Source organism: Heterocephalus glaber, unplaced genomic scaffold (assembly GCF_053883595.1).
Source record: "Heterocephalus glaber isolate CG9 unplaced genomic scaffold, H.glaber_assembly_v1.0 deba00000546, whole genome shotgun sequence".
Classification (NCBI taxonomy): domain Eukaryota; kingdom Metazoa; phylum Chordata; class Mammalia; order Rodentia; family Bathyergidae; genus Heterocephalus; species Heterocephalus glaber.
Genome location: NW_028258147.1, coordinates 19,424,624 through 19,485,571, shown reverse-complemented (window position 1 = coordinate 19,485,571; position 60,948 = coordinate 19,424,624). Strand labels below are relative to the sequence as shown.

The 60,948-nt window shown below is 36.7% G+C and overlaps 1 long non-coding RNA gene across 2 annotated transcripts; it reads right to left on the bottom strand.

The window, feature by feature from the left end:
- Positions 1–563: 563 nt before the first annotated feature.
- LOC147829637 (uncharacterized) lies at positions 564–34,436 on the bottom strand. Of its 2 annotated transcripts, XR_015448732.1 has the most exons (4): positions 34,235–34,436; positions 33,424–33,539; positions 29,019–29,160; positions 564–15,079 (listed from the first exon to the last, which is right to left on the bottom strand). It is a non-coding gene; the product is annotated as an uncharacterized LOC147829637 (long non-coding RNA). The 2 variants fall into 2 exon arrangements; XR_015448733.1 differs by lacking the exon at positions 29,019–29,160.
- Between the last annotated feature and the right edge of the window lie 26,512 nt (positions 34,437–60,948).

Sequence of the window (60,948 nt, the reverse complement as noted above, 5' to 3'; positions counted from 1 at the left end):
CAGCATTCCGGTGCATAGAGATCAGAAAGGTAAGACAGAGTGGTAGGCAGGGGCCAAACAATAAACTGAGTCAAAGATGAGCGATAAAGAGTGACACTGGATTTGGCAATGTAGGAGATATTCCAGACAGAGCTTTCAGTGGAATTGTTAGGACAAGATAGTCCTAGGCAGGAGACTAGACAGAAAAGAAAACAGTAATGAGGTGGTAGTTGTCAGATAGGTTTTTTATTGGTTTGTGTGTTTAAGATTGAAGATAACACTGCGCATTGTACGATGATGCAAATGGCCCAGCAGAGACTGAAAAACCGATGATTCCTGCTTTTTCCATTTTCTTTGGTTTGGACTTTCAGGATTTGATGCATAATGAGTGATATGTTTGAAATGATTTGAGTTTTTAAAATATCAAGCAATTTCCTACAAGGTTCATTTTATTTTTATTTATTTACCTCAATAAAGTATAAACATACCAAAGTGAGGGCTTATGTTTAAAATAACCTATAATTATATATTTACTAAAACTTTTAGGAGTCAAATTTATCATTTGCTAACAAGAAGTTCTATTTTTGGAATTTTAAAAATCAATCTCAATAACTGTTTTGGATTCTAAGTGTTTAGATTGGCAATCTACACAAACTGCATTCACCAGACAGCAGCCTAATATATCTGTACTTGATTATAAATTGATGCTTTGACTCTAAATATTACTTACACAAGATTTATGTCATATTAAGTAAAAACTGAGTTTCATTTTAGGAAAACATTTGATTAACAAAATCCAGAAAAAAATTAATGAATAAGAGGAAAATATCACTGACAACTATTGGGTGCATCCCACATGCTGTGTGCTACGCTATACATTTTACATTCACTCTCTAATTTACTCCCCACAGCAATTCTGTCTGGTGGTTGCCACAGTGATTCTGTTTTACCAACCAGGAAATTTAATTATTACAGATGGCAAGTGACTAGCTGAAGGATATACAGCTGGTAAATGTATCACTGGAATTTGTGGTTGCTCAATAGTTGTAGCACACAACCTCTCAGACAAGCATATGAATGGTAGTAAGAGGGGAATTTACACTGATTGCATTAGGAATCACAGAGCGAGTAATTAATCTGTAATTTACTGCTAAAAATTATGGTTTTATAAATTGAGTTTTTCAATATATCAAAATGCCCTTTATTGAAAGAATTAGGTAAAAGTTTACTGTTTAGGAAGATACATTATCACTTCTATTTTAAATTTGGAGATAGACTCTCCATCCACTGTGCAGTTGGAAGGAAAAAGCCAAAAACTGAAAACTCTAAAAGAACTTTATGAGGCAGACAGGATTCCTTTGGGACTTCATATCAAGCTATTTTCAGTAGGTAGTACAAATATTTTTTTCAAAATGCTAAGAAACGTCTTTAAAACATCTCCTAATAGGGTCACACATGGTCTGTTGAAAAGAACAGAAACAAATTTGTCCCTATGTTTCTGATATTGTTACGGTAGAGATGAGAAATCAGCATTTACTACTATTCCTTTTGTTCTAATTAAACACTAGTCTACCTTGCATCAGTAAATACAAATATTATAAAAATAAATTTGTTAGGAATTACATTTTTACCTTAATCAGGTTGGCAATTTATTTCTAAGATTAACTCTTCCTTTCCTTCAATGTTATTTAAAATTATCTATTACCTTTTATACTTTTTTACATTTCATCAAGCATGTAATTACTAAACTTAAATATCTGTTGCCATGTTTAAAATAATGAAATAGAGAGAGGAATAAGGTAGCCTCCAAATTGCTTATGGGTACTACACTGCATTTTGGGGTAATTCACTATCAAATCTGAAGCCGCAGGGTGAATGTGATAGCTTTCCACTTGTAGGCAGTATAACACTATGCAAGCTAACTCTTAAACAAAAGGTAAATGTCTCTACCTTCTATTTTTATGGCTGCTTTTCCTTTCTCTTCAAGGTAATGCTCCTCATATCTTTAGCGATGTCCAGTACCTGTTATCACAGTTTGCTCACTACATAACCTCTGATGTCACATTAGTAAAAATTAAAACTACTGTGTATTCTCTCTCTCCCTAAAGGTTTTTAATTTTAATCCTTGTTTAAACATCACATGAGAAACACTGTCTTCTCACATATGTCCTTTAAGTGTGCTTGCTTCGGCAGCACATATACATATATGTCCTTTGAGTATATTTTCAACATCAGGGATCAAGTAGAAAAGATATTAATGAAGTTAGAAGAGTATCCATGAGAAGATAGTCATGCAGTTCAAATAACATAAATCTATGTATACTATGTTCAAGTAGTCCCAAAGTACATTAAATTGCACTAATTAGTAAATGAATCTAATGATTCTAACAGAATCTTAGAACTGGATGGTGCCTGAGAATTCATTATATTCTTTACTTTTACCATAGGCAATAATGTTCTCTATAAAAGTACTAACAGATGGTCAAGAACTTATACCACTACTTTGGATTTTCTTATTAAAATGGCTAGATTTCAGAATCCAGCTTATTGGCAAGCTGCTTTTCAATTGCAGAAATGCATCTGCTCAGAAACCCAAAAATAAACATGCTTCCCAAAGGAATCAAGTATGTTTTGTAAAATCCTGGCACAGCCTATGCTATGCTGAGCATGAATTTCATTATGAATTGATTCTGCTATGATGGTGGTGAGATCCATTGTTCCTAATTAGGAGGTGCTCAATCCAGGTGGTCAAACGAAGGGTAGAGGGCTGTGAACTGAGATGTGGATGCTCAAATTCTAGATGTACTCAAATTTCAGAAAATTTAGAAATAATGTTTCATAAGACAGTTTCATTTCATAATTTTAAGCCATTGTACTCAACACATATATGAAATTTGTCATGCTCAGACACAATGTGCAATGGAGTAGCTCTGTAACAGCCAGAACTACTGGGATGGGGAGACTGCTCACTGATTCTAGCCACACTGGCATTCTCACCAAGGATCCGAAAGGCTGAAACTTAAAGTTGGAGAAAAAGGAACTTGTGAGTATTAATCTGTAAGTATTTCTATAGAGTAATCCAGTAACAGTGCTTCTTAAAATGCAACAATGTTACAAAGTTTTGTTTTATTTTTATACCCTCATCAGTTTTCAGATTTACTCAACCAATAATATTACTGCACACATATTAGAATTCAGCATATAACCAATCACTGAGTCCTTTGGATAGAGAGTGATCACACTGATAATCTCTTGCCTCCTGCTCCCTTGATATTTCTGTGTTTGGAAGTTCTCAGTGACTCATTTAATGGAGAAAAGTTCTACTAATATTTAATGATATTTGACCAAGCATTTAGAAATAATCTCTACCCTAATCTGGAACTAAAACAGGAGATTTTAAATCAATCTAGTGTTATGCAAATGCTATACTTATGGAACATGTGAATATCTATTATAGGCAAAGATTAGTTTCAAAATGAAGCAATTATACTGTGCTATACTCAAAATCCATTTGAACAAAGTAGATTTTGTTTTAAAATTTGATTATTTTGTGAATTCTATCAGTTTGGGGAAGTTTCATTATGATCCTGATTGTAGCTCAAAATTCTCCCTTCTCAATCTTCCTTACCTATCCTACCAACTCCCTTTTCTAACACACTACCAAGAAAAAAAGAGCTTCTCAAAGATTTTTGGATTTCAAAACTTTTGGATGATTCAAGTACAAATTCACTAGAAACATGTTAGATTCCCTTTGAGATTTACAGGGTTAAAGGATATGGAAACCACAATGGTTTAACAATTTTTTAAAAATCAAGGATATTCAGCTTTACTATCCCTAAATTTCTCCCCAATTCAATTATTTTAAAGAGGGAAGCATACGCCAAGGGTCTTGAGTGAGAAAACCTGCCTAGTATTCTGATCTAGTACTCTTACTCTTCTGCCTATACTGGCACCTCATCCACAACTCAGCACCTGCATTTGCATTCTCAGCTAGGATGATTTTGAGTTTAAGGGGAAGGAACAAGTGAGAAGTATGGTCATTCTACTTACATCCAAATCTGTTTTATAACAGTCTCTGAAAAACCTTGTAAGGACAAAAGTATTAAACTGTACTTTTATAATCAGAAGCAAAAATGATCAAAACTTTAATACTCTCAATTTCAATATTCTGATCTGTTTGCTCATTATTTTCCAAGCTGCATAATACTACATATCAGGCACATGAGTGTGAACTAGAAGGTCACACGTCTTCCCCCTGTAAAACTTGTACTGTAAGGTATGCTCCACAGGACTGGTATCTGTTGAAGAAGATTTGGGCAGCACAGCCTTAGATAAAGAAATGTGTCAGTATTGCACAAGACAGAGACCCAGTAAGGATCCAAGGAAGGAAAAGATATGCAGTAGCCTAGGTAGAAAGTAATAAGAGAATAACTCAGAAAAATGAGTGCTGACATGGAAAAATTGATTCATAAAAGGTATGGTTTAGATATAAAATTGACAGGATTCAGTAACTGCTTGTCTTCTAGAATTAACAATAAATTTCACTGGAAAAATATTTGTGCTGATAAAGAGAAAATATGAGAGGCTCAAGAAAGATGGTAATGAGTTTAGATTTATGTGTTAGGCTTTTTTGTTGATGTTGTTTTTGTTTTGTACTGGGGATTGAACTTGCACTTGCAAGGCAGGCAGTGGAACCACTGAGCTAAATCCCCCACCCTTAAGTGTTAGTTTTATATGCTATGCCACAAAGTACCACAAATGCAGAGGTTTAAAGCAATATATTTTTCTTACCTCACAGTTGCTGTGAGTTAGCCATCAGGGGATGATTTAGCTGGGCTTTCTGCTCAGGATCCCACAATACCCTTAAACAAGGGTATAAGCACAGTTTCAGCTGAGCTGCATTTTTTCCTCTGGAGACTTGGCTGGGAAAAATTGGCTTTTCCAAGCATTTTCAGGTTCTTGGAAGAATTAGTTTCTTCATAGCTACATGACTAAAGATCTGATTTTTACTGGTTGTAGGCTAGAAGTCACTGACAGGTCTTAGACACCTGACACCTAACCCCCTGTATAAGCAGTTCACATATAGCGTGGTTGTTGGCTCCTTCAAAGTCATTAAAAGAATCTCTAGCTCGGTGTGCTAAGACAGTACACTCAAGTCAGTGACCTTCTACCCCATTTCCATACAATATAATGTAATCAAAGAATTGCAATTCCATTTGCCATATTTTGCTGGTTAGAGGCAAGTCACGAACTTTGCCAACATTCAAGAAGAAAGGCTAAACAAATTAGATACTCATTGGGAATTAGCTCATGGGTGTTTGCCACAGTTTGGATCTGTTATGTTTGAGTGTAGAGGAGGTATCTTGTAAACAAGAAACCTGAGATGATAAATTGGATAGTGTACATCCAGAATGTATTCTTCTTAGTGAGTTTCTGTTAGCAATTTGACTTTTCTAATCCTTATAATATTTCTTTATTCAGTTTGTGCTGGATAAGTCTATAAAATCAAGAGATGTAAACCTTTATTATGATGTATTAATCAACTTTCTCATTGTTGGGACATAATACCCATCACAATTTAAAGGAGGAGAACTTTACTTTGGCTCACAGTTCAGGGGATTCATTCTATGATCAGCTAGCTCCAAGGCAGAAATATCATGGCAGAAGTATGTAGCAGAGCAACTCCACTCAGTTCACAGCAGGTGGAAAGCAGAGCATGGGAACAGTGCAAGACAGGAATGCGTAAAGGATCATATATATTACTAAAGGTCATGCCTCCACGACTTACCTAGACATACCCTGAAGCACACTTTACTAATGTTCTAGGCATTTCATAATCCAATAAAGTTGACTTTTCAGAAGTAATAGTCCAAATCCATCTCTTGTCAAGTTCACACTCAAACATGTCTCCTTAAACCATACCTAATCTATAGATGAAGAAAATAGTAAGTTCATACTTCCCTCTAACATATCAACTGTCCTACTTGCAACCAGAAAAGCAATAATTTCTTCCCAACTCTCAAGATTTTCAGCATTTTTCAAAATTCTTAGTCTAAGTCTCTTGTGAAATCCAGGGCACATTGTAGTAAAATGTGAATTACAAAGGGCATTGGTGGCCCCACCCCTATGGCCTTGCCGGTTGCAGCCCACAGTGCCTCTCCCTTGGGCTGGCTCCACTCGTGGCTGGCAGCTTTCCTCAGCTGATGTTCCACATTCCTGTCATCTCCAACTTCCTAGGGTCTCCACCGCACCTTTGGCCTTATTCATACAGCTTCACGCATTGCCCACTCAGGCGTTTCTTGCCCCTATAAAATCTGGGAGGGAGCTTCCTTGACTCCACATCTCTTGAATTCATGTCATTAAAACAAGCATCATATGGAAACACCAAGATCTGCTGTCAGCACAAGCAGCTGCTCGGCCCCCTCGGACCATAGCTGCAGCAGTTTCAGAGTTTCTGGATGACTGAGCACTATGAAATGAATCCTGGGGAACCAATTCCCTAGGAGGCCTTTCTTGAGAAAGGGTCCCAGAGAGTATATTCTCATATGAAAGGTTGACAAAATTGCATCTTGAGGCTTCCATGGGTGAAGTGTTCCTGATTCCTGAGATCCCCTCAAGATATCTTTCTTCTTTTCCCTGTAAAAAATAATTCTTATTCTTGTAAAAATACTGGTTTCTTTTTAATGGTGCTAATCTCTTCAGAAGTTACACTTGAATTCCCCCTCACCCTTTATACATTACTACTTCTGGGCAAAAATTTAAGTCTTTCAACTTTTTCTGCTCTGCTTTTTGCCCCTGAGTCACACTATAAATCCAGCTAAAGCAGCCAGCAGTACCCACGCCATGGCCTGAATATTGAGCTGTCTTGAAATTTCCTCTGCCAGATTAATTATCCACTGCCCTTAATCTCAGCATTCTGCAAAGTCTCAGGACATGGGCAAAATGTAGACAAATTTTCTCCCAGAGTGTAATGCACATGGTCTCTAGCCCAAAAGCCAATGGAATTCTTGTTCCCTACTGAAACCCTCTGAGCCTGGTTTACTGTCCACATTCCTATCAGCATTCTGGTCTTCAGAATCTCCCATCAGCATTATAGGGCTTCGCTAACCTGTATCTCTAAAGCTTTCCAAACTCTTCCTTTAAACTGACTCCAAAGGCTTCTACACCATGTGATTACATTTAGTCACAGAAATGACCCTACTTCTCCAGTACTAGTTTTCTGCATTAGTCAGCTTTCACATAATTAGGGCACAACACTCAAAACCCAGAAATTAAAGGATGAGAGTTTTACTTTGGCTCACTGCTTAGTGGGCCATGATCAGCTGGCTCCAAGGTAGAAATATCACAGCAGAAGCACATAGTGTAGCAAAGATGCTCAGTTCATGGCAGCTGGCATGCAAAGCAGGGTAACAGTGCCAGAGAAGAATGTGTGAAGGACCATATATAGTACCCAAGGCCACACCTCCATGACACACCCACACACATTCATAAGCATGCTATATTAATTTTCTAGGGAACTCTTAATCCAAAAAAGTTGACATATTAGGATTAAATTCACAGAAATACAAAAAATGAAATAATATTGATCAGGTGGTGATGAAAATAAAGAAAAGTACAACAGCATCCCTGCGATAAGGCTAGAAAGCTTGGAGATAAATGTTTATCTCATAGAAGGAAAGATAAAATAGTTTAATTTGCTTTTCTGAAAAGTTTCATAGAATATGAATTGGCAGACTTTCAGCCACCGCTCTCTTGGAAAAAGAAGTAATACCTCCCACTACACATTAACTTCTGAGACAATTTCCATCTAACAAGGAGAAGTTAATTCTGGTCACCTCTCAACAAAACTGTGACCTTTGCATATCATTTGGAAAACTGAAGGAAGGTTTAGAGGCAGAGGCCCACAGAAAATATGCTATCAATTGATGTGGCATTACTAGCTCGTTTCATTCTCATTTTACCCCTGATTGGCAAAATAAAATGACCATAGGCCAGCTATACCTAGGGTTTATGTGACCAAATCTTCTGATAAATTAATAACATTGGTGCATAAAGTTATAGCTTTGCTCTGCCTCTATTTTACTTCTGATGACTTTGGACAGCAGCCACTTCATTTCTTTAAGGGGGAAGGCAGAGAACAATGATTCACCATAAACCACACAGAAAAAATAAACCTGAAATTTATAAAGAAGGATGCCCGCTTGGCCACATAGTTACATTATATAATCATGGGTCTTTTTTTTTTTTTTGCTTAAATTCTTTTATTGGTACATTTAAGGTATACATTATGTTTACATTTATCATTGGGTGTTGTTCCTGTACATGATGTATTTTGGTTCTTATTTTTTTCCCCATTACCTGTGCGCCCTTTACCCCCTCCACCCTTCCCTATTCACATAGACTTTGTTTCAATTTTTTCATTTCTCATAATTTTTCCTTACCATTCTTTCCTTTCCCCTTCCCCTTCCACTTCCCTTACCACTTTGGATCTTTTCTTCCTATTTCAAATTATCGATTATTCATTTTAAACATTTTAATCCTTATTTACACTTTCAGTTTCCCACACTACAGAAACTATTTGGTATTTACACATGTGTGTCCTATTTATTTCACTAAAGAGTATATGGTCTCAATGTGCACATTCAGCTATAAATGTCTCTAGTTTCTTATACTTTGTGGCTGAGTAGTACTCCATTTTATAAAACAACCACATCTTCTTTATCCAGTTTCCAGTTGATGGGCACTTGGGGAATTTCCAAGCTTTAGCAAATTACAAACTGTGCCACTATAAACATGGGGACACATATATTGCTGTGGTATGATTCTCTTAATTCTTCTGGGAAGATACCCAGCAGGGGAATAGCCGAGTCAAATGAGAACACTAGTTCTAGTTCTTTGAGGTATCTCCATACTGATTTCCACAGTGGTGCACCAGTCTGCATTCCCAACAACAGTAGAGAAGGGTTCCTTTCTCCCCACACCCACATCAGCATTTGTTATTGGTTGATTTCTTGATAGCAGACATTCTTTCTGGGGTGAGGTGGAATCTCAGCATTGTTTTCATCTTCATCTCTCGAATGACCAGTGATGTTGAACATTTTTTCATATGCTTATTTGCTGTTTTACTTCTTTGTCTGAGAAATGTCTGTTCATTTCAGATGCCCATTTTTGAATTGGGTCTTTAAATTTGGAGGGTCTGATTTTTTTCAGATCCTTGTATATTCTGGATAGTAGTCCTTTGTCTGAGGTACAGCTGCTACAATTTTTTTCCCACATTGTGGGTTGTCTGTTAGCTCTGTTGGTGGTTTCTCTTGCAGTGCAGAAGCTTTTTAATAAGATGAGATCCCAGTTGTTGATTCTTTGTGCTAGTTCCTGTGCTACTGAGGTTTTCTTCATAAAGTCTTTTCCTATGCCAATGTCTTCCAGAGTTCTACCTAACTTATCTTCCAGCAAGTTTAGTGTTTCTGTTTTAATATTTAGATGTTTAAATTGGGGGGGGTCTGATTTTTTTTCAACTCTTCATATATTCTAGATAGCAGACCTTTGTCTGAGGTATAGCTGCTAAACATTTATTTCCCACATTGTAGGTTGTCTCTTAGCTCTGTTGGTGGTTTCTTTTGCAGTGCAGAAGCTTTTTAATAAGATGAGATCCCAGTTGTTGATTCTTTGTGCTAGTTCCCCTGCTACTGAGGTTTTGTTCATAAAGCCTTTTCCTATCCCAATGTCTTCAAGAGTTCTACCTAAGTTATCTTCCAGCAAGTTTCATGTTTCTGTCTTAATATTAAGATGTTTAATCCACTTCAATCTTAGTTTAGTGCGCAGTAATAGATACGGGTCTAGTTTTTATCTTTGGCAGGTTGAAATCCAGTTTTTCCAACACCATTTGTTAAATAGGGTATCTTTCCTCCAATGAGAGTGGTTGGCTACTTTTTCAAAGATGAGGTGGCTTAGTTTGTCTGGAGTTGTTTCTGCATCTTCTAATCTATTCCACTGATCCTCGGGTCTGGTTCTTTGCCAGTACCATGCTGGTTTTTATCAGAGTAGCTCTGTAGTATAGTTTCAAGTTGGGGATTGTGATACCCCCAGCCATGTCTCTGTTGCCTAGAATTGCTTTTGCTATTCTAGGTCTCTTCTGGTTCCAAATGAATTTTTGGATTGTTTTCTCTAGTTCTGTGGAGTATATTGTTGGAATTTCAATTGGCATTGCATTAAATCTATATAGCAGTTTTGGAAGAATGGCCATTTTCACTATATTCATTCTTCCTACCCAGGAACAAGGGACATGTTTCCATTTTCTTATATCCTCTTCGATCTCTTTTTTTGGAGTGCTGTTGTGTAGAGAGGTCTTTTGTTTCCTTTGTTAGATTGATTCCTAGATATTTCATTTTTTGGATGCTATTGTAAAAGAAATTGTTTCCCTAATTTCTCTCTCAGTGAGTCTGTTATTTGTGTACAAGAAGGCTATTGTTTTTTGAGTGTTGACCTTGTATCCAACTACTCTACTGAATCTGTCGATTAAGTCTAGAAGTCTGGCGGAGTTCTTTGGCTCTTCCAGGTAAAGTATCATATGGTCAGCAAATAATGAGAGTTTAACTTCTTCCTTTCCTATCTGTATTCCTTTTGTTTCTTTCTCTTTTCTAATTGCTGTGGCTAATGTTTCCAGAACTATATTGAACAGGAGTGGTGATAGTAGGCATCCTTGTCTTATTTCTGATTTTAACATGAAAGATTTCAGTTTTTGACCATTTAGTTTGATGTTGGCTGTTGGATTTTCATAGATAGCCTTAATCAGGTTGAGATAAAGACCTTGTATCTCAATTTTCTATGGGGCTTTTATCATGAATGGGTGTTGGATTTTGTCGAATGCTTCTTTTGCATCTCTTGAGATGATCATATGGTTTTTGTCCTTGGCTCTGTTAATATAGTGTATTACATCTACTGATTTACATATGTTGAACCATCCTTGCATCCCTGGGATAAATCTGACTTGGTCAGGGTGTATGATCTTCTTGATGACACTCTGTATTCTTTTTGCCAAGATCTTCTTGAGGATTTTTGCATTTATGTTCATTAGGGAGATTGGCCTGTAGTTCTCTTTTTGGGTTGGGTCTTTCTCTGGTTTTGGAATCAAAGTAACACTTGCTTCCAGGAATGAATTTGGAAGTCTTGCTTCCCTTCCAATTTCCTTGATGAGTTTAAAGAATAATGGTGTTAGTTCTTCTTTAAATGTCTTATAGAGTTCAGCAGTGAAGCCATCAGGACCTGGGCTTTTCTTTGTTGGTAAATTTTTTATTACATTTTCAATTTCACTCATTGTAATTGGGGTGTTTATAATTTCTATATCTTCTTCATTTAAATTTGGCAATTCATATGTATCTAGGAATCTGTCCATTTCTTCTGTGTTTTCCATTTTATTAGAGTGCAGGTTCTCAAAGTAGGTTTTGATGATCCACTGGATTTCTGCTGGATCTGTTGTGACTTAATCTTTTTCATTCTTAATCGCATGGATTTGAGCATTTTCTTTCCTTTTTTTGATAAGGTTCACTAAAGGTTTATCAATTTTATTTATTCTTTTGACAAACCAACTCTTTGATTCATTGATTTTTTTTGTATCATTGTCTTAGTCTCCATTGCATTGATTCCTGCTCTGATCTTTATAATTTCCTCTCTTGTATGAGCTTTGGGTTTGTTATGCTCTTCTTTTTCTAGGAGCTTGAGGTTCTACATTAGGTTATTCATTTGAGTTCTCTCTGTTTTCCTAACATGGGCACTCACTGCTATGAATTTCCCACATAGAACTGCTTTCAATGTGTCCCATGGATTCCTGCATGTTGTACTGGCATCATCATTTACTTGTAGAAACTGTCTAATTTTTTCTTTGATTTCCTCTGTGACCATTGGTTGTTCAGGAGGGTGCTATTCAATTTCCATGTGCTTGTGTGGGTTTTGTGGTTTCTTATGTTAATGATCTCCAATTTTATTGCACTGTGGTCTGATAATATACAGGGAGTAACTTAAATTCTTTCACATTTACCTAGACATGTCCTGTGAGCTAGCATGTGGTCTATTTTTGAGAATGACCTGTGTGCAGCCAAAACAAATGTGTATTCTGATTTTGTGAGGTGGAACACTCTGTAAACATCTAGGTCCATTTGTTCAATACCTTGGTTCAGTTCTAAAATTTTTTTATTAATTGTTTGCCTACGTGATCTATTTGTGATAGTGGGGTATTGAGGCCCCTCCATTACAATTGTAGTAGTGCTTATTTGGTTTTCCATGCCATTATTTGTTTTGCATAGATGGGGGCATTTGTATTTGGTGCATATATATTTATGATTGTCATCTCTTCCTCTTGGATTGTTCCCTTCACAAGGATGTAGTGGCCATCTTTATCTCTCTTAATTAGATTTGGTTTGAAATCTACTTTGTCTACACATAAGATTGCTACCCCTGCTTTTTCTGGGTTCCTGTCATGTGGAGAACTGTTTTCCATCCTTTTACTTTCAGTCTATGAATTTCTTGTTGAGTTAGGTGTGTTTCTTGTATACAGCATATTGTTGGATTTTGCTTCTTGATCCATTCTGCAGGTCTATTTCTTTTGTGATTTGTTTGTTTGTTTGTTTTTTGGTACCGGGGATTGAACTCGGGTCCTTGCACTTGTGCAGCAGGCGTCAAAACCACTGAGCTAAATACCTGGCCTGAGTCTATTTCTTTTCATTGGTGAATTGAGGCCATTAACATTGATGGTTTAATTGACTCATTCTTGTCATGATGTTTTACTGTTGTTGTCTCTTTTATTTCTTATTTTTCCCCCTTTCCCTTTAGTTTCTTACCTTGCCTGGTGACTTCCCTCTGTTGTGCCTTACGGAATTGTGACCTTCATTTTCTTTTTCTAGGACATTGTTTAGAATATTTGGAGTGCTGGTTTGGTGTTCATGAAATTTCTCAAGTGTTCTTTGTCATGGAAGTATCTAATTTCCCCATTGATTCTGAAAGATAATGTTGCAGGATACAACAGTCTAGTTTGGAAGTTATTTTCTTTTAGGGCTTGAAATACTTCACTGGAGGCTCCCTTTGACTTGAGGGTTTGTGTTGAGAAGTCTGCTGTGATTCTGATGGGCTTTCCTTTATAGGTGATTTGTTTCTTTTCTCTAACTGCTTGTAGGATTTTGGTCTTCTGTTGGGTTTCTGGGATCTTGACAGTTATATGTCTAGGTGTAGATTTTTTTAATCGTGGCTAGTTGGAGTTCTATATGCCTCACTTATCTGTATGTCCAATTCTCTACCCTTTTCTGGGACGTTTTCTACTATTACTTCTGTGAACAGTTGTTTTTATGTCAGTTGTACTTTCTCTTGTTTTTTCGTGGACTCCTATCAGTCTTATGTTATTCTTCTTTGCATCATCTAGCAGCTGCTGGATTGATTTCTTGTGGTCCCTTACTATTTTTAAGAAATCTCTGTTTTCATGGTCCTTAACCACAATCCTGTCTTCTATATCTGATAGTCTATCTTCACATTCCGTTAATCTGCTGTGCATACTTTCAATGAAGTTTTTAATCTCCTGAATATCTGTTTGAACCTGTTTCATGGATTCTATTTCTTTCTTATGCTGGATGATCATGGTTTCCATTTCTTTCTTATGCTGGGCATTCGTGGCTTCCAGCATGTTTCTGCGCTCATCTGTTTTTTTAATCTGTTTCTGTTCCAGAGCCTCTAATCATGTCTTTCACTCTGCTCACCATCTCTGTAGTTATCTGGGAGATTATTTCTGCTGTGAATTTGTCTAGAGCCTCTTTCATCTGTTTTGTTAATTCCTGTGCTATCAGTTCAGGGTGTCCAGGTGGTTGATTATCAGACTTTTCCACCTCATTTCCCCCAGAATTTGTCTTTTGTGGGGTGGAAGTCTGAGTCTCTGCCTTCCTTAAATGTCTTCTCATTTTTGTTTTTGGGAGTGTCCTTGGTTTAATTCCTGGGTTAGTACTTTGAAGTTGCTTATTGTATGAATCTTTGTTGCTTACAGTTAGAACCCTTATGGAATGATGGCTTCTCAGAGGCGCCTTCCAGATATAGCTGGTCTTTAGGTTTTGAGTCTCTAATGGCTTTGAGGCTATCTCATTTTCATTATACCAGGAAGTACATCTGATTAGATCAATCACAACACCTTAGCCCAAGTGATACAATCAGCAGCACAATAGCATCAAGTACATCTTAGAAAATGACAATTTGTGGTAGTTATTAATCTATCCCCTTTAACTGTGTGAATTAAATCAAAATCGAGGACCAACCCAACATATGTTTATAGTGAATAAACTCTTCAATATAGAAAATTTACCCTTCAGGATGGGGAATTAGAAAGAGCTGGGGAGGGAGGGAATAAGTAGGTTTGAAGGACAGGGGAAGGTTAGCAGTGAGGCCAGAGGACACAGGCAAGAGAAGGGAAAAGACAAGAAAAGAAATACAAATTAGGGCCAGAACAGGAACACAAAGGTAGATGAAGAACAATGTGGGACAGCAAGGGGGGGAGAGAGAGAGAGAGAGAGAGAGAGAGAGAGAGAGAGAGAGAGAGAGAGAGAGAGAGAGAGAAGAGAAAGATAAAACTGAAGAGTAGAAAAAGAAAAAAATTTAAAATAAGAGCAAAAACATCATAATAATTTTGAAAATAACATAGGAAAGATAAAAATGAAGGGCCTCCTTCAGGGTATGTCTCTGCTGTCTCAATAGACAACATGGGTAGCAATTTGCAGATATAAGTCAATGAGTCTCAGCAAGCCAGTCACAGACCCATGAAATTCAGGTAGATCTCTGGCTGCAAGTCCCAAGTTGAGCTCCCTGTCCTTCTGAAGGGTTGAACTCTGCAAGGCTCTACTGCAGGTTCCAGCTTCCCTTCCCCTGAAGATAGTCCAGGTTCCGATGGGAGGTGATGATCCCTCCAACTTACCAAGTATGGTGGTCTGTTGTGCCTTTACTGCCAAGATTCTCTTCACTTTTCCAGTGGGCTTCAGTTTTCCTCAAGGAGTCCGAGAGAGGCCTTCTTTCTGTTGTTCACTTCAGCTCTATCTTCTGCAGCTCAGGACAATGGCCTTTATGTCACCCTGTGCCTCTGTAGTGTGGAAACAGGTAGTGGCACACTCAGAATACCAGAGGAGGGAGGGGGTATTGGGGAGATGTTTGCAGGTTAAACTGGTATCTGGGGGGCGTGTCGAGGAGGTCCTCACCATCTCACTGGTTGCAAGTGGGTATAATAAGCCAGTCAGAGCAGAGCCCCAGACGGTCAGGGACCTCTTGGCCTGCACTGCCAGACTGGTGGCTGGTGGGCCTAATCACAGGTTTTTAAAACTACTTCATATCTATGTTTTAAAAAATACAGTTATGAAACCTTGAAAGATGAACCATAACCTGAAGAAATATTTATCACATATACAATAAAGCATTGTATAGTTTATAACTGAAATGTCTAAAATCAGGGACAAAAATGAATGCAATAAGATCAGAAGAATATGGAAGACATAATGAAAAAATACAATGGTTAATATGTTGTTGACAATGGCTCAAACTTACTTGGAATTAAGGACATGTAAATTGAAGAAATAAACTATTTTAATATACCTAAGTAATAGACTCCAGTGACAATGCAAGGAAATCAGTGTTCTCATGTGGCTAGAAATGGCATAAATCTGCAGAATTTTTCTGGAAGACAATTTTAATATACATCAAAAGTTCTGCAATGTAATAATTCTTTTGCACCAGGAATTCTGCTTCTAGTAATTAATCTTAAGGTGGAAAATGTGATTTCATTTCAAGAATTTTTAAAATCACAATTTACTTATAATAGGGGAAAATGAAGAGAAAAGAATATTGAACATTAGAGGATTAGTAAAACAAGTTATGGTACAATCATAGCCTGGCACAGATACTTTTAGTCTGTTTCCCCATTCTGTGCCCCATTCACTACTCTGAGAACTAAGCCCAGCCTCATACAACCCATAGGGATATTGGTGTCACATAACCCTTTGCATCCTCCCACTACTGGTACAGAAGAAGATGAAAATGAAATGGGTTGAGTCAAATTTTAAAGAAAAAGTAAAAGAAATATGAGTGCTAATGTGCCTCATGTCCTCAACTATCTCAAACCATATGCTCAGACAAAGGAAAAGTATCAAAATGTTTTTAAAGCTCATTGTCCAGTATATTCTGGAGCATGAAAAAAATTGAAAATAGAAAAGGGCAAGAATAAAAATTTGTAGTGGGCAAAGTCACTGCAGTTGCTGAGGTCAGTCTCTTGGAGGATACTGGTATTATATTCAACTCTGAGTAATTTGTTGGAGAAAGAGTGTGCCAAGGAAAATGTGGAGTACATGAAAAATTACCTTGTAAAAGACTGATGTTAAGATGAATAGCTGATACATCAGCCAGTAACCTGAAATCAGACCACATTGGTGGCTATCGTAATAGGAGACAGTTTTCCATGGCTTTTAAAATTCTCTGTATATAGAGCAGAGGCACTGGATGGCTTTATCTTTTCCAGGATGTTTGAATAGTTAACAACCTTGAAAGATAAAGACAGGCCTCCCTCTAGGTCAGAGAGAATCTTTGCTTATTGTCTGTTACAATAAACATAATGGCTCCCTCCAAAGCGAACATCAGGCAGGTTTGCTTATTTCCCATTAAAAAATTCATATTTATCAGGCTCAGGGTTTCTCAGCTGTGAGAGAAAAGCACTGAATGTGCATTATCCACTGGGGCCTCTCCATAAGTTCTCTGGGAATTTCATGCATATAAGAATCAATGTAAACATGAAGCCTATTTTACTTTGCCACAATACTGACCTTGGTCTCTGAACTAGAAGCCTTATGTCTTATGCTAGCCTCTGCCAAACTGTGCTAGACTAACTTAATTTGCAGTTACAGTAAATTCATCATTCTTAAAAATCAACTCTTTCCAGATGAAAGACACATGTATCTTATGTGAAAGGTCATGGTCCACAGTGCTCAAGGTCCTACTCATGGAAAGGGTCCAATATCAAATAAGTACTATTTATCACTGAGAAATACTAAGAGAAGAATATTAATAACTATTTTATTAACTCCTTAAAATTTAAAAATGAATGAAAATATCTATTTTATTGAATGTTAAAAATTAGGAATCTATCATTAACCTACAAACTTTATTGCCTCAAGTATCAGCCATAGTTTTAGCTATACTAATTAAAGTATCTGAGAAGAGAAGATTCATGTAGGTCTCAGCATAGTCCTTTTTCAAGGATAAGTTTCATGAATTCTATTAATAAGTAAACATTCAAATTACCTCAACAAGATTTCAATGCAAGTTTATGTGCTTATTCTCTTGAATCAGATGTGAATAATATAAACCTACAGGACTTTTGATCATAGTGAGATATGCTATTTAATTAACACTCACGATTTTAAGGGTTGGTAAGAGGATTCAATGCTTGTGTGTAACAAAGATAAAACAATAATTTAATTAGGGCTACAAGAGCAGAGCACTAAATTCTTGACAACTTGACATTTTTTCATAGAGTTTAAAAATAAGTATATTAAAACTTTAATTTCCTTTTCAAATATCTGTTGTCACAGTACCAATTTTATTCATCTGAACTATAATATATACTACAAATATGCTAGTGTACTAGTATACATATACTAGGAGAACATGTCAAGTTTTTCTGTGATTAACTTAACAGGCAACATTGAGATCAACAAGATTTAATAAATTGTTAAAACACTACAAGAAAAAATGACAATATATGAAGGATAGCTCTCTTAGATTAGCTATTTGAACAACAACAATTTCAACATTTCTGTGGCTTAATGCAATAGATTTTTGTGTTTTGCTCATGTACAGTGCAATATGATGTTCACAGTCTGTTGATGGAATTAGTAGGTATCTGTTTTACACAGTCATATAGGGATCTAGGTCAATGACAATGCTGTCTCCATTGCACATGGTTTTCAGGTTGCTACGGAGATCAAAATTCAACTGAAAGAAAAGGCAAGAGAGAAGATACAAACCCATATGAACTATTTAATTTCTTGGCCCAGAAGTGACAAATGTTACTTCTCATTCTTTTGGTAAAATGTAGTGACATGCCCTGTTCTAGCTGCCAGCAGGTATGAAAAAGTTGGTTTGGGTTACCACCAAGGCTTCAATATGTTTTTCCCTCATCAACAGTCATACTGAGATTTGATTATCTATGTGGTGGTGCTGGGCAGCAGATAGGTCATGGAGGAACCACACTCATGAATGGATTAGGCTTTCTGAAGTGACAAGGCTAGTTCTTTGAAGACTACATTATGTCTCCCAGGAATGACTGAGATCTTTGAGGACCACATTAATACTGCACAAGTGAATTGTCATAAAGTGAGCCTGGCACTGACCCCCGGTATCCCTCAAGCACATGTTTCTGCGTGTGCCCACTTCCTCTCTCCACTTCTCTGCTATGATGTGGCATGAGGCTGTCACTGGAAGAACATCAGATGTGGCTGCCTAATCCTAGAGATGTGAGCCAAAATAAAACTCTTATTTATAAATTACCTAACCTCAGATATTTTGTTATAGCAACGCAAACTACACCAAGACAACTGGGTAGCTACAAGGAAAAACTACTATTTTATATGTAGTGTTAACTTTGTGTTGTGAGATATCTTAGTTGTAAGCATATATCAATGGAATTTTTATCTTATACAAAAAAGTCCTTGGGGAAGTACATGGGAATGGAAATTGACTGGAACAATATGAGTTAGATATGAAATTGACTGATTCAAATACATATTTCAAATTTGCCAAAATATCATAATTCAGAGACAAATGATATGAAACTGTTACATTCTTATTTTTTCCTTAAATTTATACTCTTCTAAACTTTGATAAAGTCACATTCAGAAATTTTAAAATAATATTATTAATCCCATAAGAAGTTTTGAAAATAATAGAATCTTGCTACGTCTATTATAGCAGTTACTGATTGGCTACTTTTTCAAAGGCAGTGTGCTCAATAATTTCATTTGTATTTTAAAAATACAGATGCAATTAAAGGTATATAATTTTTTTTTCCTTTTTTTTTTTTTTGGTACCGGGGATCGGACTCGGGTCATTTGCGCTTGCGCAGCAGGCAGCGAAACCACTGAGCTAAATCCCTGGCCCCTAAAGTTATATAATTTTTATTATATATGTTTTATCATGCCAACTAAATGCCAGTGACATAAACTGACTCCCAATCTTTCTTTTATGTCCTTGAGATTAAAGCAATCCCTGAAAGCTTTAAGTTAAATTATATCTGAATTACCTATGGCTAGATACCCATGAAAGAAACATTTCTACATTGTTTGCAATGGTAATTGTCAAGAAAAAAAAGTCAATAACAATTTGACTAAGCATCCTTCATCTCAAGTAATTCCAAGATTACGAAAATTAAAATTTTTGTAGACTGTTTCTCTTGGGTGAAGGTTTTATAATTTGGGGAGGGAGGGTGGGGAAGGAAGGAAGGAAGAGGGACTGCCTCAGCACAAACTGATAACAGAGTTGCTAGAATCACTCTTATCAATGGTCTTTGCACTTAACTTGTTTAGAAATAATTGAAAAACAAATTCTGTGAGTCACCACTTCTTGTCTATTCCAGCTTGGCAGGTCACCTTGTTCTAGTGGACAGAAACTGAGTTCATGTGGAAAGAGCTAGAATTTGGAAAAGTTTCATTTAGTATTCAAACTGATATCAGGTAAACAATAAAAAGGGAACATGTTGCAACTAGAATTGCTAAAATTATGTTCAATTAAACGAGTTCTGTTTTTGGAGGGTAGAGGTTCACAAAAATATTCTTTGAAATACCTTCTTAGATTTGTGATCCTTTAATAAAATTTTAATTTTGGGGTGAAATTTATATTTCATTTTGAATTAAAGAGGTGAGTTGCTCCCAGCACACAAGAGGAGGCTTCTGGACCACTGTACCACCCCCACCAGCACACAGGAGGTGAGCCGATGGGTGCCAGCAGCAACCCTGCCCCCCAGTCAAAATGAGAAGGTACATAAACAATGCTCAAAACCAGACTTCCAGATCACCTAAAGCAACCCCAAAGGGAAACGAGATGGAACACTCTGATATTGAACCACCTGGACTCCCTGAACAGGCAACAAAAGAGGATCTGGAAAAAATTAAATCAGAAATAATTTCTCACATAACAGCAGAGATTGTGCCCACGGTGCAAGACATGATTAATAAATCTAGAGAGGAGCTCAGGAACATGATGGAATCCCAACATAGGAAACAAATGGAATTCATAAAACAGATGCAAATAGATTTCCAGGAGATTAAAAGCTCAATTGAAAGTTTACACAGCAGAATGAATCAATGTGAGGACAGAATTTCAGATATAGAAGATAAGATTGCAATTAGTGACCAGGAAAATAAAAATTGCTTTAAAGTTGTAAGGGACCATGAGAAATCAGTCCAGCAGCTCCTAGATGATGCAAAGAAGAATTATATAAGACTGGTCGGAATCAATGAAGAAACAGGAGAGAGAGCAGATGACATTAAAAAACTGCTCACAGAAGTGATGGGATAAAATTTCCCAAGCAGGGGAAAAGAACTTGACATACAGATAAGTGAGGCATATAGGACTCCAACTAGCCTTGATCAAAAAAAATCTACACATAGGCATATAATTGTTAAGATCTCAGAAATCTAACAGAAGAACAAAGTTCTACAAGCAGTTAGAGAAAAGAAACAAATCACATACAAAGGAAAGCGCATCAGAATCACAGCAGACTTCTCAGTGCAAACCCTCAAGGCAAGAAGAGCTTGGAGTGACATATTCCAAGCCCTAAAGGAAAACATCCTCCAACCTGATTCTTGTACCCTGCAAAATTATCTTTCAAAATTGATGGAAAAATAAGATACTTTCATCACAAAGAGCACCTTAGGAAGGTCATGAATACCAAACCAGCACTCCAAAAACTTTTAGACAATATTCTAGGAACAGGCAATGAGGATCACAACCCCAGGAATCACATCAGAATGAATCTGTCAGGCATGGCAAGAAATTACACACAAAGGGGGAGAATCCAACAAAAAGAAAAAGTCAAGACAATGATGTTAATATGTATGAGTTATGCCTATCAATGTTAATGGTCTAAATTCATCAATCAAAAGAAATAGACTGGCAGACTGGGTCAAAAAGCAAGATCCAACAATATGCTGCATACAAGAAACACATTTAATTCAAAAAGAAACTCATAGTCTGAAAGTTAAAGGGTGGAAAACAATACTCCATGTGACAGGAACCTGAAAACAAAAGCAGGAGTAGATCAAGTGGATTTCAACCCAAAATCTGAAACACTCTGGTCCCAAGAATTTCAGATAAGGGATACTCAACTTGTATGTACAAAGCTATTGTGAACATGTGTTTTCATTCCTCTCAAGTAAAAACTTAAGAACAGCACTGTTGGTTCTTAACAGTTATACAAGAAATTTCTATATTGTTTTCCAAAATGGTTTTATCATTTTACATTCACATTAGCAGTATTAGAAAGTTCTAACTGATTCACCCCTAAGGAGACATTTGTTCTTTTAAAACTTTTAACGTCATCTCCCTAATGAGTGTATAATTCAATCTTGTTATTGTACTGATTAGTACTTTTCTGAGTCTAGTGTTGTACACCTTTCCTTGGGTTGTACTGGCTATTTATCATCTTCTTGTGTCTACTTTTTAATTGGGCTGTCTATTAATGAGCTATAAGTGTTCTTTATATATTCTGGTCATAGGTTATATGCATTATAAATATGGTCTGTTTAAGGACTACTTTTCATTTTCTTAAGGATGTCATATAAAGTTCTAAAATTTAATGCAGTCTCACTTATCAATTTTTTTTATTTTATACATCATGTTTTTGTTTTTGTTTTTGTTTTTTTTGGTACCAGGGATTGAACTCGGGACCTTGCACTTGCAAGGCAGGCACTGGAACCACTGAGCTAAATCCCCAGCCCACATCATGTATTTTATAGCCTAGGAAATTCTTGCCTACCCTAAATTCATGAACATTTTCCCATAGAATTTCTTCTTAAAGTTTTATAGTTTTAGTCTTTCATATTTAGGTTCATAGATCCTTTCAAGTTATTTTTATGTATGGAAATAAAGAGTTTAGGTTAATTTTTTCCACACGGATAACAAGTGTTCTAGTAACATTTGCTGAAAACACTATCTTTTCTTCTGCTCTTGAGTTGAGTTTATGTTCTATAAAATGTTAATGTTAAATAATATTTCAAAACTCAGTGGACCATATATGTGTGGTTCTATTTCTAGATTCTCTGTTTTATTCCAATGATATATATGTCTTTTCTTATGCCAAAACTGCCTTGATTACTGTAGCTTTAGAGGAAGTCTTAAAATTAGGTAATAAATGTCTCCCAAAACTGTTATTTTTTTTTCTTTTTACTTTTCTATGTCCTTTGTACTCCTACATAACTTTCAAATTTCAATATCCAATTCTTCATTTATAGCAAGTATACATAGACCTGAATTTTTATATATACCTTGTATTTTCTAATCCTGCTAAATTCAGGTACATGTTCTAGGGGCTCCTAGAGATTTCTTAGTATTTTCTCTGTGGATGATCATTTCATCAGCATATAAAGATTTTACTTCTACCTTGCCAATGCTGTGCTAATTGCTTCTTTTTAATTGCCATACTATTTTGGTTTGGGGCTATGTTTCAGAATTTAATGGACAGATGAAGAGGATGCACATATCTGTCCTTGTTCCTCACCTTAGGGAGAAAGCATTGTATCTTCTCCATTCATATAAGGCATTCTCACTGGAAATATGGAGTACATGTCTTTAATCTGTTGAGAAGGTTCTGTTCTACTTCTAGTCTCCTGATAGCTTTTACCATGAACAGCTATAGAATTTAGTCCAATACTTTTTCTCCCACTAGTGACAGGATCATATGGCTTTTTCCTTTCCTCTGTTAAAATGATGACTTTTGGGGGTAGATCTTCCAATGCTGAACCAACACTCCCATCCCTATAATAAAACCACTTTCTACATACTGCCAGATCTGACTTCTAATAGTTTGTTTTATTAAACAAATTTCTATCTATGTTCATACTTTTTTCTTCTATTATCTTTATCCAGTTTTAGGATTTGCACAAAGTTGATTTCCTAAAATGAGGGGAGAAGTGTTCCTTCTTTTTTCTGCTTTAAATGTTTGATATAATTTATCAGTTAAAATGTATACAAGCCTGTTGTTGTCATATAGGTAGGTTTTCAAGCTAGGAATATACTTTCTTTAATAGGTGCTATTCAAATTTTATATTTCCTCCAGAGTTAGTTTCATTAATTTGTCTTCCAAGGTACTTCTTAGAACTTATCAAATTTATTTCAAAAAATATTTTTGTAATATGCTTTCTATATCCTTTTAAATTTTGTAAAATCTGTGGTAATGTCTCCTAGATTTTGATATTGTAATTTTAAAAATGTGTAATTGATATTGTGTAATAGGAAGAAAAGGTCTACAGGGGCAGGGGAATTAGGAGGGGTAGGGGAAAGGAAAGAAGGGAAAAGAAAAAATATGAGAAGATGAAAAACACAGAAACAAGGTCTTTACAAATAGGGAAGGGTGGAGGGGGTGAAGGAAGGGCAGGGGAAGGGGAAAAAAATAAGAACCAAGATACTCATGTAATGGTACAAGATCCCAAAGATGAATGTAACTGTATTTTATACCTAAAATGTACCAATAAACTTAATGGGAAAAAAACAAAATTTTAATTTTGAAGAAATCAGACAATATTATGAAAAAGGAACCATTGGACAGAGATTTCCCACCTACCAATTAATCAATCCCCTCATTTATACATATAATAAACAAATTCAAATGGTATTAAAAGAAATGTTATAGTTCCTATTCTACTCTCTCCCATTCATTCCCACCCATACTGAGCATAGGAAGAAAAGTTAATAAATGTCAGGGTAGAGTAGGTAGATTAATCATACACTGAAAAAAATCTCCATTACAAACCATTATTTAAAATTTAAAGTCAGCAGATACAGGACATAAGTAAGCACTCAAAATACAGGACTTGGTATATAATATGCTTCAAGCAAGAGCAATTAAATATTATCTTATGTTTTTAAGGAACACTTTGTGCTTTTCTTAAACTTTTGTTTTACTTTTGCAGTGCCTTTCAATAGCATTTTCTATGCTACATGTTCTTTGCGACTATATTGTTCAATTCTAGCAAGAGTTCAGGGTGAGGAAGGTTATAGCTGAGGCATTCACAAGGATTTCCTGTTTGTGGTGGCTCCTTTTTCTTTCTTGGTAATGTGTTTTTAACATTTTTAAAAGGCTGCCTGTGTGTTTTAATATTATTCAATTCTCCCACACCTTAAAAAAACCATGTGGGGTAGGAGAAGGAAGGGTAGGACTGACTCTTACTGTTTCTCAGTGACCCAAGATAAATTAACCTTGTTTAAATTTATACAATAGAGTAATTCTTGCCTGAATTGTCACCAAATTCCTGTAAGGCTCAAATAAAATGACATGTTTTATACTTAAGGAATCAAAATGGGATAAAGAGTTTGATGTTGATATTAATTCTAAGATAAATAACTTCACCAATATACAAAGGGAAAAAAGAGAGCGCCATATGTAAGTGGAAGTACAAAATAAACTGGTCATTCTCCTGCCTAAGCCCTTCAGAGGGCTGGGATTACTGGCATGTGCCACCATGCCTGGCTCTTTGTCTAATTTCTTAAAATAGAAATTTAGGTTGTCATTTTGACATCTTTCTTGTTTAAGTGTAAGCATATATGATTATAATTTTTTCCAGCACTACCTTTTTCTGTATCCCATCAATTTTATTGTTATATTTTTATTTATAATCATCTCTAAGCATGTTTTTAAATTTTTTTGTGGTTTCTTCTTTGATCCATTGGCTTTTATAAGTGTTTGCTACTTAATTTCCACAATTTTGTATATTCTCTAGTTTTATTTCTGTTGTTGATTTTTAACTTCACCTTTAGTGATTAGAGAAGACATATATATGTGGAAACATGTAGTTATATACATAAATTCTTTTGAATTTCTCAGTCTTTAATGGCTTGCTCTCAGAGGGGAAAAAGAAAAATGATGGCAGGGGGAGAAAAAAGAACTTTATACCATTAAATCCCCTTGAAGTGGTCCAGACTAGATGCTCCTAGGGCAAAGAAGGTGAGCCAGTCCCAGCACCTGAAAGGGGGCTCACCCACCACCATTCCACACTCCTAGAGGAGAGAAGCTGAGCCAGTCCCAGCATCCAGAAGGGGGCTCCCCCACCTCCATTCCATGCTCCTAGGGCAGAGAAGCTGAGCCAGTCCCAGCACCCAGAGGGAGGCTTCACTGCCACCATTCCACATTCCTAGGGCAGAGAAGGTGAGCCAGTCCTAGCACTCGGAAGGAGCCCCCCCCCCACATTCCATGCTGCTAGGGCAGAGAAGGTGAGCCAGTCCCAGCACCCAGAAGGAGGCTCCCCCACCACTATTCCATTCCATGCTCCTAGAGCAGAGAAAGTGAGCCACGCTGGCACCAGCAGCACCCCCCCCCCAGTGGAAAAGAGAAGACACATAAACAAGCCTCAAAAACAGACCTCCAGATTACCTAAAGCAACCCCAAAGGGAAAAGAGATGGAACAATCTGATACTCAAATACCTGGACTCTCTGAACTGGGAACAAAACAGGATCTGGGCAAAATGAAATCAGAAATAATTACTCAGATAACAGCAAAGATTGTGCTCATAGTGCAAGACATGATTAATAAATCTAGAGAGGACACAGATAAAAAAATAGAGGATCTGAGGAACATGGTGGAATGCCAACATAGGAAACAAAGGGAATCCATAAAGAAGATGCAAACAGATTTCCAAGAGATTAAAAACTCCACTGAAAGTCTACGCACCAGAATGAACAACCATGAGGATAGAATTAAGGATTTTTGCATCTATGTTCATTAGTGAGACTGGCCTATATTTCTCCTTTTCAGTTGGGTCTTTCTCTGCTTTGGGGGTCAAGGTGATGCTTGCTTCCAGGAATGAATTTGGGAGTATTACTTCCCTTTCAATTTCATTGAAGAGTTTAAATAGTAGTGGCAGTAGTTCTTCTCTAAATGTGTTCTAGAATTCAGCAGTGAAGCCATCAGGGCCTGCACTTTTCTTAGTTGATAAGTTTTTTATTACATTTGCAATTTCATTGGTTGATATTGGGTTGTTTAGAATTTTTAGGTCTTCTTTGTTCAGCTTTGGTAATTCATATGTATCTAGGAATCTGTCCATTTCTTCTGTGTTTTCGATCTTATTGACATATAGGTTCTGGAAGTAGGTATTGATGATCCTCTGGATTTCTGCTGGGTCTGTTGTCATTTCACCCTTTTCATTCCTAATTGCATGGATTTGGGCCTTTTCTTTCCTTTTCCTGATAAGGTTGGCTAAGAGTTTGTCAATTTTGTTGATTCTTTCAAAGAACCAACTCCTGGCTTCATTGATTTTTTGCATCATTCTCTTAGTCTCCATTGCATTGATTTCTCCTCTGATCTTCATAATTTCCTCCCTTGTATGAGCTTTGGGGTTGTCCCGCTCTTCTTTTTCTAGAAGCTTGAGGTTTAGCATCAGGTTGTTTAATTGGGTCATTCTGTTTTCCTAATATGCTTATTCACTGCTATGAATTTCCCTCTTAAGACTGCTTTCATTGTGTCCCATATATTCCAATATGTTATATTGTCATTGTCATTTAATTGAGGGAACTCTCTGATTTCTTCTTTAATTTCCTCTGTGACCCATTGGTTATTCAGAAGTGTGTTTTTCAATTTCCACATGTTTTTGAAATTTGTTGAGTTTCTTTTGCTATGGATCTCCAATTTCATCACACTATGGTATGATAATATACAGGGGATAACTTCAATTCCTTTGCACTTACTTAAACATGTTCTATGTGTGAGTATGTGGTCTATTTTGGAGAATGACCCATGTGCAGCTGAGAAGAATGTGTATTCTGATTTTGCATGTTGGAACACTCTGTAAACATCTGTTAAGTTCATTTGTTCAAGAGTTCAATTGAGTTCTAGTATTTCATTACTTATTTTTTGTCAAGTTGATCTATTTGTGACAGTGGGGTGTTGAGGTCCCCCAGTACAATTGTATTAGTGCATATATGACTTTTCATGTCTGTTAGTATTTGTTTTATATAGTTGGGTGCACTAGTGTTTGGTGGATAGATATTTATGATTGTCATCTCTTCCTGTTGGATTTTTCCCTTTACAAGGATGTAGTGTCCTTCTTTGTCTCTCTTAATCAGTGATGGTTTGAAATCTACTTGATCTGCCAAGAGGATAGCTACTCCTGCTTTTTTTCGGGTTCCTGTCACATGGAGTATTGTTTTCCACCCTTTTAATTTCAGTCTTTGAGTTTCCCTTTGAATTAAGTGTGTCTCTTGTATGCAGCATATTGTTGGATTTTGCTTCTTGACCTGTTCTGCCAGTCTGTTTCTTTTTATTGGTGAATTGAGACCATTAACATTGATGGCTATAACTGAAATGTATTGACTTATCATTGCCATGACTTTTTCTTTTTGTTGGGTTCTCCCCCTTTACATTTAATTTCTTGTCATGCCAGATGGGTTCATTCTGCTTTGCTTCCTGGGGTTGTGATCCTCAATATCTGTTCCTAGGATATTGTGTAAAATTCTTTGGAGTGCTGGGTTGGTATTCACGAAGTTCCTAAGGTGATCTTTGTCATGAAAGTATCTTATTTCTCCATCCATTTTGAAAGATAGTTTTGCAGGGTACATCAATCTGGGTTGGAGGCTGCCTTGATGGTTTGTGTTGAGAAGCCTGCTGTGATTCTGGTGGGCTTTCCTTTGTATGTGATTTGTTTCTTTTCTCTAACTGCTTGTAGAACTTTTTTCTTCTGTTGTGTTTCTGGAATCTTAACAACTATATGCCTATATGTAGATTTTTTTTGATCAAGCCTATTTGAAGTCCTATATCCCTCACTTATCTGTATGTCTTTTCCCCTGCTTGGGAAGTTTTCTGCCATTACTTCTGTGAAGAGATTTTTATGTCATCTGCACTCTCTCCTGTTTCTTCTTTGACTCCAATCAGTCTTATGTTATTCTTCTTTGCATCATCTAGCAGCTGCTGGATTGATTTCCCATGTTCCCTTATAATTTTTGAAGCAATTTTTCCTTTCCTGGTCATCAATTGCAATCTTATGTTCTATATCTGAAATTCTGTCCTCACATTGGCTCTTTCTGCTGTGTAGACTTTCAGTGGAGTTTTTCATGTCCTGGAAATCTATTTGCATCTGTTTTATGGATTCCATTTGTTTCCTATGTTGTGATTCCATCATGTTCCTCAGCTTGTCTCTAGATTTATTAATCCTGTCTTGCACTAGGAGCACGATCTCTGCTGTTATCTGAGAAATTATTTCTGATTTCATTTTTTCCAGATCCCCTTTTTTTTTGCCAGTTCAGTGGGTCCAGGTGGTTGAGTATCAGAGTGTTCTATCTCATTTCCCTTTGGGGTTGCTGTAGGTGATTTGGAAGTCTGGTTTTGAGACTTATTTACTTGTCTTCTCATTTCAACCGGGGGTGGGGGCACAGTGCTGTTGGTGCCTGAGTGGCTTACCTCCTCTGAACTGGGAGAGGTTGGACAGGGGCCAGGAGTGGCAGGATGGATGGTGGCCTGGAAGCCTCTTCCTCTGGGCTGGAAGCAGTGGGACAGTAGCTCAGAAGCCCCTTCCTCTTGGCTGGGAGTGGCTGGACAGATGGTGGCCCAAGAGCCCCTTCTTCTGGGCCAGGAGTGGCAGGCTCGATGGTGGCCCAGAAGCCCCTTCCTCTGGGCTGGGAGTAATGGGATGGTGGCTCAGAAGCCCCTGCCTCTGGGCTGGGAGTGGCAGGATGGATGGCACCCCCTTCCTCTGGCTCAGGAGAGGTGGGACAGAGGCTCAGAAGCCCCTTCCTCTGGGCTGGGAGCAATGGGACGGTGGCTCAGAAGCCCTACCTCTGGGCCAGGAGAGGCAGGATGGATGGTGTCCCCTTCCTCTGGGCCAGGAGCAGTGGGACAGTGGCTCAGAAACTCCTTCCTCTCCACTGGGAATGGCAGGACCCACAATTCACAGTTTGACTCAGGTGTTGATTGGACACTGGTGAAAAATCCAAAAAGAGATCCTCATATCTAGAGTCTAGCATAAGATACAAAGTGTTAGTACTGAAATGTCAGTGCTTTAGAGAAAGGAAATTGAGTCTAATTATTCTGTATCAAAAATTGGTAAAAATATCCTTCATTCTGTTCTTTCTTAAGATCCTTTGCCAAAAAGGTCAGTGCTACTAGGCCTTCTGTTACTGCAGGTGACTTGGTAAAATAGCTCCTTCTCAGAGAAGGAAATTGGCATAGTACCACAGATATAAAAGCCCACGATTCATGGTCTACACAAAAATTGAGTAGTGTCCAGTATGTTCACAAGATTAGGATGGCTTGATATGCAGAGATTGTTAAGAGACATTTCTTGAAAGCTTGAAATATCCACTTGGATTCACTGACCATACTGAAGAACTCCACAAACTACTCCACCAAGGACTTCTCCAACCAACAAGTGGTATCTCCTAGTTCTAACACCTAACACAAACTTTGGTGATAACAAAGATAGTTTAAAAAATACATGGAATGAGCAGCTCTGTTTAACACTGCAATGCGTCAGCTCCCTGCTATTCTGGAGACAAACTTGACACAGTTGATATACATCAAATGCTGAAAATAAAATAGTTGTCATCCAAGTGGCCCTCTGATCATCTTCAGTTCAGAATTTACTATTAATTCTTAAATGTCCCTAGTCTGACAAGTTCCTGGTTTTAAAGAATCCAGGTACAGGACAATATTTTGAAAATGTATTGATTGACTGATAAAAGAAAATCTTTGCATAAATAACTACCACAAAAGCCCAGCAAACATTTAAAGCTATTTCACAGCTCTTCCGTATCCATCCTGTTTTCAATTACAAGTTCACTTCTTCAACCGCAGCACTCATGCTCTCAGTTACCCTGACCTCAGTATAATGAGTCTGTGGCCTGGAAAGCCCAGCATCTTTTTCTGCCTGGTGTCTGGGCCATACACCCATCAATGAAATCAGAATCACTGGTGGTGGTGACGAGGTGGAGAACTAGATACTGAAGTGCTGTTGAAATTTTCAGGTGATTCCAATGTGGGTCTGGGGTTAGGAATCACCATGATAGTTGAACAGCAGGATCTTAAACATAGTGATGGAAGTAGGTAAAATAAAGTCTATTCCATGCCCTCAGGAACTTTCTTTGAGTGAATAACATAACTGCAGGTGGTGGCTTTTCTGCTGCCTGCTCACTCCCATTGCCCAACTCTGTACTGTCTCCACCCAAATGCTGCAATGTGAATGAGCTTGGGCAGCTGTTTGTACCACACCACCTCCACCCTGCGGACCACACTACAATGAAGAGAGAGCTGGTTATCCAACACAAGAGGGATGGCTAATGCTCTCAAAATCCGGAAACAATACCTTAAGTCTAATTTAGTAGTTGGGAATAGTTACTGAAATGATAAAGCAGAAAAAATTGTCAGGGAGAAAAGGGAGGCATGAAAGTAGATATTCCTGGGAAAGAGCCAGAGGGGCTGTATGTGATACTAAGAGTCAGAAAAAGCTGCCTAGATACCCATAGGTTTGTAGTTCATATCAAGGCTCTTTTCTTGGTCCCCAGGTTTATAATAACATTCTCCATATTTTGAGCTCGCTGAGTGGGTCTCTGCTCCCTGCAATTTAAAGAAAAAGAGCTCCTCCCATTCTGGGTCCCAGTTCAGTCCTCACCTGACTTCTGAACCCTCCAAATCCTTATTTTTTTCATGAAAATGATAAAAGCAGTGCAAATGACAGCTAGTAAATAAAAGGGCTCTGGAGTGATCTGAGAGCCTTCACAAATGAAACAGAAGTGGTTGTTTTGAGAAAATGTTTTATATCAAAGTAGTTCTGTTTAAAAAAACTTTTTAACTTTGGTTACATACATGACTAGGATAATATAGCTTTAGCCTATGACTATTATTGCTGTCAGGAGAGTTAATGTATTGTAATATTGCCCACAATTCAAAAAGCATTGTGAGTAATATTATTTCAATACTGTGAATTCTGCAGTAGAATTAACCATAAAAAACAAGAACAGAGTTGTAACTATTATGAAATCCTTTCACTTCAGGCACATTCCCAAGAGCATAGTGATCCATAGTCACAGAAAGAAGCACAGGAAAGGCTGCCACTGAGCAAATATGCATCAATGCACCAGCCCTGGGCCCTCACTGCACTAATGGATCCACATCTGACTGTCACCTCAGCTAACTCTTGGGGCCCTACATACTGTGAGTCAGTAGCTCTCCAGTATCCTCCACAAATGCCAAACCCAGCCTGAAGTTAGAGATGGCCTAAACTGACCTCTTCCAATTTCCTCACCTGATTTGTATCTTGAAGTTTAGTTGACATTTTACTAATGAGAAAACTAAGGTGGGTAATCGTTAAAATTAAGGAGAATGCTGAATTTGCTTGTTCAAAAATTTGCATGTTTTTTTTCTTCCGGCTAATATCTCAATCTCTTAACCAAAGTGTCTTTTAAAAGTATCATATTCTATTTCCTCAGGATGCCAGCAGCTGCAGCAGCCAGTGCAGAACTAGCCCTCTCCATACGTCAAGCAGTGTTTGTATATATTTCAGTGTATCCAAGCAAGGCCTTTTTAACTTTCCATGCTATGGACGGAGTTGTACTTTCCTGAATGGAAGCCAGGAAAAAACTTGGAGATTTGGCAGGAAGACTGTGGGAAGCCTGGTGCAACACCAGGCTGAGATCTGGCGCAGGACCGTTCTACAAAGGCAGAAGAGCAAAACGCCTTCCTTTGTTTAGCTCTACTTGGAGCACAAATGGAGCCCCCAGATTGCAATCAGGCCCCATTGTATAAACTTGGGGTTTCCACAGCATACAACATTTCTGGCACCACCTTCCTTATTATTTTTCAACTGGAAAACCAATTAGCATTCTTTTTATATCTGGGTGTTAATACTTGGGCCTTAGAGCAGTTTTTTGGCCACCAGCCCACATGGCTGTAGTCTCTTGGGCAATGCCTGACAAATTAAGATAAAACCATTACTTCATGTTTTCCTCCAAAGAGAAAACAAAAACTGTTTCCTGTGCTTATTAATTGAATGAAGTCAATTTCCACATTTAACAAATAAAAAGGTGGGCATAATCAGGGTGTCTACCCTGGGCTCTTATCTCTCCCCAGGCTGGTTCCTCTGCAGAAATGTGAGGGAGGAAGACCTGTCAGGTTCTGACTAAGCTTTTCTTCTCTTGGAAAAAAAATCCTTATGGTCAACAGAGGCCTCTGTCAAGTGGATGACCTTTGAGTACCACGAGGTCATGCTTTGTCCTCTGTGGCATTTTTATTTTGCAAGTTTGAGCGATGTGATTTACCTGGAGGAAAACTGTTAGGAGATTCCAGTCCTGACAAATAGATTAGTCATAAGAGTCAAGAGGGCACTGCCCAGTTTGAAAGAAATAAACAGAGCCAAATATTTCCCTATCTTGAAAGCAGTGCAAAGTAAAGTTCACACTTCAGGAATGTTGTGTATGAGTAAAGAAAGCCATATGTAGGCTGCTGTCTCAGAATATCTGAAAGTATGGAGGAGAGAAGGAAAAGAGGTTGGAATTGCCCATCCTGTAGAGTGTTCCCCATGGTAAACATCCCCCGCCATGGCAACAATTTAAAGCCACAAATCAGAGGAATGCAGCCCTCTAGCAAGAGGACCACAACCTGGGAAAATCTCCAGGATGATGCAAAATATTTAGAAGGGAAGTGGTAAAACAAACAGAAAGGAAACATGGCAATACAACTACAGTTTAAAGTCAAAAATATGTTAGGTGCAAAAAATAATTGAGTGTAATTACAACAGTGCTTTTGTGTTGTGGGTACTGAATGTACATCTCTTTGATAGTAATGGCTTGAGGGGTTGCTGCTCCCCCTTCAAGGCTTTCTTTGTAAATAATGGGTGGTGGCATCCTTAAAAAAAGTCCATTTGAAAGACTTCTTTAAAGAATTTGTACAGAACATTTTCTTTGCAACAAAATCTTTTCTGGAGTTATATTATTTAAGAAAGGATCTGTGTTCTAAGTTATAAAGAAATGTTTTGCCCATTTTTTCTTATTGCTAGGTTTCCTTTCTGGAGCAGAAAATGATTATCTGTAATAATCTAAGGAAATGATTAGAAAATACTTTGTTATATGCAGGAAAAATGTAATAGATTTCAGTGCCAGAAATCATCCAAGACTTTATGCATAGAATAGCCATAAATTCCAATTTGCCAGTTGTGTGGGTTAGTTACTAAATGTGCACTTTCACTCACCTGGATCATGAATAATTTGATGACCCTATTCATGCCCAGAGCCCAAAAGTCTTCTGCTTCTATCTGCATCCACTTCCCACAGGAACACCGGTCTTAGGCTCTGCAAAGCACAGAATCTGAAAGCAATATTAAAAAGGGAAGAATGGGGAGTGGCAAAGAAGAATCTTCAACTGTTTGGCTTCACCTAAAAGAAGCCTGGCAATATCATGGAAAAAAATAAGTTCTACTTGACCTGGGAGAGGAGAAAAATTGTCTATCAGCAGAAAACCTTTCCTGGAGGCTGCCTTCAAGAGGCTTCCACCTGTGAGTTTCTCACTAAACAATTATCTCTCTGTCAAATCCTGGAAGACACACAGTAATCTCAAAAGCAAACATGCATGCTGCCTCTTTCTGTATCTTGCACCGTGGAACATATTGCTTAGATGTCCCAAATCAGGAAGCATTCAAACACTGCATGTTGCCACCAGTTATGATGCTGGATTGCAGCTATTTGGATCAGAATGGAAAGTCTTTGATCTCTTTTAAAACTAAGTTTAATCATGGCCCAGTCCCAAATTGTGGACTAATTTTGGCAACTTCCCCTGTACACTTTTATCTAGAGATAAAAGGAACATTTAGATACACAAACAAAAGGTGTATTTCCATAGGCTACATCGACCAAACGAGGCTATAGATGCTGGTGCAAAATATCTCTTCTGACTTCTTCAGATCTACTCTGCTCCCTCATTGACTGGCAACCAGTAGGACTGTTTCCTTCCATTACAAAGATATAAAGATAATATAACTTTAAAGAATTTAGAAAGGAACAAACCATTTCCAGCATGTTACTTCCGTTTTCACATGAAGTTTTAGAAATTGAAAGTTATCATACTGGTGTTGGATCCAAGACTCTAATGTTCTTGTTTTCATGTAGACTCTTGCAGATACTGGAAAGATGGGAGACCTTGGAGCAGTCACTCCTTAATCACAACTCAAGAGGCCTGGGCTTTCGACAGGAACTTGCAGCTTACTAAACCCAGATAGAAGAATGCAACACAGAAGCAGCTAGATTGGAGCTACAGAGAGCAAAGTCACAGCTTACTGTTGACCTTGGCACTGTGTCACTTTTTCCATTGAGAACCAAATGAGAGACATGTGAGGGCTTATTTGACCGCAACTAGGCCATGGGACAGTGGATTCCTAAAAATAGGGAGGTGGTCTCTTTATGTGGACACACATCTGAGTATAGAGACATAGTATAGCTGAATTGCAAATTAGAATATAAGCAAAGATAATTTGGCAAAGCAAAGTATTCTATAAGAACTAAAGTCACCAAATTGAGGGGCAGGATTCCTGACTTTTCCCTGTCAATGTCTAGGGAGACCAGTGAATTTCTTGAGGGTCCAGGACCTGATGAACAGAATAGATCACAGCTTAAGCGCATCAACTCCTTTTATATAGTGATCTGACAAGCAGAGATAAACTGTGTAACACAAAGCTGGGTAGAGTTGATGGAAAGTAATACAGTAGAATTTGTGGATTAGAAAGTTTCAGTATAGAGAATTCAAGTGACATTGGCAATCATTTTTTGTGGGTCATCAGATAGCAACATAGTATTCACTGTAAAATACAAAATTCCTAGTACTTTCTAATTTTTAAATGAAATTGCCTTAGTTTTATTATATATTGTTGGTTTAAAAATGGAGAAAGTAGTATTATCTATCCTGTTTGATTTCTCAGTGGTAAAGTTATCCCAGATTTCTGGGTGAAGGGTTGTGAGTCAAACATGAGAAATATCAAATTCCCATTAAAGTTTCCTGGCCATCTCAGAAATCAGGATTCCATGTGACGTACGGAAGTTGGAACAGATCATATCTGTGACCTCTTTCAACAATGAAGCTTTTGCATAACAAAGAGCTGAATAATCCTGCAGAATTTCTTCTTATGTCAATTTAACACCTCCTAAAAAAGAAAAATTGTCCAAAAAGCCCACAGTCAAAATAAATGTAGGTACGGAGAACTCCAAACCAAGTTAGCAATGGACCTGTGATTCTCACACCTTCCTTGACTCAGTTGTTTATATTGGGAGGAAGAATCTGAGCCACTATTCCCAGCTTTCCCTGAATAAACCTGTCTATGATATTATTTCAGTCAAACACAAAACACAGGAATGTTTTCTCATAGTAAAACGGTCAATCCATTAGGTCTCTAGTCTTATCCTACATAACTAAAAAGAATAGACTTCTGATCCTCTTACCACACACACACAAAATGCTAAAAATGTGAGAAAATAGATATGTCAATTTGTTTGACTGACCCAATCATTTCACTGTCTATATCATGTTGTATACCTTAACTAGCACAATTTTTATTTTTTAAGGAAAAGTCTATTCATAAAAAAGCAATGGTGTGAAAATAATCATCAAACATATACATGTATGTGTATATATATATATATATATATATAACTTACATAGGATTCTACTATAACTTTTTTTACTTAGGTCTTAAAGAACTTTCTAATTTAATATATAGAAAGAGCTATTATAATAATGGAATATTTTGCAATTTATTTACTCTCTCCTTTGTTGATGATATTCAGTTTGTTTCTACTTATTTGTTTTTATACCAGCTATCATTCTAAACATATCTTAGTGCTAGTGAGTATTTCTATAGAACAGATTTCTAAAACTAGGTTGCAAGTCAAAGATTAAGCTTATTTACAATTAGGTAAATAATCCTATATTATATACATTTTAGACAAATGTATTTCTTTGTTAATGGTACCTTTTCTCCTTTTAATTGGCAATATGTATTTATTTATGCCTATGTTTGTATTCTTCATATACTGTGAATCTTTGAGGTATCGTTGTAAATAAATTTTAGTCTGTTGAAGCCAAACTTATAAATATATACTTTCTATTATGCTTTGTATATTTCATAAGAAATATTTCTTCACCCTGTTATAGAATTATTTAGTTTTATATTTTCTTCAAAAATGTTAATAATTTGTTTTAAAAAATTATTCTCTGTATTATGTTTTACATGTATTTTTTTGCTTCTAATATGAACTCTAAATTTAAATTTCCCCCTAAAAGATTAGCCAGTGGTCATAGCACAACTTACTGAGAAATCTAGGATACTTTTACTAATTGGAGATGCTTCCTTTATTATAAGTTATATTCCTGTATGTTTCTAATTTTCTTTTCTATTTTTTGTTATTTGTTTGTCTATGTCAATACCAAAATACACTTTTAATTGCTTTATATTGTGTTTTAATTATTGGTAGGTCAAATCTCATTGCTATTTTTTAAAAATTGATTTGCTAATCGTAGTTATATTTTCTTCCCCGAGTGTTTGAGAACCAAATTGTCAACATCTTTACAATGTTGAATCTTCCTACTAGGAAATATGGGATAGAATTTTATTTATATGTTTTAAATACTCTCTCAGAAAAGTCTTCAATGTTTTCTATTTAATCCTAAATATAAAACAAGTATTGTTGCTATTGTGAATGATGCCTCTTTTTATTATGTTTTCTAATTGATTATTGCTAGTGCTAAGAAAATTATTGTTTTTATACACTGTCTTCTCCATCTGATCATTCTATTTTATTTTTTTTATTAAATTCTTTTATTGGTACATTGTAGGTGTACAATACAATTACATTTCTCATTGGGAATTGTACCTTTACATAATGCATCTTGGTTCTTATTTTTTCCCCATTCCTAGCCCTCCCTTCACGCCCTCCACCCTTCCCTATTTACAAAGACTTTATTTCCATTTTTTCCATTTCTCGTCAATTTTTCCTTTCCATTCTTTCCTTTCCCCTGCCCCTCCCACTACCCCTACCCCTTTGGACCTTTTCTTCCTATTTTGCATTATCAACTAGTCATTCTAATCAATGGTACATTTTAGGTATACAATATAATGACATTCATCATTGGAAATTTGCACCTTTACATAGTCTCTCTTGGTTCTTATTTTTCACCCTTGCCCAGCCCTCCCCTCAACCCCTCCATTCTTCCCTATTTACAAAGATTTTGTTCCTATTTTTCCATTTTCTCATATTAATCCCATTCCCTTCTATCCTTTCCACTAGCCCTCCCACTTCCTTCCCCTTTGCCCCTTTCCTTCCTATTTCACATTACCTATTATACATTCAGTCCTTATTTACACTTTCAGTTTCTCACAACAGAGAAACTATTCAGTATTTCTACATGTGTGTCCTATTTATTTCACTTAAGAGTATTGCCTCAATGTGCATCCACTTAGCTATAAATGTTTCTAATTTCTCATTTTTTATGGCTGAGCAGTACTCCATTTTATTTAAAAAAACCACATTTTCTTTATCCAGTCTCCAGTTGATGGGCATTTGGGCTGTTTCCAAGTTTTAGCTATCACAAACTGTGCTGCTATGAACATGGGTGCACATATATCACTATGGTATGATTCTTTTAATTCTTTGGGGAAGATCCCCAGCAGTGGAAGAGTGGAATCAAATGGAACTTCCAGTCCTAGTTCTTTGAGGTATCTCCATACTGATTTCCACAGTGGTTGCACCAGCCTACACTCCCACCAGCAGTGGAGCAGGGTTCCTCTTTCCCCACAGCCCTGCCAGCATTTGTTATTGGTTGATTTCATGAATGCAGCCATTCTTTCTGGAGTGAGGTGAAATCTCAGCTTTGTTTTCATTTGCATCTCTCGAATGACCAGTGATGTTGAACTTTTTTTCATGTATTTATTTACTATTTCTACTTCTTTGTCTGAGAAATGTCTGTTCATTTCAGAAGCCCATTTTCAGATTGGGTCTTTAAATTTGGGAGGTCTGATTTTTTTAAGTTCTTTAGAAATTTGAGATAGTAGACCTTTGTCTGAGGAAGAGCAGGTGAAGATTTTTTCCCACATTGTGGGTTGTCTCTTCTCACTGCTGGTGGTTCCTCTTGCTGTGCAGAAGCCTTTTAATAAGAAGAGATCTCATTTGTTGATTGTTTATGCTAGTTCACGGGCAACTGAGGTTTTGTTGATAAAAATGTTTTCCTACACCAATGTCTTCAACGGTTCTACCTAACCTCTGTTCCAACTGGTTCAGAGTTTCTATTTTATTATTTAGATCTTTAATCCATTTTGATTTTAGTTTAGTGAATGGTGAGAGATATAGGTCTAGTTTTAATCTTTGGCAAGTTGAACCCCAATTTTTCCAGCACCATTTATTAAAGAGGCTATCTTTCCTCCACTGAGGGTGTTTGGCTCCTTTGTCAAAGATGAGATGGCTGAGTGTGTCTGGCGTTGTTTCTGCATCTTCTAATCTGTTCCACTGGTCTTCAGGTCTGTTTCTTTGCCAGTACCATGCTGTTTTTATCACAGTAGCTTTGTAGTAGAGTTGCAGGTTGGGGATTGTGATACCCCCTGCCATGTCTCTGTTACCTAGAATTGCTTTTGCTATTCTGGGTCTCTTCTTGCTCCAAATGAATTTTTGGATTGTTTTCTCAAGATCCATGAAGTATGCTACTGGGATCTCAATTGGAATTGCATTAAATCTATATAGCAGTTTTGGAAGTATGGCCATTTTCACTCTATTAATCCTTCCTACCCAGGAGCAGGGGATGGCTGTCCATTTTCTCATATCACCTTCAATCTCTCTTTTCAGAGTGCCATAGCTTTCAGAGAAGAGGTCTTTGATTTCTTTCATTAGGTTGATTCCTAGGTATTTCAGTTTTTTGGATGCTATTGTGAAAGGAATTATTTGCCCTATTTCTCTCTCAGTGAGTCTGTCATTTGTGTAGAGGAAAGCTATTGATTTTTGTGTGTTGACCTTGTAACCAGCTACTTGACTGAATTTGGTTATTAAGTCTAGAAGACTTTTGGTGGAGTTCTTGGGGTCTTCTATATAGAGTATCATGTCCTCTGCAAATAATGACAATTTGACTTCTTCATTTCCTATCTTTATTCCTTTTATTTCTTTCTCTTGTCTAATTGCTGTGGCTAATGTTTCCAGAACTATATTGAACAAGAGTGGTGATAGTGGACACCTTTGTCTTGTTCCTGATTTTAGTGTGAAGAATTTCAGTTTTTGACCATTTAGCATGATATTGGCTGTTGGTTTTTCATAGATGGCTTTTATCAGTTTGAGGTAGAGACCATCTATTGCAATTTTTTGTAGAGTTTTTATCATAAATGCATGTTGGATTTTGTCAAATGCTTTTTCTGCATCTGTTGAGATGATCATATGGTTTTTGTCCTTGCCTCTATTGATATAGTGTATTACATGGATTGATTTGTGTATACTGAACCATCTCTGTATCCTTGGGATGAATCCCACTTGATCAGGGTGTATGATCTTCTTGATGATCTTCCTCATTCTATTTGCCATTATCTTATTAAGGATTTTTGCATCTATGTTCATTAGTGAGATTGGCCTCTAGTTCTCCTTTTCGGTTGGGTCTTTCTCTGCTTTGGGGGTCAAGGTGATGCTTGCTTCCAGGAATGAATTTGGGAGTATTGCTTCCCTTTCAATTTCATTGAAGAGTTTAAATAGTAGTGGCAGTAGTTCTTCTCTAAATGTGTTCTAGAATTCAGCAGTGAAGCCATCAGGGCCTGGGCTTTTCTTAGTTGATAAGTTTTTAATTACATTTTCAATTTCATTGGTTGATATTGGGTTGTTCAGAATTTTTAGGTCTTCTTCATTCAACTTTGGTAATTCATATGTATCTAGGAATCTGTCCATTTCTTCTGTGTTGTCCATCTTATTGGTGTATAGCTTCTGGAAGTAGGTATTGATGATCCTCTGGATTTCTGCTGGGTCTGTTGTCATTTCACCCTTTTCATTCCTAATTGCATGGATTTGGGCCTTTTGTTTCTTTTTTCTGACAAGATTGGCTAAAGGTTTCTCAATTTTGTTGATTCTTTTGAAGAACTAACTCTTGGCTTCATTGACTTTTTGTATCGTTCTCTTAATCTCCATTGCATTGATTTCTCCTCTGATCTTTATAATTTCCTCCCTTGTATGAGCTTTGGGGTTGTCCTGCTCTTCTTTTTGTAGAAGCTTGAGGTTCAGCATCAGGTTGTTTAATTGGGCTCGTTCTGTTTTCCTAATATGCATATTCACTGCTATGAATTTCCCTCTTAAGACTGCTTTCATTGTGTCCCATAGATTCTGATATGTTGTATTGTCATTGTCATTTAATTGAAGGAACTGTCTGATTTCTTCTTTAATTTCCTCTGTGACCCATTGGTTATTCAGAAGTGTGTTGTTCAATTTCCATGTGTTTATGAAATTTTTTGAGTTTCTTTTGCTATGGATCTCCAATTTCATCACACTATGGTATGATAATATACAGGGGATAACTTCAATTCCTTTGCACTTACTTAAACATGTTCTATGTGTGAATATGTGGTCTATTTTGGAGAATGACCCATGTGCAGCTGAGAAGGATGTGTATTCTGATTTTGCAGGTTGAAACACTCTGTAAACATCTGTTAAGTTCATTTGTTCAAGAGTTCGATTGAGTTCTAGTATTTCATTACTTATTTTGTCTAGTTGATCTATCTATTTGTGACAGTGGGGTGTTGAGGTCCCCCACTACAATTGTATTAGTGCATATATGACTTTTCATGTCCATTAATATTTGTTTTATTTAGTTGGGTGCACTAGTGTTTGGTGCAGAGATATTTATGATTGTCATCTCTTCCTCTTGGATTCTTCCCTTTACATGGATATAGTGTCCTTCTTCATCTCTCTTAATCAGTGTTGGTTTGAAATCTACTTGATCTGCAAAGAGGATAGCTACTCCTGCTTTTTTTCAGGTTCCTGTTGCATGGAGTATTGTTTTCCACTCATTAACTTTCAGTCTATGAGTTTCCTTTTGAATTAAGTGTGTTTCTTGCATGCAGCATATTGTTGGATTTTGCTTCTTGACCTGTTCTGCCAGTCTATTTCTTTTGATTGGTTCATTGAAACCATTAACATTGATGGTTATAACTAAAACGTATTGACTTATCATTGCCATGACTTTTTCTTTTTGTTGGGTTCTCCCCCTTTCCATTTAATTTCTTGTCATGCCAGATGGGTCCATTCTGCTTTGCTTCCTGGGGTTGTGATCTTCAATGTCTCTTCCTAGGATATTGTGTAAAATTCTTTGGAGTGCTGGTTTGGTATTCACAAAGTTCCTGAGGTGCTCTTTATCATCAAAGTATCTTATTTCTCCATCCATTTTGAAAGATAGTTTTGCAGGGTACATCAATCTGGCTTGGAGGCTGTTTTTTTTAGGCTTGGAATATGTCACTCCAAGCTCTTCTTGCCTGGATGGTTTGTGTTGAGAAGTCTGCTGTGATTCTGATGGGCTTTCCTTTGTATGTGATTTGTTTCTTTTCTCTGACTGCTTGGAGAACTTTGTTCTTCTGTTGAGTTTCTGGAATCTTAACAATTATATGCCTATGTGTAGATTTTTTTTGATCAAGGCTATTTGGAGTCCTATATGCCTCACTTATCTGTATGTCAAGCTCTTTTCCCCTGCTTGGGATGTTTTCTGCCATTATTTCTGTGAAGAGATTTTTTATGTCATCTGCACTCTCTCTTGTTTCTTCATTGACTCCAATCAGTCTTATGTTATTCTTCTTTGCATCATCTAGCAGCTGCTGGATTGATTTCTCATGTTCCCTTATAATTCTGAAGCAATTTTTCTTTTCCTGGTCACTAATTGCAATCTTATCTTCTATATCTGAAATTCTATCCTCACATTGGCTCATTCTGCTGTGTAGACTTTCAGTGGAGTTTTTCATCTCCTGGAAATCTATTTGCATCTGTTTTATGGATTCTATTTGTTTCCTATGTTGGGATTCCATCATGTTCCTCAGCTCCTCTCTAGATTTATTTATCATGTCTTCGACTAGGGGCACAATTTCTCCTGTTATCTGAGAAATTATTTCTGATTTCATTTTTTCCAGATCCCCTTTTTTTGCCAGTTCAGTGGGTCCAGGTGGTTGAGTATCAGAGTGTTCCCTCTCATTTCCCTTTGGGGTTGCTGTAGGTGATCTGGAAGTCTGGTTTTGAGACTTATTTACATGTTTTCTCATTTCGACTGGGGGGGGGGGTGCTGTTGGTGCCTGCACGGATTACCTCCTCTGAGCTTGGAGAGGTGGGACAGGGGCTGGGAGCAATGGTAGGGATGGTGGCCCAAAAGTCTTTTCCTGTGGGCTGGGCGCAGCGGAAAGGATGGTGGCCTGGAAGCCCCTTCCTCTGGGCTGGGAGCAGGGGGAGGGATGGTGACCGGGAAGCCCCTTCCTCTGGACCAGGAACATTGGGACGGTGGCTCAGAGGCCCCTACCTCTGGGCCAGGAGCCTCTGCATCTTTGTAGTGTGGAACCAGGTGGCTGTACAGAGGAGCAGGGGGGAGGGTCCAGTGGATTGTTGCCGGGGCGTGGGCTGATTCAGCGTGTTCCTCAGGACTCAGGACCTCGGTAGGGTATGCACAGACCTGCCTGTTTGCAGCAGGCTGATTCAGCGTGTTCTGCCTTGGGATCTGGGTAGGACATGTGCAGACCTGCCTGTCTCATTTTATTGTTAAAATATCTTCTCAAATTCTAATTGATTTTCTTATCTTTTGGTAGAAAATCTTATGTATTTCTCAAATTAATTGTACATTAGTTTACATTTTAGTAAAACTTCAACTGTGAAAGTTTTTAAGATCAACCAATCAACAGCCATCCCTTGAGAGCTTACATCATGCTAGGCATATTGAAAATATTGTTGCACCCCAATAGGAAACATGTGACTCTTGGTGAAAATTATAGACTTAACACTTTTACGTATGGTATGCTTGTTTGGATTGGGTGTTTTGGTATAGGTCAAGTACTATATTCTTTTTTTTAATCAATTTTATTGGTACATTTTATGTATACAATATAATGACATTCATCATTGGAAATTTGCACCTTTACATAATCTCTCTTGGTTCTTATTTTTTCCCCATTTCCCTGCCCTCCATTCAACCCCTCCATCCCTCCTTATTTACAAAGGCATGGTTTCCATTTTTTCATCCCTTATTAATTCCATTCCATTATTCTATTATTCCAATAAGGACTAAAAGGTATAATAGACAATGTGAAATAGGAAGAAAAGGGCCAAAGGGGAAGGGGAAGTGGGAGGGGTAGGAGAAAGGAAAGAAGAAGAGAAGTACTATATTCTTTTTGAAGTATGCATGTGAGAGGAATAAGAAAAAAATATTACTCCTCTCAAATGCATACAATAAAGAATTCCCAAATTTAATAGGTGTCATTTGTTGTTGGGGCCATCAGTGAAATGTATGACCTAGAATACATAAGTTACGATGAGAAAGCATCTCTAAAATGAATCAATATGACATAAGGAACTCATCTGTGGCTTGGCTGCCACACAGTTCATGTCTATTCTTAGCCAGCCTGTTCCTTCCACGGAAGAGCACCCTCTAGGTCAGGTTGTGCTTCCCTGACCTACTGAAAAGCTGCCACAGACTTCCTCTGAGTGGCCCAGTCCTTCAGCTGCAAGGCCACAATTCTTGTGGGAACGAATAGCAAGGCCAGGGTCCTTGCTAACTTCCCTTTCAAAACTGATTGCATAATATGAGGACATGATTTCTCTGATTCTGAGGGTGTAAGAAAATTGAGAAAAATGAAGATAAGCAACTTTGAGGGGATTTTATCTATTTTTGTTACAAGTGAAAGGCTCATTTCTTTCAACTTGATTTAATAGTATATCTATTTTGGCTGGAGATATACATAAACTGAGGAACTTCTGGATCATAAAACATCTTGCTCTATCTGTATCGACCTATTCTTGATGGATTGGTTTTCTGCCCTTGGCATCTCTGTCCCTCTGCTTGTGGCTTCCTTGGACACTATTTAGAGGAAAAGTCTGAGGTTGCTTCTGGCTATAGTAAGTGAAGTTTCCCATAATTATGGAAAGGAAAGAGGCGAGATGCCTAACCAACATTTGCCATCAGTGAACATAATTGGCTCTTTTGTTTCTGAGCTTGTTTATGTACTCTTACAAGTTTTGTTCATTTGTAGATGCAGATAAATAAAGGAAAAAATGTTTCTAAGTTACATCAACAAAGAGGCACAAACAGCTAAGTGCTCTTAAATATAAAAAAATCTTAATGCTAAAAACATTGAATATATAAATAAATATCTTAAATAAAAGTTAAGCCAGTTTACTATTTTGCATACATTTGGAACTTACTACCACAGATGTCATTTCCTCCTTTTCACCAATAGGAGTGGGAATAGTAGCATTATTAATAAGCGTAACTCTCAAAATCCAATTTGGTATAAGGTGGTATATAAGACTGTCAATAAAATATGAACCAGACATCTTCACATCAAGACAGAGCTCTTAATTTTTTACAATGCAAACATGCCAGCTGTCTACTTGCTGAGGAAATAATCTGAATGCTATTGATTTTTATCAAAGGCAGTTTTCTGTTTTGTGTAATTGAATGACTATCACAACCCAAAAGAAGCTTTGCAAAATATTTGAGAACTGATCAAGAAAATAATGATGTGCATTATTAAGCAGTGGAGAGACACAAATCTGCACCTCAGGATGGGATTATCTCAAAAAGTGGTAGTGACTGCAATTTGAAAAAACATGTTCAGCTGTGGTTTCAGACATTATATCATTAATATCATTACTTTTTTCCATATATACATAATTCTGATATTTTACTTTTTTTTACAGACAAGAAATCATTCTTTTAAACCACCTATGACTAGGAATGAACATATCTATTGTTTTTATAAGTATTGTGTGAACAAAAGAGGAAGGTGGGATCCACTGGAAAAATTAGTTAGCTATCATCTTGCCAAGCTATTTCCACAGACCAACATTATGAGACATCTGAAAATACCCTTCACAGACATTCACACTAGAACTTGGGTTATGAAACAAACATTTGGATTAATATTGTGCTTTTATTAATTTTCCAGTTTTAAAAAACTATGTCAAACAGCCAATTGAAAAATGTGTTTCCATGAAATGTAATGGTACTTTCTCCTGTAATAATATCCCTATCCTTGTTTCCATAAATATTTAACATGGTCTTTGTAAATAAACTTGTATAGAATATGAGTTTTTAGACTCTATAACTTGCTTACCATCAGCTCACTGAGGCTCACATCTCTAACTTACTGATTCTACAAGGACATTTCTGCTTAGATCAGCAAATAGATTTATGAGAAATAATTTTTAATATCTTTTCACAATATTTATAGAAGACTGAAAGTCTTGTTATAGTTCTTTGGGATAGTTATATGCTTAGTCGTATCTGTTATTTTCCTATGTCTTTGAAGTATACTAACATTAAAAAATATTAAAAATGTTTTGAAGTTCATATAGTGTGATATCATGAGTGTACAAATTTACTATTTATCTAATGAAAAAAATTCTGCGGAGTAACTATAAAAATCAATGCTTCTTTTAATTTATACTGCATTTTATCTCTAACACATTTCACAGACCTTAACAAAGGACTTAAAACTAACTTTAAATTCTTTGATTTCACTTGGGCACCATTTTTATTTTTTAAAATAAGCAGAAATCTAAAATAATTAGTACAAGAAGATGTGATATGTGAGAAACTGAGGATAGTTCTTATACATGACACATTGAAAACAAGATAGAAATATATCTGAGTAGCTCATTTTAATCACAGTAGTGTAGCATGGAGGTTAAATTTATAGTTTTCCTCCATGCACCAATGCTTGAATTCCAGCACAACTTTCTAGACTTGTGTCCCAGTGTTTTAGTTACTTTTCTCTCATTCCTGAAACAAAATACCCAACACCCAAAGTTACAGGGGGAAAGGTTTATTTGGTTTACAGTTTGTACAGGTTTCAATCCATAATCAGCTGGCTCCCAGGCAGGGTGGCAGAGGGGCAACAGTTCATGGCAGAGGAAGACAGCAGAAGCAAGAAGAGACCTAGGCCAGGGATTTAGCTCAGTGGTTCTGCCACCTGCCTCACAAGCACAAGGTCCTGAGTTTGATCCCCAGTACAAAAAAAAAAAAAAGAAGAAGAAGAGACCTTAACAGCATCTTTCTGCCCTTTTTATCTTATTCAGAATACTCAGGGAAGGTAGCACACACACCCTTAATCCTAGTGCCCTTGGGCCTAGCCCCACCAAGAATCAATCACACATTCTAGATTCAGCTACCTCTGAAAAAGCATGAGGCTTTGGAAGGACATCTAAACACAAGCTATAAAACTCAGAAAAAGTTACTTTCAAAGGTCAGATCTTAATTTCTGCATATATGAAATGAGGATAATTATAGTACTGATATCAGAAAGTGACTTTAGAATTAAGCACTTACAATAGTTGCAAGCACATAATGAGTGTAATTAAAGAATTGGAAAGAAAACATGGTGTCAGAGGATTTGGCAAATAGCCAATTACTTAGTAGCATAAAGAAATAATAAAGAAATGGATCCTATTTCCTAAAAGTGGAAATAATATAACTAGGAGTGCAATGCTGACAGTCTGCAGTCTTTGACTAACCTTATCTTTGTATAGTAATGTCTTGAATCATACTCTGACACAGATTTTTGATGCCATTTTTCACAAGATCCATTTTTCACAAGGGGTTGCCAGAGGATGGAGGCTGCTTGACTAATGACTATTATCAAAGACTATTTTTCAACTATTGTAATAGTTTCTCAAATAAGGTATGATTATGATTTAGGTCTAAAATTTCCCCTAACAGTTTTGTGTTCAGAGGTAGGGATTGATCAAAGGGGGAGGGTCATTGATGACATGACCAGGAATACTGTATTCCTCTTCTTAGCTCCTCCCTTCTCTCTCTGTTTCTGCTTCCTTGATGCCACTGAGTGAGTAGCTTTCCTCTGCCGTGCCCTTTCACCATGTTGTTTCTACCTTGGAACCTGCAGACCATGGACCGAACTCACTGAAACACTGAGCCAAAATAAGCCTCTCTTCCTTCAAATTGTGGGTGTTGGGTAATATATCTCAGTGGTGAAAAAAACTGACTAGTGTAGATTTTGGTACCATGAGTGGGGTCATTGCTGTGAATTTATGTGACCATGTGCTTCAGAAGCTTTTGGAATTGGTTTGAGGTAGGAGTTTGAAAAATTAGGAGATGTAGAATGCTGTAAGCAACACTTGATAGGAGATACTTTTTACAGCTCAGAAGACCAGAATGCTGAAAACAATGCAGACAGTAAAGGCCAGGCTCATGTCCTTTCACTATGCCATTTGTGCCTTTTGCCCTCTGGATCTGAGCCAAATCAAACCTGTCCTCCTTTAAGTTGCAAATGTCAGGTTGTATCTCAGCAATAGAAAAACTGACTCCACAGATGTAAAATATATGGGCTTTAATTTTTTTACCAGATATAATGATTTCTTCTTTTTGTAATTTCTTTTTATACACTACATTTTTTATACAATGTATTGTCTGTGTATCCTTAAATAATGAAGCCTGGCAGTAAACTAGGCATTCATTCTGCAAAAATTATAAAGAGTTAAGATGATCAGAATGTCATTTGCATTAAATGACATTATTTATGAAACATTAGCTATTGTTATATTACTAACAATTACATAAAGAATAAAGCCATTATGAAAAATAATCTAATTTAAATCCCAGCTATCAACATTATAAGATTCTAACCAGGCCTTATCCTACAGTAAAAATGAAATAGAACTTTAAACATGAAAGAGGTCTTAGAATTCATATAGACCACCCTCTGTGATTTTATGCTTGAGTAATCTGGAATTCTCAGAGGTAAGTATAAATCAATTATAGGGCACCAGCTATGAAATTACAAAATTCCACAACAAATCAGGTCCCTAAATTCTTTGTCCAGTGGTTTTTCTCTTAAACTATTCCAAACCAGCTTTTTTTTGCAAGGTTCAATTTTTTTCTCTGTGAACTAACATTGCTTAGTGATTAAATTGAATGATATGTTTTACTTTACACACGCTAGGTGAAAATCACTAGGTCACCTCTGATAAAACGCTAAGTACCTTCTTTTGGCTGGTCACCTTTATACAATTTTCAAATGATTTATTATACAGAGATTCTCAATGATTTGTGTCAGCCAGGATACAAAGTGAAAAAGGGCTCAGCTGCAAAATTAGAGAAGCCATTAGTAATGACATTAAAATTCCCCCCATAAAAGCCTAACAAAATGGAAGCAGGATTATTTTTTTAGTATATGCGCTGCCAAAGCAAGCATAGGAAGCAGGATTTTTTTTCTTTTGCCTATAACCTTTTCATTTTTTTGTCATTGCATTGATATCTTCCTTTTTTGAAAGGGACCCCATGGGTCATATCATTGCTGTTGGTGCTTCTTAGGATGGGAATTTGAAAATGCCAGGTTGAACTTCAGCACTGTCAGTCCTAACCTGAGCTTTATGTATCACATCACTTTAAGCAAATGGTATACATTTATAAGAAAGTGCTTCCTATATTTATCTTGTTAATGTGGTTTTACAGAGGAGTAAGGTGAATCCAGTGCCTAACAGTCATTCTGTCCAAGAATCTGTCTTGTAGGACAGGGATATTTGGTAATTGAATGAGATCACTCCTTCAAGATAATCCAAATGGCACTGGTATTTCATTAAATCTACAAACAGCCTTATACTCTGCTTCAGTGCAGTGATGTATCAAAAGGCAGGCTGATTTTCCTAAGAAATTTCTATTTTTGCCAAAAAGCTAAAAATGCCATTATTTAATTATTTCAATTAATATTCTCTTTTGTTTTGAGAATAAGTGGTACTGGAATTGAGTGTCCTTTCCTCATTTCATTGCCTGGTAAAACATCTTTTCCTTATCAAAAAATAATCCCTCTTTTCTAGTTTCCCCAGGCAATTAGTAATTTGTTTCTCAATGATCCAGAAGCACATTGAATACCACTTGAGCAGCTTTTGTCATACTGTCATTATTATTTATCCCACTGAATCATCATTATTTATTTTTCCTGTTCCCATTAAAATAGAGTAAGTAGGTCTTACTTGTCTTTGTATCCCCCATCACAGGGAATTAGCAAGAACTATCCTGAACTGTTGGTCCAATAGTTTTATTGTACTCCTTCAAATTAATTAAAGAAAAACTAAATACAGGCATCTCAATAATAAATAAAATTAAATATTAAATTGAAAAGTAACGTCTTCTGTCCCTACAGCCAAAATATATAAGCAACACACACACACACACACCCATGTGCATACACACACATTCTAAATTGAATCTGTAATCTCTCATCCAGAAACTCTTGAAAGCTGTATTTCAAAATTCAGAATTTTTAAAGAATTTTAGATACAAAAACCTTTAAACTGTACATTATTGCTTCTCAGCCTTTTGGCTAAGATCAAGTATAAACTCTACGTTGTTTAATGTTCCCACCATGATCTGGGTCAACGTGTTAAATGTTAAAACACATTAATACCTTTGTAACATAAATATTATGTAATGTAAATATTGTCCTCAACACAAAGAAAAACTGGCCTCATCAATTCTATTAGGTTTTGCCACTAAATGTGCTTGCTACTGACTTATGAAAACTGCTTGGTTTTCATAATTTTTGAATTTAGAATTATGAATAAAGAACTGTGGACCTGTATAACAAAGTCTGTTTGGTGTTTCACTGTGTCTGCCTTTTTGAATGCACTGGATTTGGAATAAAAATCTGGAATTGGAACAAGATATTGTGCTTACAAAATACTGTAACAAAACAAAATACTCTTTATGTATCCCTTTTGAATTTTAATCTATTACCAAGGTCTCTATTTCCATAAAAATGTAAATTAATCTTGTTAGTAAAAAATGTAAATTTATCTTGTTAATATCTTGTATTAGTTGAAAGGCTAAAACTGGCTTAAAAAATCAAGTTATTGAAAAGCTTGGACATAATTTTACTAAATGAAGTCTAAGACTGATACAGTTTTCTGTTCGTAATTATTTAGAAAACTTTAACTGATTCATAAGGCAAAAGTATCAAAAGATTATATTTTCACCCACTTATTGTTTCTGTTTTTAATATTTAATATAAATTTTAAGTGAATTTGTTTTAAAAAGTAGGTTTTATTAGTACTTAGGGACATAAGGACAGCAAATGAGGAAATGGTTGCCACTGAAGAAATGGTTTATCACCCACAGTTCCAGAAAGGGAGGGACATGTCACGCCAGAGGGAAGGACCAAGATCCTCAGAAGGCAGAGGTGGTAGGAAAAGGTGGGCCAGAACCTTGGCTGTAGTTTCTGTGGAAATGAACAGGGAAAGCAGGATAAACGGGCTCTGGGCCGGTGAGCTTGAATAACTTCAGTGAGATTTAAGGGTACCCTTCCTTAGTTGTCTGGGATCTGGCCCTGCATGGTTACATGAGTAGATGGAGGCGATCAACGTGGCAGCCTGACGAAGCAGGTAGTTGAGTGGACTCTACTTGGTTGGCTTCTGTATGAGATCACTCTGGCTTACAGGTGAGTCACTTGTCATCTGTCTCCAGGAATTACTGAGCCCAGGGAGAGGCAGTCCTTCCAGTGTTAGTAAGACCTCAAGGTGTGAAAGGATTAAATACAGAAACTAGAAAATAAAGGTTTTTCAATATACAAGTATAAAGTATAAAATTGTACAAATTTAAACCAATCAACCTCTCCTAAGAACTATATCTGTGCCTTTTTCATTAACTTTGTTTTATGATGGCCTTTTCTTATTTTATTCTAAGAACAAATGTATTGAAATTATTGCCTTTTGAGCTTTCTCTTTTTTGTTATTTTAAAAAGCTGAATTGTTCAGTGTGGGATGGTATTTGGCCTACAGTGTATCCTCAATGAATGTCAGTCCTCTTACCTTATAACATCTGCTCTCCCACATTTCTCATTCATTTATTAAATATGCATTGAGAGCCTACTACAGAAGATGCTAGCTATGAAGGATTTGTCTCTTAGCTTTTCTGAAGTAGACTAACAAGGGATCCAGAAATTCCAAACATAAAGTGAAATCGCCAGAAGCATGGAAGAAGGAAGTGAGCAATATACTTCATTATATTTGAATTTAAAGGCACATTATGTGAATAATTTTAATAGCATTTAATGCAGTTGAATTATTTATTGTTGTCTTTTTTCAAAGTTTCAACTTGAGATCTTTGGAAGCTGGCAACAGAAAACTTCTTTTAAAAGCTTTGTGATGTATTAAAATATACTATGTGAAGAAATTTATGACCAAAATATTAGAGATGTCTGAATTATAATTTTTCATTATGTCCTTAAGACTGTTTCATTTTGTTGTATTTATTGGTACAAAGATACGGGGCAACTTAAGGTAATGTAATACCAAAAGAGCACTTCAATGATTTTGTATTTTCCTGGATGGTTTGATCTTTTTAAAACTTTTATTCAATAATAATAATAAGTAGCATTTTTTTTAAAGTTTCAATAGTTTAATCGTGTGATAATTTCAAAGCCTAATGCTGAGTGAGATGCTATAAAACCGCAAGCAGAACAGTGTTGTTCTTGACTATTATGAGTGCCCAGCTAACAATTAATAGCCACTCTTCAGGCAGAAAGTGATCTAACAGGGGCACAGTCTTGATTCTGTGATTGGAAAGGTCATGGCTGTCTTTGTCCTTGTACTGCTGGCAGATGAAAGCTTCCTTTGTCCACAACTTCAGCCTTGTGTTCTCTGTATTGTCAGAGCATATGATCAAGGGTAGGATGCTGCAGACACAAATAATAGCATCATCTCTAGCACCTTCCTCTCTCCACCCTCCTCCCTCGGCTTTGCCTGCTTTTATTATCTCTGCTCTGGAGGAGTAAATAAAATTACTTTTTAAAATATCACAGATCCCTCTATCGAGGAGAGAACTTAAAAGGGTACCTAATCTATCCATATATTTGTGTATATGACTAATAAAAGTAATACTTGTATATAGTTCAAAAAACAATTTATGAAGCAAGATTTTTGTTAAAACAATAATAGTATTAGTTCTTAAAAACCTATTAATTCATCACAGAAGCCATAGACTTGTCATAAATTCTTTCCAAATAAAGACTCTACTTTTAAATTATTTTTTATTGAAACATAGTATTTATAAATATTTATGAATTACAATGTGATGTTTTGATTCCAGGTGCAATGTTACAGTTATGTGGGAGGAATAACTTCTGGTATTCTATGGAACAGTAAGGTGAATATAGTTAATAATAATTCATTGTATATCTCAAAAGAGTTACAAAAAATCCAGGCACTGTGGAAAATACTGTGATCTCAGCATTTGAGAGACAGAGGCAAGAGGATTGTCAAGTTTAAGGCCAGCCTGAGCTGCATATAAATTCAAGGCCAACCTGGACTAAGAGTAAGACCCTGACTCAAAAAAAAAAAAAAATCAAAATAATTCGAAGAGAGAATTTTCAGTGTACTTACCAAATAAAGCTTTTCTCTGAAACATTATACCACCTAAATTAGGGACTATTTTTAATCAGTCTATCTTCATTCATCTTTGGAAGATAGCCTTTCTGCTTTGTTTTTAATAATTTAGTTTCTGAATAAACACCTACAGCACTTTTCTCTTTGTTACCATGTTCATGCTTGTACAATATTACAACAGCAAAATTCAATAAAAACAGAGTTCCCTTTTTGTAATATTAGTGCTTTCTCAGAAGTATTTTGGCATATATCTTCCAAATATGACAAAATTTCCAATAAAGATATATCTCCCTGATTATCAGAGCTTCCTGACTAGTCTAGTATGGTAGCCGCAATCTCGGTGCAAGCTTCATTTTCTAATAATGTTGTCTTTCAGTTTCTCACCAAAGGACTTGCATGCTCTTGCTCCTTTTTATTATGGCCCAGATGCCTTCACAAGGCACAGGACAATGAAGGTCTGTTTTATGCCTATCAGTTTTTAATTCTCCTAATAATGTTCAGCCCTAAATCAGATTGAAATCTTTCTTTTCTTAAAATTCCTTGAGATTAAAGAGCTAATTCAGTCCTCAAATCCAATTAAATGATGCTTTTACCAGTGCTGGCCCTTCAGACCAGTCCGGGAGCCCTGAGGCTCTCAGGAATCCCACGGCCCACCTTCCTGAGCCCACCCCCATCTTTTCATCAAAAGCAGCCTCAGCGTTTCTCCAAGTGGGATCTGTGAATCATAGGCATCAGAATCCTTCACAATATTTATCATAGCTGCTTAGTTGATGGCTTATTTGAATTGTGTCCCCCCAAAGTTCACATCCACCGAGAACCGCAGGATGTGACCTTATTTGGAAATAGAGCCTTTGCATATATAATTCACTAAGATGAGGTCAAACTGCACTAGGGTGGTCTTCAAATCCTGCTTCTGAATAGGAAAAATTACAGCTCATTTTTATGTGAAATATTTCTTGCCGCATGGTGCAAATAATCAGTTGATGAGAAAAAAAACCTGGGTGAAACATTTTCATGACGTTACTGGAAGCATGAAGAACATTCCTCTGCAATTGAACAGAAAGGAGAGAATTAGACATGGTAGAAAATCACAAAACACCAAATAGAGTAGCTTCTACTCAAAGTAGCCAGGAAATTAAGGAAGAGGAGACATTTAAGAGAATATTATTGTTTCAATAAAATACAGGTCTTCAATCAAGATATCCACAAAACTCTTCTGTCAAACACTGGGAAAAACCACAGTATGAGACCTAGTTGGAAATCATAGAGAAAGAGGTTTAAGGAGGAACTCATGGAAGAGGGAAAGAAACTTTAATGCAGGAAAGTGTATATATTCCTCAGGCTTCTCCAGGGAAATGGGACCAATGAGAGAGAGAGAGAGAGAGAGAGAGAGAGAGAGAGAGAGAGAGAGAGAGAGAGAGAGAGTGTTTTATATAAATATTGGGGCTGAGAGGTTCACAGTCCACTGTCTGTGACCTGGAGACCTGGGAAAGCTGGTGGTATGATTCAGTCCAAGTCCCAAAGCCTGAGGACCAGGGAGCCAGTGGCATAAATCTTGATGTGAGAGCAGGCGATGAGACAATGAGGCATTACAGCTCAAGTAGTGCAGCAAAGGAAAGGGGGACTAATTCCTGCTCCCTGGGCCTTTTGTTCTATTTGTGCAATCAATAGATAGGATGATGCCCAATCACACAGTGGGAGGATCTTCTTGACTCAGTCTACCAATTCAAATGCTGTTCTCATCTGGAGACACCCTCTAGACACACCCAGAAATGATATTTTGCCATCGTTAGCCCAGCTGAGTTAACCCATAAAATGAACCATCAAAGCAGTGCAAATTTTCCTTGGTTAAAGAAAAATATACAGAATCTTCTTCATTGATGAAGAAGTTATTGGTCCAGAAACTTCTGGAAAAGATGTGAGAGTAGAAGAATGGAGGAGAGTGTTTGTACCTCATGATCGCCACCTGCCAAGTGATGTGGGCAAACCATGTACACAAACACTAGTTTTCTCATGAGTGTCTGGAAACCAGTTGTATGATTTTATAATTAAATGTTGAGTTACATAAATGCTTTAGCTAGAAGATAAGGGAAGAAAACAAAAGATTCAACCCATGAAAAGTCTTTTTATCAATGAGTTCATTTTCAGTTTTTGAATTACAACACTGCGATTTGATATAAGCAAGATTTGTTCTTAAACTGTTTTTTGTTCAAAAAAATAATATTTTAGGTACATACAAACCCACTGTTTCTTGAAACATCCTATAAAAAGACTTAATTAGTTACATGAGCTTTAAAAACCTATAGAAAAACATGTAAGTGGAATAGAACATATAGAAATTATATATTTTGTTGTGTTCAAAAAATGCTGTATTGCTCTATTTATTAAACAAGAAACTTCCTAAGTAGCAGAAGTAAATGTACCTTACATAAAAAAGCCACAAGCTCTTTTTCTCCCTATAGTAACCAGTGAGGATATTTTGGCTGATTGAATAAATTGTGCAACAAGGGTTAAAAAAAAAGCAGGTTTTCATTGATATACATAACACTTCAAAACACTAAACAAAGATCAAGGATGAGTGATTTATAATAAACATGACAATAACTTTCCCACTCACTCTCAAGTCAGGTTACATTAGTCAAGGATTATCATTCTAGACCTCTGATACTATAATAGTGAATAAAAGCATAAAGTAGAATAAAGACAGGCAGCATGACATCAAGACAGCAAACCATTGGTGACCAAGGACAGCCCTTCAAATTACACAAACTGAGTTTTATTGTTAATTTCCACTTTTTATGTTGCAAAATCTATAATGCATTTTATTTGCTTTAATTAAATAATAATCAAATCCATAGGAATTTGAACTCTGTTTGTAACATTTAAAAATATATATCCCAAGCTCTGGCCAGCATCCTTATAAACATGTACTTTGAGACAGCTCAGGGACTATAAGCATTTTGGATTTATTTAATTGCTTCTCAGGCTTTCCTTCTAAATAAGCCAGCATTCAATTAGTCAATGGCAAGTTTTCACAATAGTTTAACTGGCAACTTTAAGGTATCAGCTTAAAACTCATCACCCCAAGAGTTACAGCTGTCTGCTTCTCCAATTTGTTATTCATTATCATACCTACCAGGTTCTTTTAAGTCACACTTCCTTTCACATTTACTAACTTAATGAGCCCAAGAAAATGAAAAAGAAATGAAGTTTCAAAAATCTCCTTTGAAGATTCTTTGAGATTCTGGGCTGCATTTCATGGAGCCAGGACTGCGAGTAATCTAAAATAAGAGCTGGCAAGAGAAGCCTGCCAGCTGTTACACATTTACCAGCTCAGCTACATTTTTCCTCCCTCTGGGCCGAATAGTTATAAAGGGCCAATCTTAACCTTATTTGGATTAAAATTTATACCCATCCACACAACAGGACTTCATCCTAAATTTTGCATGTTCGTTTTTTAAATTCAGCATTTATATTAAAAGTAGGTATCTCTGATGTCATATTGCATTTTGTGATTGAAAGGTTATTATTGTAACCCTGAACCTATTTGCCTATCAGAATGATGAGATAAAATTTAATCAATCTTTGTAATAAAAAAACCTATAAATCCACACTAATGGCACACTTTCACTTTTCTATTTTTACGTCAAGTATGTTTTCACTATCAAAAATTGTAAAATATTGCAAAGGTGTGTTGGAGTCCCTGAGACCTTGTTATGTATGAAGAGCCACTAAAAGGATTCATGGGATTCAGCATGTAGCTGTTCTCAGAGTGAAGACACACAAGAGCAATGAAGCCAGGCTATGCAGAGAATTTTAAGAGGAAAGAAGCCAAGCTGACCCTAGGAATCAGTATGCAGTCTTCCCATAAGAGTTCACACAGAGCATGTTCTTCACACCAAACAAAATGCAGATACCTGTGAGGGCTACTTCTGTCTATGGAAATCCAGCAAAAACTTGGCATCCAAGGTTTTTATTTGGGTTTCATCCTGCAGGTACCCTTGCTTAGCAAGTACCAAAATTCCAGAGCCCCAGGGGGAAGAATATTTTTTGTCATAAACCACATCATGTTCCAGCCTAAGTACAATGAGCCCACTCTATCAGTTAGGAAATGGTAAGAACATGCCCCATATTTAACTCAAGACATCAGCCCCTGACCAAGCCTGTAAGCAGGCTTTTCTGAAGACATACCTGCTAAGCTAACCTTTCCTTCAATAAAAGATATTTACAAAAGGCATTGTTTAAATTCAGAGAATAAAAAAAAATACTTTTTTGGTGAAACATTTATTGGTACATTTTAGGCATAAATAATGCTACCATTCATTATAGGGAATTTGCACCTGTACATGATATATCCTGCCTCTTTTTTCCCATTCTCCCCCTCTCCTCAGACCCCTCCCCCATGTACAAAGCTTTGTTTCCATTTTTTCCTTTTATTTTCACTTTTTTCTTGTCTCCTTCCTTTCTCCCTCCTTTCTTTCCTCATTCCTCTTCCTATTTGAACATTTTCTTCCATTTCCCAATATCTATTATACATTTTAGTCCTTATTTCCACCTTCAGTTTCTCATACCAGAGAAACTATATGGTGTTTGAACATATGCATCCAATTTATTTCACTTAAGAGTATGGTCTCATTTAGCTAGAAATGTTCCATTTAGCTAGAAATGTCTGAAGCTCATCCTTCTTTATGGCAGAGTGGTACTCCACTTTATAAAAAAAAAAACCATCTACTTTATCCATTTGTCAGTTGATAGACATTTGGGCTGTTTCCAAGATTTAGCTATTACAAATTGTAACTCTATAAACATGGGGGGTGCATATATTGTTGTGGTATGTTGCTTTTAATTCTTTCAGGAAGATACCAAGAAGAGAAATACCTGAGTCAAATGGAATCTCTAGTTTTAGTTTTTTGAAGAATCTCCACACTGATTTACAAAAGGACTTTGTATACAGAATATTTAATATTTGATGATAATATGGATGATATACATTTTATTTTCAAATGTAAAGTAAAAGAGAAAATTCTACCACAGAGGAACATTTTTCCTTATTGAAAAAATTATTCACTCTTGCAGGTAACTAAGTCAGCATTTTCTGAATTTTCTTTTTCTTTTCGTTTTCTTTCTTTTTTTTCCTTGGTACTGGGGATTGAACTCGGGTCCTTGCACTTGTGAGGCAGGGAGTGGAACCACTGAGCTAAATCCTTGGCCTGAATTTTCTTCTAGAATGCTATGAGTTGATGTCTTCTCCACCACTCAACATAGGACAAGAATGACAAATGAAATATCTCATTCCTTTGGGCATCCATAAACTCATAATAAAAACAGAGATTGAAAATTCTATTTATTTTATTGTATTTCACACTTAATTGTCCTATGTAATGCCAAAAACAGGAAAAATGCTGCTCTGGGGATTGGTTTGATATTTTCTTATGGGTCATAAAATATTTAAATATTTTCATTACTACTTCAGTGGTGATTAGTACAACAAGCAAAAGTATTTAGATTTAGTAACATGTTTAAAATAATGTGACCTGTCAGCTTGAATATATACAAGTGATATTAATGCCATAGCCAATGCTATTAAAATATACCAGAAGTTGTTTTTGTTGTTGCTGTTGTTGTTATTTTTTACTGTGTGAATGAAGAAGTTGTCACAATCTGGAGTCAAATGTCAGAACAGTGCATTAGTACTTTTTAAAACATTTTGTGAATGTGCAACTGTAGATATGAACTTAAATGCATCTAGAATTATCCTCCTGTTGTGATCCCTTTTGTGCTGTTATAACAGAATTCCATACACTAGGTAATTTATACAACAGAGATTTATTCAGCTCATAATTCTGGAGGATGGAAAGTCCAAAAGAAATGATGCCAATGTCTGGAGAAGGCCTTCATTCTACCTCAGAACACATTGGAAAAGCGAGTATGTACATGAGAGAAAGCACAGGAGTCAGGTACACTTTTATAAGACAATCTGGTCTTTGATATCTGACCCTGTCCTGTGCTAACTACATCAGTACGTTCGTGAGAGCTCACACCTTCACAACCCCGCCACTCTTACTTGATCCTCCTTCCCAACACTGTTGCGTTGTACATCACATTTCCAACGCATGGATTTTAGGGGGCACATTCAAACTACAGCACGTTCTTATTTTGATTCCTTGGAAGCTAGATTTATCCCAGGAGACAGCACATAGACAAATGCCCTCACCTTCACAGCCTAAATATGCATAAGCTTCCCTGAAATAAGATGCCACTGTATAACAAAGAAATGAACAAATCCCAAAAGATGAAGTATTTACCAAAAGAGAATGTGTTAACCCCAAGTAAAATTATTTTAAATTGGAAGAGACTAAGATAATGACAATTGGTAATTTAAATCTTGTGCTCCACTTCCCTCACTTCACCTAACCTAGCATTAACCAGGTGGGTGGGGCTTGAGGACAACATTACTTCAGCTATAGAAGATTAAAAATTATGATTCTCATGTGTATCTTTTACTGCATTTTATATAGCCTTATGACATCATTCCTATAAAATTAATCCATACTATTTATTATACAATATTACCAGCGTATGACATAAAATAGCTATAAATCAACCCTTACACTGTGGAGGCTATACAAATGACTTTTGATTTAGCCTCATTCTTCAAATTTCTATATATGTTTGGTGTATAACTCTCAATTGATGGTTGAAACTTCTTGGGAGAAAAACTGAACAACTCAGGTCTTTTCCCAAGACCCCCAAAGGGACCCATGTATGAAGTCAGCCCATCTGAAGCATGACCTCCAAATACAAAACAACCCATCTAGCCAATTGTCTTGATGTAGTCAAATTCAGCGTGTATTTTTATATATACAGATCACATCATTCTCAATGCTACTGAGCACAATGCTTAGCATATAGTAAAAGCTCAGTAAATACTTAAAGAAGGAAAGAAAAAAAGAAATAAGAGCACATGAGAGAGACAGAAGAAAAAGGAGCGGGGAGGAGGAAGGGGAGAAAGAAAAAGAAAGAAGAGGTGAGCCAAAAAGCAAACTTTTTAAAAAATCCATCCAGGGTTTCAAGTTCATGCCCCTACAGCAACCGCTATCACAATTTTGACTTTGCCCCTTTTGTACAACATATGGCCACCGATTTGAATGCTTTGCTCTATCTAATCAGGTTGTATTAGCCTAAATTCCATCAGTATCTCATTGCAACTTGAGCAAGTACCTTTTAATATAAATTATTATTATTATTATTATCATTAACTGTAATGGGATTAGAATGTTAAAAGGTTAACTAGTAAGAAGCAGAGGAAGCTGTGGTATGAGGAGATGTCTGTACAGAATGTATCACCTCCGAGTTCCAGAAAATCCCACCAACACAAGTGAAGGATATTTCTCACATAAGCATAATGCAAGAGGTGCAAGGCAGCTGGTGGTGGTGCAGCAGCTCAGAGATGCTCTAGTGAACTCAAGCCATCTCTCTACTTTGATTTCTTTAGATTTTTGTTGTCATCAGGGTAGCTGCCACCATTCTAGGCATCACTTCTGTGCTCAAGCAGGGAGATTGGAGGAAAGGTGACCAACTCTATTTTTCTTTTAATCCAAAAAGCAACAGCTTCTCTAGAAGATCTTTGGATTTCCTCCTACCTCAGTGGTAACTGACCACTCTATTTGCAAGACAGACTGTGAATTCCACTCATATTTAACCTGCAACATCTTTCATAAAAAAGGTAAAGGATAAAGTCAGAGAAATAAGTGTTGGGCTGGCTGTGCAGTGTCTGTCACACTGCCTTCTATGTAAATCCTACTAATGTGTTTTTCCAGTGCTGTTTCTTAAGCTGCTCCTCATATTTTGAATCTTTTCACTTATCTTTTTTTATGTATTTATTTCCCTTCCTCCATCTTTGGAGGAACTACTCAATAGTAGTTCAACATTTAGGAGCATCAGCCAAGAACCCCCAGGGGTTAATGTTCCCTAGGCCAAAAGTCCCTGGGTCCTTTAAAAATTCTTCATCAGATGAGTGAATGGAAAGCTTTCTTAACTATTAATAGACAATTTGGGGCATGTATTATCCAAATGTGCTATAAAGGATAAGAGATATTAACTTAGGTTCCCCACCCCTTGGCACCATTACC